Source organism: Loxodonta africana, chromosome 6, assembly GCF_030014295.1.
Source record: "Loxodonta africana isolate mLoxAfr1 chromosome 6, mLoxAfr1.hap2, whole genome shotgun sequence".
NCBI classification, from domain to species: domain Eukaryota; kingdom Metazoa; phylum Chordata; class Mammalia; order Proboscidea; family Elephantidae; genus Loxodonta; species Loxodonta africana.
Genome location: NC_087347.1, coordinates 45,224,772 through 45,285,973, shown reverse-complemented (window position 1 = coordinate 45,285,973; position 61,202 = coordinate 45,224,772). Strand labels below are relative to the sequence as shown.

The 61,202-nt window shown below is 39.5% G+C and overlaps 3 protein-coding genes across 16 annotated transcripts; 1 reads left to right on the top strand and 2 right to left on the bottom strand.

Moving 5' to 3' along the window:
• Positions 1 to 8,825: 8,825 nt before the first annotated feature.
• Positions 8,826 to 21,306, bottom strand: CLK1 (CDC like kinase 1). Of its 6 annotated transcripts, XM_010602548.3 has the most exons (13): positions 21,174 to 21,306; positions 17,367 to 17,527; positions 16,933 to 17,161; positions 15,823 to 15,913; positions 15,344 to 15,410; positions 14,094 to 14,210; positions 13,840 to 14,006; positions 13,036 to 13,130; positions 12,825 to 12,954; positions 12,051 to 12,133; positions 11,473 to 11,552; positions 10,715 to 10,805; positions 8,826 to 10,595 (listed from the first exon to the last, which is right to left on the bottom strand). In XM_010602548.3, the coding sequence occupies exons 2-13, from the start codon at positions 17,525 to 17,527 to the stop codon at positions 10,452 to 10,454; spliced, it is 1,455 nt and encodes a 484-aa protein (XP_010600850.1). In that variant the 5' UTR covers positions 21,174 to 21,306; the 3' UTR covers positions 8,826 to 10,451. The 6 variants fall into 6 exon arrangements, 5 of the variants coding, with proteins under 5 accessions (XP_010600850.1, XP_064142903.1, XP_010600851.1 ...); XM_064286833.1 differs by lacking the exon at positions 14,094 to 14,210; XR_010322255.1 differs by lacking the exon at positions 11,473 to 11,552 and having other exon boundaries at positions 10,544 to 10,595.
• Positions 21,307 to 26,514: 5,208 nt separating this feature from the next.
• On the bottom strand, positions 26,515 to 39,341 carry PPIL3 (peptidylprolyl isomerase like 3). Of its 6 annotated transcripts, none has more exons than XM_010602536.3 (7): positions 39,070 to 39,180; positions 37,935 to 38,001; positions 35,163 to 35,237; positions 33,894 to 33,987; positions 33,561 to 33,628; positions 29,842 to 29,960; positions 26,525 to 27,518 (listed from the first exon to the last, which is right to left on the bottom strand). In XM_010602536.3, the coding sequence occupies exons 2-7, from the start codon at positions 37,935 to 37,937 to the stop codon at positions 27,392 to 27,394; spliced, it is 486 nt and encodes a 161-aa protein (XP_010600838.1). In that variant the 5' UTR covers positions 37,938 to 38,001; positions 39,070 to 39,180; the 3' UTR covers positions 26,525 to 27,391. The 6 variants fall into 6 exon arrangements, with proteins under 6 accessions (XP_064142908.1, XP_010600834.1, XP_010600838.1 ...); XM_010602534.3 differs by lacking the exon at positions 39,070 to 39,180 and adding an exon at positions 38,904 to 39,052 and having other exon boundaries at positions 26,526 to 27,518; XM_010602533.3 differs by lacking the exon at positions 39,070 to 39,180 and adding an exon at positions 38,735 to 38,961 and having other exon boundaries at positions 26,526 to 27,518.
• NIF3L1 (NGG1 interacting factor 3 like 1) lies at positions 39,230 to 58,921 on the top strand. 4 transcript variants are annotated; one of them, XM_010602544.3, is made up of 8 exons: positions 39,230 to 39,337; positions 42,599 to 42,652; positions 42,780 to 43,240; positions 44,118 to 44,280; positions 50,854 to 50,980; positions 52,179 to 52,317; positions 53,953 to 54,036; positions 58,085 to 58,921. In XM_010602544.3, exons 3-8 carry the CDS (start codon positions 42,805 to 42,807, stop codon positions 58,267 to 58,269), a joined length of 1,134 nt encoding a protein of 377 aa, XP_010600846.1. In that variant the 5' UTR covers positions 39,230 to 39,337; positions 42,599 to 42,652; positions 42,780 to 42,804; the 3' UTR covers positions 58,270 to 58,921. The 4 variants fall into 4 exon arrangements, with proteins under 4 accessions (XP_010600846.1, XP_023398265.1, XP_023398280.1 ...); XM_064286837.1 differs by lacking the exon at positions 39,230 to 39,337 and adding an exon at positions 39,344 to 41,786; XM_023542497.2 differs by lacking the exon at positions 42,599 to 42,652 and having other exon boundaries at positions 39,237 to 39,337.
• Positions 58,922 to 61,202: the final 2,281 nt, after the last annotated feature.

Genomic DNA, 61,202 nt, shown 5'->3' with positions numbered 1-61,202 from the left:
TATTAGGAAATCTGTTTTTTGCCAATCACTATCTTTTAGCAGAGTTGTGCTTTGTACCACCGTAGACATCAGGCAAGGCATTTCTCATTGGCTGTTGAAGTCTTAATAGGTTCTTGATTGTAAAAGAGTATCATAAGTAGGATCATTTTGGAGTTCCTTCTAATCTTTAAGAACCAATGAAAATCCTCTAGATGAATGATGTAAAGTTGTTGGGTATAACAGACTTTGGTAAATGGTATTGAATTTTCACTGATGAACCTGTACTGTTATATGCAAGTGGGCTGCTTAGAGGAACTGACAGCTGGAACTATTGGTAACAGAGATGTCAGAGTTTTAGTGTCAAATGTTCTGTTTACCAGCCTGAGACCTAAAGATTTGAAGTAAAATTATTAGGGAATCAAAATTTTTTCCATAGGCTTGATTTAAGTCAAATCTGGAAGGCTGAGAACTTATTTCACAGTGATGAGTTTATAATTGCAGAGGGGACTCATACCCATGCATAATTGCATGAAACTTAGTGTGGATCAGAAAGGCCTCTTTTCTGTCCCCACCTTTTTTTTAAATTAACTATGGGGAATTGGAAACCCTGGTGGCGTAGTGGTTAAGTGCTACGGCTGCTAATCAAAGGGTCGGCAGATCGAATCTGCCAGGCGCTCCTTGGAAATTCTATGGGGCAGTTTTATTCTGTTCTATAGGATCACTATGAGTCAGAATTGACTCGACGGCACTGGGTCTGGGTTTTTTATGGGCAATTAGCTGTATAAAATTGAGTCATTTCCAATGCACCTAATCCTTCTGTCTTTATTCTACGATTATAATTTCAGCTCTCAATGAATTGAAGGGATAGGACACTTTACAAATGTACTAAATGCCAATTTAGTAATTCTTAAATCAGAACGTTAGTTAAATTTTAAAAAGCTCAATTGTTTACAGTGCCTACTTCAGTGCCCTGGAGTAGTAGACAGCAGTAAAAATCTGAGTAACTTGCTTTCTAAGACTTTATCTAGAGAGACCAATATCTTGTTAACATATGACTAGAATGTTCATGGTTGTGTTAGTGCAGGCCCTGGAACTGTGCATTAAATGTGTATAATGAATCTGGGGTGCTGTAAAGATCAAGTATAATTGGGCTGTTTCAGGGAATTTCCAGTCTGTAACCATTTTAGAATATCTGAGCAAAACAAGTTTGGAGCCAGTTTGTGTTAATATGCTAAGGGCAAAAATAATTCAAACTATTATTTTTAAGGTGTTATCCTGAAGGCTATCCTTTTAAAAGTTCACTTAGAGGTAAACCTATTGGGTAAATAAATAACCTCTTTATGGACACAAGCCTCTATTATTTAAAAAAGATGTTCTACATTCTCTGGCATTTTAAGAATAAAGTATTTTCTCTGTAAATACACCTCATTTCCATTCTAGTTAGGAGTAATGGATCCCAGCATGGCACACAGTTGAAGAATGGAGAAAACTGGATCGCTGGTAATCCAGATAGCTCTTGGCACTCTGAACAACCTCAAGTACAGCTGTCCAAGTCAGTAATTACACTGCTGCATCATTCGTGTTTAACTGTGAAACTTGCTTCTTGTCTGTACCCTTGAAATTGAATAAAATTTCATGAGACTCCTTGTTAATGGAAAGAGAAAAGTCATGACTGTTCAATTGGTTGATGTACATACACTAAGTGCTGGAGTTCTTTAAGGCTTAGTACTTATCCTTTAAATATCTTAAGGCCTGTGCCTCCAGAATTTTTCTTTTCTCCAACCCACTTTTGCATTTGTCTGACTCATATACTGCAAACTCCTCATATCCAGACATGTACCAAAAAAATCCAGCATTTCACTTCATAAAATAGTGATGCCATCTACATCTACTCTCTGTAGAAAGCTTTCCTTCTTTTTCAGCACCAATGTGTACAGGTCAAGTTCTGTCCCAACTCCAAAATAACTCCTGATGCCACCACCATCAGCATCTTCCCCAGTTCATTAAGTGATACTTGGATGCAAGTACAGTTTAACAGTTTAAAACTTGTCTGCCTAGTCCCAAATGATCTCAAACTTGCCCTCTTGCTGCTATATATCCAGTGTCTGCTTCTCACATAGTAAGCATGCAACTATTGAATAAGAAGAAATGAAAACACATTGGTAATAATGCTCACCAGGGCTCCATAGACAAGGTTAGATCCAAGTAAGTAATGCTATGAGTGATGTGACCAAGACAGAATGGGAGCCTATCAGTTACATCTGTCTTTCAATTAAATGCATGTCATTTGTCGGTGCTGCTGTGCTGTAGGGTTCTGGTAATGAACAGAACTGGGCACCAGTACTCATGCCCATAGGAAGAGGTAGGTGACAGTGTGGCAGAGTGTTAAGACAAGAACTTGGCAGGGACTGGCAAATTGGAGAGTCCAGTTTCAAGGGTCTGTATTCTTTAAAATACCATGAGACAGATTACACTTGGTGAGAAAATGTGGTTTGCAAACCCCTAACTAGACAATGTACACAGTGCATGTCTACCTGAAATTTGTAGCTTGGTGGAGAAGTTAAAGGTGTGTGATGGGCAAATAATTCAACCTCTAAACCATGCTCTGCATCTGTGAAGTAGGAATTAAAACAGTCCAATAATGCCCACCCACCTCATTGTACTGGAAGTTCCAGCCAGGCCAATTAGACAAGGAAAAAAAAAAAATATGGATGACATGACCTTGTATATAGAAAATCCTATAAAATTTACAAGAAAAGCTACTAAAAAAAAAAAAGAACTAATAAATTAACTAAGCAAAATTGTGGGTTACAAGATCAATACAAAAATCACTTGTATTTCTATATACCAGCAATGAAAAACCAAAAAGGAAATTAAGAAAGCAATTCTGTTTACAATAGCATCTAAAAGAATACCTAGGAGTAAGTTTAAACAAGGAGGTGAAACATCTGTACATGATAACTACAAAGTGTTGCTGAAAGATGACCTAATAGATCCAGAGTCTCATAACACAACCAAAAATGTCCAGTTAAAAAACTTGTCATACCAAGAGCCAAGAAAATAAGTTGAATAAGACAGCCAACAGATGCCAATACCAAAATGACACATTTTAGGATTATCTGCTAAGGAGTTTAAAGCAGCCATTAAAATCCTGCAGTGAACAGTTAAAATTGCTTTCACTTGAAACAAATGCAAAAAAATCTCAGCAAAGAAATAGAATATACAAAGGAGAACCATGTGGAAACTTTAAAATTGAAAAATAAACCTGAATGGATGAGCAAGAACAGAGAGCACAGGAAAGAATCAGTACTCGAAGATATTAGGCGCTGTTGTGTCAGAATAGAAGTTACCAATCTGAATGATAGAAAATAGATTGAAAAACAAATGACCAGAGTGTCAGGGATCTGTGAGATAATCTCACATTTATGCCACTGGAGACTCAGAAGACGGCGGGGCCGAAAAAGAATTTGAAGAAATAGTGGCTGCAAAATTCCCAAATTTTGTATAAAACAAACCTACAGATTAAAGAAGTTGAGCAAATCCCTAAATAGATTTGTTAGGTGCCCTCAAGTTCAATTCTGACTCATAGCAACCCTATGTACAATAGAACAAAACACTGCCCAGTCCTACACCATCTTCATGATTGCTATTGGCTTGAGCACATTGTTGCAGCCACTGTCAGTCTGTCTCGCTGAGGGTCTTCCTGTTTTTTGCTGAACCTCTACTTTACTAAGCATGATGTCCTCCAGGGACTGGTCCCTCCTGATAACATGTCCCAAGTATGTGAGATGAAGTCTCGCCATCCTCACTTCTAAAGAGCGTTTTGGCTGTACTTCTTCCAAGACAGATTTGTTTGTTCTTTTGGCAGTCCATGGTATATTCAATATTCCTCACCAACACCATAATACAAAGGCATCAATCCTTCAGTGTTCCTTATTCATTGCCAGATTTTCATATGCATACGAGATGACCAAAAACACAATGGCTTGGGTCAGGCGCATCTTAGTCTTCAAGGTGACATCTTCGCTTTTCAACACTTTAAAGAGGTCTTTTGCAGCAGATTGGCACAATGCAATGCGTCCTTTGATTTCTTGACTGCTCTTTCCATGGATGTTTATTGTGGATCCAAGTAAAATAAAATCCTTGACACCTTGACAACTTCCATCTTTTCTCCATTTATCATGATGTTGCTTATTGGTCCAATTTTGAGGATTTTTGTTCCCTTTATGTTGAGGTGCAATCCAGCAGGGTCACCTGTGGTGGACAGGTTTCAGGCTAAGCTTTCAGACTAAGGAGACTAGGAAAGAGGGCCTGGCAGCTACTTCTGAAAAAATTAGCCAGTGAAAACCTTGTGAATAGCAGCAGAATTGTCTGATACAGTGCCAGAAGGTAGATGAGCCCCTCAGGTTGGAAACCACTCGGAAGACGACTGGAGGAGAGCTGCCTCCTCAAAGTAGAGTCAACATGGATGGAGTCAAGCTTTCGGGATCTCCATTTGCTAGTATGGCAACATTCATAACAAGAATAAACAGCTGCAAACATCCATTCATAGTTGGAATGTGGAATGTACAAAGTATGACTCTAGGAAAATTAGAAATAAAAAATGAAATGGAACACACAAAGATTGATATCCTAGGCATTAGTGAGCTAAAATGGACTTGTACTGGCCATTCTGAGTTGGGCATTCATATTGTCTACTATGCCAGGAATGACAAATTGAAGAGGAATGGCATTGCATTCATTGTCAAAAACAGCATTTCAAGATCTATCCTGAGTACAACATGGTCAGTGATAGGATAATATAAAAAAAAAAATTTTTTTTTATAAGACCAGTTAATACAACTATTATTCAAATTTACACACCAACCACTAAGGCCAAAGATAAGGACACTAAATAGAATAAACCCAAAGAAATATACATCAGGACACAACATTGCCAACTTCTGAAAATTCAGCCACCTACCTATTTTTTTAAGTTTTATTGGAATACAGCTGCAGTGAGTTTGAGGGAATTCAGGGTTGATCAATGGAAAAAAAAAAAAAAAAAGACCATGAGATGTAGGTTTGCACAAGCTTTTTATTGGGGTCGATGAATTGACAATCACATGTAGGGGCTGCTGTGTTAATAGCCTGGGGTAGGGTAAGTAATAAGGAGCCCAAGTGGTGCAAATAGCTAAGTGCTCAGCTGCTAACCAAAAGGTTGGCAGTTCAAACCCACCCAGGAACTGCACCATGGGAGAAAGACCTCGTGATCTTCATAAAGATTACAGCCAAGAAAACCTTGTGGGGCAGTTCTACTCTGTCACATGGAGTCACTGTGAGTCAAAGTCAACTCCATGGCACCTAACAATAACAGGGTAATGGATAGATTGCATTGATGGCCCAGATTCTTCATCCCCGCTGCAATCCACATCTTTTGTTGTGTAATCTTGTAGCACTCACACATATAAACTCTGGGCACAGCCATGTAACTTGCTTTGACCAATGGGGTGTTAGTAAATTCGCTCTGGGATACCATTCTTGAGGAAGCAGGACAAAACCTGGAACTTTAAATCTAACAAAACATAGGCCTTTAAGGTTTAAGTCAACCAATACAATACATTTTACTTTCAAACATGTAACTAATGAACTTTTAATTTGTAAGAATACAGAATTTTATTAAGGGAAAAACTAATCAACAGTTCCATTTCTGGTGACATTTGGTATCTATTTTTTAGACCTTTTCTCTATTCTTAGGTGGATGAACTATAATGCTTTTATGCTATATAAACAAATGGCTCATACTACACATATAATTTATGTAGTACTTTTATCAAAGAAGAATTTTCCATATCTTCTCAATCAGGTTTTTTAATGGCTGCAGGTTAATGATTCAAGTGCATGTACTTTACGTAATGATTTCTTTACTGTTGGACTTTTAAGGCAATTTTTACTTTTCACATCTATAAACCAGACTGTAGTGTATATCTCTACCAGTGTACTTTTGAATCCCAGATCTTAGGCTAGGAAATAGTGCAATTGATTATCCATGTCACCATCTTCAACATCAGAATTTACATCTCAAAATTTAGGACTAGAGTCATCTGTTGCTTAACATCTACAACAACCCATTGCCGTCAAGTCAATTCTGACTCATAGCGACCCTATACAATATGTTCTGTAAAATAGGATGTTATGTGACTTGGACATTGTGCAGACACCGTATTATGGATGAAAGTCCTTTCATTCACTTCCAGAATAAGGTTTTGTCCATAAACATTTGCTGGGGTGCATAACCTCCCTCCACAATTAGTTTAAGGTTTCAACAAATTCTGCGCCTTCACATCGGCACTTGCAGACTTAGCACTTGCTTTCACATAATGCAGCCAAAACCATTTGCAGTTCTTGACCTACACAGAGCTAGCACTAAACTCGATATGGTAGTCTGGTCCTGCTTTTTCTTGAAGCATCTCTAACAAGCTTCATGCCTTAAAGTGATCGTCAACGTGTTGAGGAGGGATTCGCTTTTGTGTTAGGTCCTCAATCCACGTCGTCAGCAATTTCTCTCCGATATAGGTCCCTCTTGCATTTTCATTAGCCTTGTAGCTTTTTTTGTTTGTTTTGTAGCTTTCAGTGGAGCTGATCCTTTAACACCTTGGAGAAATTTTTGTTTTTGAGGATCACTGTGATTGTCGAGTGTTGTTTTTAGATGTCACTGAGTCAGTTCCAACTCATCGTGACCCTTTTACAACAGAACGAAACACTGCCTGGTCCTGCACCATCCTCACAATCGTTGTTATGCTTCAGACCACTGTTGCAGCCACTGTGTCAATCCATCTTGTTGAGGGTCTTCCTCTTTTTTGCTGACCCTCTACTTTACCAAGCATGATGTCCTTCTCCAAGGACTGATCTCTCCTGATACATGTCCAAAATATGTGAGAAATAGTACTGAAACAGTCTGGCTGTACTTCTTCCAAAACAGATGTTTCTTTTGGCAGCCCATGGTATATTCAATATTCTTCACCAGCACCATAACTCACAGGTATCAATTCGTCTTTGGTCTTCCTTATTCATAGTCCAGCTTTCACATACATATGAGGCAACTGAAAATACCTTGAGTCAGCAGCACCTTAGTCTTCAAGGTGACATCTTTGCTTTTTAACACTTTAAAGGGGTCTTCTGTAAAATGAAATCCTTGACATCTTCAATCCTTTCTCTGCTTATGATGTTGCTTACTGGTCCAGTTGCAAGGATTTTTATGTTGAGGTGTAATCCTTATTGAAGGCTGTGGTCTTTGATCTTCATCAGTCTAAGTGCTTCAAGTTCTACTCATTCTCGGCAAGCAAGGTTGTGTCATCTGCATAATGCAGGTCCCTCCAATCTTGATGCCTCATTCTTCTATAGTCCACTTTCTCGGATTATTTGCTCAGCACACAGATGGAATAGGTATGGTGAGAAAATAGAACCCTAACACACATCTCTCCTGACTTTAAATCATGCAGCATTCCCTTATGCTGTTTGAATGACTGCCTTTTGATCTATATACAGGTTTAGCGTGAGCACAATTAAGTGTCCTGGAATTCTCACTCTTTGCAATGTTATCCACAATTTGTTAAGACCCATAGTCGAATGCCTTTGCAGAGTCAGTAAAACACAGGTAAACATCTTTACGGTATTCTCTGCTTTCAGCCAGGATCCACCTGACATCAGCTACGACATCCCTGGTTCCATGTCTTCTTCTGAATCCGGCTTGATTTTCTAGCAGCTCTCCGTCAATATACTGCTGTAGCCACTTTTGAATGACCTTCTGCAAAATTTTGTGTGATAATGATATTGTTCAATAATTTCTGCATTCTGCATCCTTTGTTGGGAAAAGGCATAAATATGGATCTCTTCTGTCGGTTGGCCAGGTAACTGTCTTCCAAATTTCTTGACATAGATAAGTGAGCACTTCCAATGCTGTAACTGTTTGTAAAACATCTCAAGTGGTATCCTGTCAATTCCTGGAGACCTGTTTTATGCCAATGCCTTCAGTGCAGCTTGGACTTCAATACCATTGGTTCCTGATCATATATGCTACCTCCTGAAATGGGTGAATGTTGACCAGTTCTTTTTGGTATAGTGTCTCTGTGTATTCCTTCCATCTTTTGATGCTTCCTGCATTGTTTAATGTTATTCCCATTGATTCCTTCAATATTGCAACTTGAGGCTTGAATTTTTTCTTCAGTTCTTTCGGCTTGAAAAATGCCAAGTGTGTTCTTCCCTTTTGGTTTTCTAACTCCAGGTTTTCGCACATGTCATTACAATACTTTATCTTTTGGAGCCACCCTTTGAAATCTTCTGTTCGGCTCTTCTACTTCATCATTTCTTTCTTCTGCTTTAGCTACTCAATGTTCAAGGGCAAGTTTCAGAGTCTCTTCTGACATCCATTTTGTTTCTTTCCTGTCTTTTTAACGACCCCTTGCTTTCTTCATGTATAACGTCCTTGATGTCATTTCACAACTCGTCTAGTCGTCCGTCATTAGTGTTCAACGCGTCAAAATCTACTCGAGATGGTCTCTAAATTCAGACGGGATATACTCAAGGTCATACTTTGGCTCTCATGGACTTGTTTCTAATTTTCTTCAGTTTCAACTTGAACTTGCACATGAGCAATTTGATGGTGTGTTCCGCAGTCAGCCCCTGGCCTTGTTCTGACTGATGATATTGAGCTTTTCCATTATCTGTTTCCACAGATGTAGTTGATTCCTGTGTATTCCATCTGGCAAGGTCCATGTGTATAGTCGTCATTTATGTGGTTTGTATCACCAAAGCCGTATTTTCCAACTAATGACCCTTCTTGTTTCCAAATTTTGCATTCCAATCACCAATACTTATCAATACATCCTGCCTGCATGTTTGATCAGTTTCAAACCGGAGTTGGTAAAAATCTTGTTTCTTCATCTTTGACTTTAGTGGTTGGTGCATGAATAATAGTCATATTAACTGGTCTTTCTTGTAGGTGTAGGGATATTATCCTATCGGTGACAGCATTGTACTTCAGGATTGACCTTGAAATATTCTTTTTGATGATGAACACAATGCCATTCCTCGAGTTGTTCCCAGCATGGTGGACCATATGATTGTCCAATTCAAAATGGCAGATACCGGTCCATCTCAGCTAATGCCTAGAATATTGGTTTATGTGTTCCATTTCATTTTTGACAATTTTCAATTTTCCTAAATTCTTACTGCGTACATTCCACATTCTGTTTATTACTGGATGTTTGCAGATGTTTCTTCTCATTTTGAGTCATGTGACACACCTAAATCTGTTACATCCCATTCACCGATCAGAATTTCTCAACTGTATTACAACCTTATGGGACCACGGACATATATGCAGTCAGACGTTTCCTGAATGTATGTTATGCAGTAAATGACTATATAATATAGTATATAAATAAGCTAAGGTCAAGTCTTTTTAAGGGTTATCAGTTGGGAAACTCAACAATTCAGGACTTAGGAAATTCAAAGATACCCTCTGCACTGGGCACCCTGATGTTATTTATAGGGAACAGATTAAAAAGACTAAAGGAACCAAGGGACCAAAGGAACTTTATACAACATGCCACTCAAGACATGTGGTCTTCTCCCGAAGACATAGCTTATGTAGAATATAGGCCACTGTTGCAAACTGCCTTACATATACTAATAATACACTAATTTATACTCATAATTCTGAGGTTAAGTAAATTTTCTCTAGTTTTACATCTAATACAGGGAGGCACAGAGATTAAATGACTTTCCAGGGTCATACAGCTAATAAGGGCTAATTTGAATCTAATAAGTCTAGATCTCGAGTTGTGACTTTTGGCAACAAATTAAAATTTGTAATATGGTCTACAAATCTGTTTAAATCTCTCAGGCTTAATTGCATTAAAAAAAAAAAGACCATGGCAAGACCTAGCCTAAGGATCCCAAATGGATCAAAAGCTGTCTTATTATCATTTGATAATGCAGACTTGGCTACAGTCTGGATGCTTTTTTGTCATTACCACTCCTGAAGGAGAATAGCACCTGAAGCCATTAAAAAAAAAAAAAAAACCCCACTAAGGCAGAGACCAGCAAGTACCAGTACCCCCTGTAATCTGGTTCCATTAGCCCCGAGAAGAAACAATCCCTAAAATGAAAACAAAGCTAAGCATTTCCAAAGACTTAAAAACACCTCCAAGAAGAGAAATGTGTATCTATTCTTTAAAGTGAAAAGTATGAAGAAAATGCAGATTCATATAAATTTCATAAGCACAAGTTTATTCTGAATAAATCATCTTACACAGTAGTTACTGAAAAAGATCTCCATTAGTTTAGCTATATACTTAAACTATTCAAACAAAATAAACATGGCAATATAAAATCTAAGAATTTTACAAAGCTATATAAATAATTTAATATTTAAAAATTAGACTGATACAGTCTGTATGATCTCTTCAAGAGCTGTACAACTTATAGAGCTACACAGTTTTTTTAAGGGGGGAAAAGAAAGGATGCTTTAAGGCTTCTTTGAGAGTAATTCTTTTGGCTGGGTCATATTCCAACATTTTCTGAATGAGGTCAAACAGAAGCTCATGTTCAGCATCCTGAGAAAGCATAAATTCCTGAAAGGGAGAAACATATTCAATAATCTTTTCTACTACCATTATTATAATCTTGTTTTTCCACCATAAAAGCAGAACAGAAACCCATTTTTCACATTTGAGCAACATCCCAGGCTTACCTTCAGAGGTTTACAGCGCCTTGAAACGTATCTGCCAGCAGAACTGTGTTCATCCCAGTCTAGTCGATCATGATGGAAATATTTACGTTTCCTAAAAAATAAGTCAATATCCATGCATGTTTATGTTGACACTGGAAACTTAAACACCTTAAAAAGGTGACTGGTTCCAATTATTCTGCTGAACGACTAAATTCAATGCAGCCATCTAAAAATATATCTTGATTTTACACATAAAAAGAGGTTATGTACTGTTAGATTTTCTTAAAAACCGCCAGGCTGTTGCCTTCAAACATCTGATCCTTATTTGTAACCTATAAATCTTCAGCTATGCATATTCGTAGGATAAAAAAATGTCCAGGAAATATCACATCAAAACATTAAAGTTGTGATGAAAGCTAAATTCCATCCATGGAATTTTCTCTTTATACTTTTTATAAAAACAAAAAATCTTCATAAGAGCAAATACACAATGGAAACAAACATGCTAATCTCTAAGACATTATGCTCACGTCAGTGAAATTATGCCTGTAGGGTATTTAACACAAAATTTATCTCTAAATGTTTTTACAGATTTAAGTTTTAGGCAGTAGCCTAAAGATAACAGATTATATAACTTAAATAGTAGTAATCTGCTATCCCCAAGGTAATCTGAAATTTAACTAAAAAAGCATGTTTGACTTTACTGTTTTACGAAGTTCTAATCAGAACACGTGACCATGTGGCACTAAGGATGGTGCTAACTTTTAAACAAAACATACCTGGTTTTCTGTATCATATGTTTTGGTAAAGGTCCAAGAATCCTTTCCATCATTGCTAAGTGTTCCTTACTGTCATGTGTCTAAAATTATAAAGAACAACAAACCTTTGTAACTATCTCCACTTGCTCACTGTGGTTTATTCTCATTTAACACAGCTGCTAATTTTCTAGTCCATAGACGATTAGAAATCAAAGGAAGGTAATCACTAAAAAAAGGCATGCTTTTATCAGTTACAGCAGATAGCAAAAAGTTAAGGCCTACAGAGCAAACTCACCAATGATTTACCTAAATAAACAAGGATATTGCTTATAATATACTTAAAATTTTTTTCAAGTGAGATCTAAAAACAGTATATAAAACAATAAACAATGATGGGAATACTAATGCCCAAGGGTGGTAGAATTCTAGTTTTTGTTTCTTTATGCTTATCTACAATTAACATACTCTATAAATATAGCCAGTAAAAAAAAAAAAAAAAGAAAAAAAACTACCTTAGTATGTGTGTACGTAGAGTATCCATTTACATACACAAGACTTTTTTGGGGGCAAAGCAACTAAAACAGATCATTGTCACTTACTGGAAATACTGTAAACCCAAGGTAGTATTCAATAAGAATACATCCTATACTCCAGACATCACATGGCTGGGACCATCCCAGAGCTGCAAAGCAAACCAGAGCGTTACAAGAAAAATGTATCATCAGCACTTCTTTAAAATATGTACAAAATCTGATGTTTGACCTGGAAGGATCCTAAAGGAAGCACTTAATTCAAGGACAAATGCAGTATGTATAGGGTATACATAGAGAGCACTAGAGCTCTGAAGACTCATAGCTTCAAGTCCCAACTCTGACTTGCTCCTATCGGTCCAGTGATTTTTTTGGGGGGTGGGGGGTGGGGGGGAGAGGCTCTCTCAGTCTCAATTATCCTAAATAGTAAAATAGGAACTAATCTCAGACATGAAAAGTGTTTGCATACAACAGGCATTAAGTGATTGTTCTGAAACCGTACCAAATACCAAAAAATGTGCAAACTAAATCCCAGAAAGGTTAAACCAATTGGTTCAAAGTGATAAGCCTCTTGCTCTAAGTCCCAAAGCTGACTCTGCAATTTTGGGAACAATCAAAGAACTTAAAATTGTTTAATGTGTTCTCCTCTTAGGGCGGAAAGGGGAAAGATACAAGTTCCACAAAGAATAAGACCTACAACTATTAAATTTTAAATCACCTTCAATAAAATATATACATTGTTTTCAGTTAAACTTAGAAAATAAATTCTATTTTGCACTGTCATTTTACACATCACTGCAACCATTATAATTGTTATAGGTTCCCAAAGCACAACCTACAAACCTAAAATAACTTCAGGTGCTCTGTAGTGTCTTGTAGATACCAATGTACTGTGATGTTCATCATCGTACGTTGCACTTCCGAAGTCCACAACTTTAATATCTGGATTTAGTAAGGTACGCTCATCACGTTTCTGAAAATCATAAACGATGGTTAAGAAAGCACACAAAAAAACCTCGTTTGAAACTATAAAGACAATACATTAAAGACTTACCATTTTGGTGTTATACGCCTCTGTGTAGTCTGACTGTACGAATAAGATGTTTTCAGGCTTTAAGTCTGTGTGAGTCAACTTATTACTGTGTAAAACTAAGAATGAAACAGAAATTTTAAAATTTTGCTGCAATCTGAAAATCAAAAAACAAAACCCCAAAACCCTACAATAAAATAACCTCTGATGCCTTTTCCCACATGCTCAAAGTGGTCAACATTCCAGCCAGCTAGAAAGCCACCCATTACCCTCCTTAAAAAGGTACTCAGTTTAATTAACAGCTAACTGCTTAAAAAGAAAAAAAGAAAAAAAACTTTTTTTCCTTTTATGAAACTAGTATCACCATTCCTTAGTTTTTACCCAGTGTTCTAGATTCCTATTTTAGGAAATCAGAATGACTAAATCATAATCTTCAAAATCACTGTTATTATATTCTGGATAAATCACTGCTGTAGAGTCAATTTTGACTCATGGTGACTCTATAGGCCAGTATAGAACTGCCCCACAGGGTTTCCAAGGAGCACCTGGTGGATTTGAACTGCTGATCTTTTGGTTAGCAGCTGAACCCTTAACCACTATACCACCAGGGCTTCCATATTCCAGATAGTATATTATTTATTGAATGAAGTGCACAGTACTGGCTGAAAGCACTTATAATCAACTCAATCTTTTCACACCTACTCTTAAGTCAGGCCTCTAAGTCCTGTACGCTAGGTCCTACATTCTTTTTCTCCAATAACCTTATCAGTCTGATACCAAACTAGTCTGAATAAACTAAAGTTTCTGGAAGATACGCAAAGTACTTACAATTGACAGACTTGCATATCTGATATGCCATCTTTCTGATATGATCCAGTCGAAATGGTAGAAAACCATTTTCCTTAATGAAGTCATAGGTACTAAGTCCCAGCAATTCAAACACAATACAAACATGTCCATGATGTTCAAACCACTCCAGCATCTGGACACAGCGGCTATAAACACATGGAAAATAATCAGTACAGCTTTTCACAATTCAAAACTACCTGAGGTGGTTTTCCAAGTTCTAATTTGATACTTACAATGTACTGCTGGGGTCTGTTGTATTTAAATGTTCCAGAACTTGTATTTCTGAACGAGCAGCTTCACAATATCTGTCTACATTTTTTACTATTTTTACTGCTACATGTCTACCTCCCCTATTAAGAGAGAATAAGTTAAAAAATAATAATTATTCCCAATTCCATTTTTCTATCACCCTCTTCAAGCATCTGCATTATTTCTACTCTGAACCATCTTATTTGTTTTCTTGAATTTATGGCTTAGCATTTCATTTTCTCCCATTATATGTAAGTATTTTCTTCCAACTAGAACTCAATGTAAGTAACTAAAATGACCTCTGGGCATATGGCCAGGTTGGTAATACAAATACATATATATTGAATCACAGAGATTTCTTTCATCAGATCACCACCCATTTGAGAATTTTTTGGGGATCCTCCACCTATAATAACCTATGTATCAAGAGTTCTAATTTAACAACTATACTGGGATACTACCATCTCAATCTGCATCTCAACTTAAGACAAATATTTGTGACGCAGTTTCTTCCTATACCTGTCACTGGCAAATACCTCAAGTCTTTCTTTGATCCAGGTTACCAGAAAAGTTGGGATACGGTGGGGGCACAGTAAAGAGCTCTAGCTCTCAGAAGCTTACCAGCCAATAGTGGGAGAGTTCCTCTAATAATACATTAAAAAAAAAACTGTCATTCAGAAGGGGGAAGAAAATCAAACAGGGAACAGAAAAGGTTAACAAAAAATCTCTATTTAAATTATCTTAAGCAATTTCAATCGGTATTTTGTTAAGCATAAATAATCAAGCTCGTGGCACTGATCCAGAGGAGTTCTCAACTCTCTATGTATATCAAGATGAATTATGGTAGTTTCTTAAAAAAATACAGGTTTCCAGGTAACCACCCGGGAAGGCTTCTTCAGTAGGTCTGGGGTAAGAAAAGCTGAAATTGCTCCTGACCACTGATCTAGGAAGAAAAGAATGGCCACAACAACTGTGCCTAAAATACTTTTCAAAGTAACAAAACGTGTTCTCAGCTTAAAATTGGAATTAAGAAACTACATATACTATTAATAGTTATTGCTTAAGATATACAAAGGGCCAGTTACTATTAATGGAGATTTCCTATATCCAAGTCAAAGACCCAAGCTAAAAGAGTTATCAAGATAAATATCTAACTCAGGATCAGACCATATCCTAAAGCTAAATTTTCTATACTGTCAACCTCCCCAGTCTAAGTCCAAGATGGGAAACTTACGCTTTATGATCGATGCACTCCACTACTTTCCCAAAAGCTCCTTCACCTAAAGTGTCAACAATTTCATCTAAAAGAGATTAAAAAACCTCAGTCATATCAAAAAATGGAAACATTTTAATTATCATAATAAATGCTATCAATGCAGATTATTCTAGTTGATGCTATAAATTTCCTATCACTAGGTATTTATTTTATTGGTCAACACCATCAAAAAACATATAAAATTATTTTTAGTCTAATTTCATTCTCAGGCTAATTCATTAACTTGATTTACTGTTCTCGATGTTCTGTATAACAAACATTAAATTTCTAAAGAAAGCAAAACACAATCCCCCCCCCACCAAAAGAAAAGAGAAAAAAAAAAAAAAAGAAAAAGAAAAGAGAGAGAAAGAAAAAAGACTTCCAAATCCCTGCAATCTTAACATATATATAGATTATGTTATCTGAAAAGTGAATAAGTGTTGAAAAATATTCTATACATCTTGCACTTAGTACGTCTCCACTCTGACAGATCAGGTGACCCTCCTCATCATCCTCTACACTCCTGGTTCTTTTCCTTCGGTGACTCTTCTGGAAACGTCAAGTGGGCGGCACCAAGATCATCCAGCCAATCAATATACCCGAGTGAATTCAGGGCAGAATACGAAATTCATTCAGCGGGGAGATATTCAGGCATTCAGATACACGCCAGGCCACAAACGGTTGGCAGGAGCAATTTCAAATTCAGTCCCCAGAAATTCACAGGGCACATAGTTTATGTTAACAGGAGAAAAACATGGCAAGGAACAGATTTTCAGATAAGATACTCAAAGTGGCAAGGCAACAAAACATAATACAATTGTTTTCTTAAAAAAAAAAAAAAAAAATGCTTAGTTGTAGCATTCACTGAAACATAATTTTAAGTTTCTAGTGTCCTAATTTAATGTTGCAAAATTGTAGGAGATAATATTTACTTGTCAAAGTAGACTGTGGCCAAATTAAGATTTCTTAGCTAATCTAAGAAAATAAATATTGGAACAGTAAATAAAATCAAAATTCTAATTTTGGGGGGAAAAATATTCGGCATACAAGAATAACACTATGGCATTTTAAATGTTGTATGAGCTAATCTCCAAATTAACACATAACCCATGAAGTTAAAATCTGTTGCTCAGTGGAAAAAGGATTACAGAGCATGCTTTGCTAGAACAAAGAGGCATACCTAAACAGCAATTATACAAAAATATAATGCCTGTCCTCTTTTTGTGATAAGACTTCCACGTATCAAAAACAGATTTCTTGAAATATCATAAAAACCTTTTGGAATATTTTCAAATAATTTTTACTAACTAACCTAAATAATTTCACTGCTATTCACTACTTCACTGGAATAATTAGTAGCCAACTAGTAATAAAACCTATTATAAAACTAAATATGTACTGTATTTCAGGAATTTCCTATTCAAAGCAAAAACACAGAAGAATCCTGCAAGTTAAAATTGAGTTGACTTCATCTTAAACAGAACTTTCTCAAATAATCAAATACAATTCAATCTTCCTGCTCCACACGGGAAATAAAATTTCCGAAAGTGTTTTAAAAGAGCTCATACCCCATGTGAACGATGATGTGAGGTACTGTGGTGAATCCTGTGTTTGCTTTTATAACTACTTCTTCCACTTCTACCAGAAGACTTGCTACTATGGTTCTGATATCTGCTTTCATGATCTCTATGGCGATGTCCAGGTTCACATCCTTGATTGTAGTCATTTCTGTATTCGTCAATGTAGCGACGACTATGATAATCTTTCTCATTTATAGATCTGCTTTCCAAATAATGGCTAAAGAAATTTTTAAAAATTGTTTTCAATGTTTTATACTAATATCAAATATTCTCAAATTCTCAGTAAATCTCTTAAGACAGTGCTCTTACTATCTCTCACTGGAAACAGGAAAGAACGGTAATCATGGTTACTTATTTTCAGTGATTCAAGTTTTAATCATGAATATATACATTGAGACAGTTTCTTTAAATATGCTCCTTACCTCTCAGATGTTTTAGAGTGATTGTATTTGCAGCGCTTGTTTTCCCGAGCACTGCTATGTGATCTCTTCCTTCTTTTATAACTGCTGCTGCTCCTCCACTTCCCACAATCCCAATCCTTTTCATCCCAATCAGGACAGTACGTTCTCCTTGAGTGTCTCATCTACATAAAAAAAAGTTTTTTTCCCAGTTAAACTGTTTCCCACATGTTAACACTGAGTTGTTACATAAAACTCTACTTTGCAAATTCACTCTAGTCACCTTTGAAGTTCAAGTTGAAAAGTCATTGTTACTCAATCTAAAATCATAGATAAATCCAACTACTGGACTGTCCCACATGCTGGGCGCGACTCATATAGATTCTGCATTATCCACCTCATATCTGGGATTAAATGAATTTATCACAAGAGTGTAGGAAAAGAAAAAAATAAAATCCCAAACTAGCAATTTTGGTAAAATCTTACTCCTACTCTGCCAGTAACACAAATGAATTATAGAATCAGGTATACCATTCTCCCCACTTAAATGTTTATCAGAAAATAGCCTTCAACCTAAAGCAATGTTTTTCTTATCACTAAATTAATTACATTCACCATACACACAGATCACCACTACTGAATCTATCAAAGACTTTTATTACACACGTAAGTCAATGATGGCACCCGAGAACAAACACTACAAAACACCCTTTTTCAAGTATCACTTCCCAGCCTGCACAATAACAAAACTCAGCTTATCCTAAAAGCAATCTTAACACATCAATTTGGGCGTAGGGGGAGGGAGCCACCTTCCTTTCAGAATGGTTTCTAAGAAGACTTGAAAATTTAAAATTAAGATTAACTGCCATCGTACATGCCACTTATTTCCCAACATAATTCTAAACTACATAAAATTTCAGAAAACTGAATTTTGAGAACTCCTATTACTTTAATTACAATCATTCTCTGACAGGTAGAAAAGAACATTACACCTACTTCTCACCATATTATTTGACATTTTGCATTTACGACAACAGTAAAAAACCAGCTATCCAACTATTCTGCACATTAATGATGTACGTCTGGCAGTAACAAACGCTGAGGTGGGAGGCAAGAGTTACGCTGGCAGTGATGGTTAAGGTTATGTGTCAACCTGGCTGGGTCATGTTTCTCAATGGTTTGGCAGTTATTAAACAATGTAGTCATCCTCCATTTTTGTGCTCAGATGTGGTCAGCCTCCATTTTCAAATAACACTGCTTTTTACATAATGACCTGGTCTTTGGAACCTAATTATGTTGATAAGGGAGGAATGGGTGTATATAGAAATGGCTTTTCAACAACTACTGTTCTTACTGGAAACCCTGGTGGTGTAGTGGTTAAGTGCTATGGCTCTAATCAGAAGGTCGGCAGTTCGAATCCACCAGGCGCTCCTTGGAAACCCTATGGGCAGTTCTACTCTGTCTCATAGAGTCGCTATGAGTCAGAATTGACTCGACAGCAACAGGTAATGGCCACCATTCTTACCAGTAATAACTGCCTGGACCCCACCACATCTCTATATACAACTCTCAATCAAAATGCCCCCTTCCCAGTGAAAAACAGTTTGGCTGCTCCTCAAAAGTTAAACACAGAATTATCCTATGACCCAAAACAAAAAGTAAACAAAAATCCTTACAACTGGACCAATAAGCAACATCACAATAAATGGAGAAAATACTGATGTTATTGAGATTTCATGTTACTTGGATCCAAAACCAATGCCCATGGAAGCAGCAGTCAAGAAATCAAACAACGTATTGTACTGGGCAAATCTGCCGCAAAAGACCTCTTTAAAATGTTCAAAAGCAAAGATGTCACTTTAAGGACTGACCCAAGCCACAGTATTTTCAATCACCTCATGCATGCAAAAGCTGGACAACGAGTAAGGAGGACCAAGAACTGATGCCTTTCAATTACAGTGTTGGTGAAGAATATTGAATATAACATGGACTACCAAAAGAACGAACAAATCTGTCTTGGAAGAAGTATAGCTAGAATGCTTAGAAGCGGGTATATCAAGTCTTAAGTACTTTGGGCATGTTATCAGTGAGGGATTATCAGTTACTGGAGGGAATCACACTTGGTGAAGTAGAGGGTCAGCTAAAGACAGGATGGCCCTCATCAAGATGGACTGACAGTGTCTGCGATGACTGGCTCAAGTATAGCAATGACTGTGAGCATGGCACAGGAACTGGCAGTGTTTTGTTCTGTTGTGCACAGGGTCACTATGAGTCAGAACTGACTCGATGGCACCTAACAACAACAACAACGTGACCCAAAAGAACTGAAAGCAGGGTCTCAAACAGAACAGTCTACGCTGGTATTCACTGCAGCATTATTCACAATAGACAAAAGGTGGAAACCCACGTGCCGATCATTAGAAGAATGGATAAACAAAAAATGTACATATACACGATGGAGTATTTATTATTCAACCATAAAGGGAAATAGCGTTCTGATACATGCTATGACATGGATAAACCTTGAAAATATGCTGAGTGAAAAAAATCAGACACAAAAGGGCAAATACTGTATGGCTGGCAGCCCAGTGCTTAACCCATGTACCACCACAGGGCTATGAGAAGAGGGGTAACAGGGAGTTACTGCTTAAGGGGCACTGAGTTTCTGTTAAGGGTGAAGAAAAAGTTAGGAAATGCATAGTGGGGATGGCTGAACATCAACATCAATGAATTGCTCATGTAAAAATAGTTAAAATGGCAAACGTTTTGCTATATATATTTTACACGCACAAAGTCAAGCACAGTATGTGATCTATATGGGGGTACGGAAAAGCCCCTAGTCACGAGGAAACATAACAGGTAAATTCAGGTTGAGAAACATTCTACAAACCTACTATCTGCGCTCTTCAAAGTCACTGCCATGAAAAAAATTACCGGGTTGTCTTTTAAAATTTTAAAAAGAAAAAATGATCCACTTGTTGAATTTTTCGTTCTAAAACAAAACTAAGACCTTCTATAAAATGTTTTAAAATTCAATGTGAAACATAAAAAGACAAGCAAAAAAGGTCCCCAATTGCCATTACAAGAGAACTGAGGAGGGGTGTGGTTGTACAACGCAGAAAACGCCCGAACCCCTGATTTCTCCCAGAGCTCCTTCAAATATTTCTCTCTTTCCCTTGGGTTCCTAAGCCTGATTTCTGTTCCCACGGAGGGCAAAGATACCGGCGATTTTCACTCCAATCCTAGGCGCTATTTCCCTTAACGCAACAAGGCGTTAAGTAAAATCTCACTATACCAGTTCAGTGTGTTCGATCTTTCTCTCCCTTTGCGACAAACACATTTCTCCACAAGAGCTCGACTTACGCACATTCCAGAATCCAAGTAAACGCCCTCCAAAACGGAGCCTCACCTTTTCTCAGAGAGCGAAGCCCTGCCTCCACCTCGCCGCCATTTTACAGCTCGGCCGAGGCGGCCGCAGACGACACGGCAGACAACATGGCGCTCGCGGCGCCTCGGGCCCGGCCCGCCCCACGGCTCAGGCCGCCCTGCTCCTTCTGAGCACCGCAAACAATTCGAGGGGCCCTCGTCATCTAGCAAAACTGTCAATACCCCCCACCAGTGTCTGGGGCGTCGCGATCCCAGCATAAACTGGTGACAACAGGCTTAGCAGAGCAGGGAAGACAAGCGCGCTGCCTTTGTGCAGCACAGGGAAGGGCAGGGCAGTCTTCGTACCGGAGACTGCCGGCGCAAACTAGCAGACAAGAAACGGCAGCGCTTCTGAAGCACAGAAAAAGGACCCTGACACCTAGCGCGCTTCCTCCAGCATCTTACCGTCCTGGCCAAAGAATTCCAGCCGACGGAGACAAAGCCTGCAACGCAATCACGAAAGACGCCCAGCTGACAGCGACCGGCTCAAACCACAAAATGGAGCTGACAGTCGCGGCGTCTCGAGTCTTCTTCAAAACAATCGGGACGCTGCGCATGCGTCTCCTCGGGGCGGGGGTGGGGAAGAGGGCGGTGCGTGCGGCGCGTGCACGCGAAGCGAGGGGGGGGCGCGCGTGACCGCTGTGCGCGCAGGCGCTCACTTGGAGAACGAGCAGAGGTAGAGAAAGGGATTCTGACAGCGGCCATGTTAGCTGCGGTTTGCGTAGGTTTTCCGGTAGAGCTTTCCGCGTACTGGAGAAAAAATTTCGTCCCACGCTCTTTAAACATTTTATTTATGAACGCTAGAAACAAGGAAAAGTGAGGAAGGTAGGTTACAAATCATTACGTACCTTTATTGTCATCATTAAAAAAACCTATACAGATTACACCACCTGCATCAAATAGCCGTTTAGTAATTGGTTGGATTTGGGCTTTTGCTAAGGTGTGAGACCTATACAAAATGAAGTCTTTAATATTTAGGGCCCACGCGCACTGAAATGGGATTGGAAAGATTTCCCAAAGGTTTTAAAAGTTGAAGAAATGAGCGTGCCCTGTCTATAGAAAGTGAGGACTCGTCTCATTCAAGAAACTTTGGGCATCGAGCGATGCATCTACAGCATTAAGGACTAGTGAACTGACTAGCCTAAAATGGAAGGTCGTAGAAACGACTGTCAGGAAACAAACTCTGAACGACAATAATCTTAATACAATTTGGTAAAACAAAGTAACTGCTCAGCCTTTCCCCCACCCCACCCCCATTCTGTCACTTCAAAAAAAAAAATCCTTGTTTAAATCAGTCCAAATTTAGTGGAAAATATGTTATATGTTACAACGAAGTATAGCAATTTTACTGGTCTGGTTCATAAACTCAAGGATTAAAATGCGTGTTTGAGCAGGAGAATATCGTAGACAGGACAGAGTTCTTACGAGGCATACACGTTCTCAAAATTCCTATGGTTGTTTGCATTTCTTAAGCCTCTTTTCTTTATGATGTGAAGGTGCTTTAAAACCATTAATGCCTAAATCCTTGTATCACGACCCAGATCATTAATGTCTAAATCCTTGTATCAAAACCAAGATCACTAAATAGAAAGTAAAAAATTTGCAGAGATAAATTCATCACTGTAGCTTGTGAAATTTATAGCCCTTCAGGATAGATTTAGCAGCACAAATGTTAATCAAATCTAGGGATTCACAGTAGGCCATTGTGCCAAACTGCCCGCATGTTCTCAGTTAATCCTAACAACAATCTACAAGATGGACATCACTTTTTTTGCTATTACAGATAAAGTTGCAGTGAATAACTTTGTGCAGAGAGCAGTGTAGTGTATTTAAATAATTTCTTTAGGGAAAATACCAAAGTAAAATTACAAGGTCAAAGACTGAACGTTGAGAAAACCTTTGTACATATTGCCAGAGGATTTTAATTCAGCAAAAACCCAAACCCACCTAATTACTAATATGGAAAATACCCAGATTTTCATTTCGGAAAATAACTTTTTCAGTGCATCCTTACTAAATTAAAAAAAAAAAATCATTTGGTGAAAACTGAATTTGTAAGTTTATTTTCTAATTAGTGAAATTAAACATTATCTTAGTTTCTTAGTACTGTTGTAACAAAAATACAACAAGCAGATAACTTTAAAGAACAGAAGTTTATTTTCCCACAGTTTTGGAGGCTTAATGTCCATCTAGGGTCTCAGCTGTGTCCATTCCTTCCTTGTAGGTAGTCACGGTGTTCCTTGGTGATCTGCACATGGCATCTGCATTCCCCAGTATGTAGGTATTTGTGTGTCTAATCTTTTCTTTTTATAACTCAGAAGTGATTAGATTTAGAACTCACCTCCCCTCGCCCCCATAAACATAAAAAAGAAAACACTGTTTCCAGACAAGATTACACCCTCAGGTATAAAACCCAAAACCAAACCAACCCACTGCTGTTGAGTCAATTCCAACTCACAGTGACCCTATAGGACACAGTAGAACTGCCCCATAAGGTTTCCAAGGCAGTGAATCTTTACAGAGCAGACTGCCACATCTTTCTTTTGGGGAGAGGCCAGTGGGTTCACACTGCTGACTTTTTGGTTAGTTGTCAAGCGATTTAACCACTGCACCACCAGGGCTCCTTTCCACGGGTATAAAACCTGTTGCCATCAAGTCAATTTCAACTCATAGCGACCCTATAGGACAGAGTAGAACTGCCCCATACAGTTTCCGAGGAGCACCTGGTGGATTGAACGTATGGTTCCTCTTGCTTGTACTTTTTTTTAATTGCAAAAAAGTTTTTAGTTTTCAGGTACTTAAACCTGTTCCATCTTCTGTGATGTTTGTAAGCTGAGAAATTCCTTTTCTCTTCAGAGGTTTGATACCAATTCTTTGAAATATTTTATGTTCTCCCTGTATTTTCTTTGAAAAAACAACTCTTTTATCCATCTGGAATTTTGGAGTATGATGTGCAGTGAAATTCTTTTGCTGTTTTTCCTCATTTGGTTTACCAGTTGTCGTAACACAATTTATGAAATAATCCTTCCCTTTCTTAATGATTTAGGCTACTGCTTTAATGATTAAACTCATATATATGGTTGTATTTATTGACACTCTTGTGCAGTTCCTCTAGCCTATCTCCGCACCACCACCAGTTTTAATATTTGCAGCTTTACAAAGTTTGGGGCTATTCCTTTTTCAGTGTAGTTGATTTTTTAAAAAATTTTATTATTTATTCTAGATCAGCTTTAGAGTTGTTATATCCAGTTCCCACCATCACTATGTCTACCACCACGGTTGATAACAAATTGAATTTAATTGAAAAGAACTATCAGGGTTTTTTTCCCTCCAATTCATTAGTGAAATATTAACTAATGTATTCACTTTGCTAAACTGATTAAAAGTTGAGCCCTGTGCATTAAAATTTCTGTTCACGTGTCTGTTAGCTCCTGAGACATGAGCTCCCCCAGAGTAGGTGGTATGCTATGCACATTTATAAGAGACTTAATAAATTATTTTTACTAGATTCAGTTGTTCAAATGTAGATAAGAATAGAATGTCTTCAGAAGTCCCCGACATAGAAAGATTATGAATATGTTGCTAAATGGATTTGGGAAAGCTGTTAATTGTAATTGTTGTTAACTAAAAGATCTGCAAGCTTTTTACTCAAAGAGTTCTAAACCAATTTATTGGACTATCCATTCCACCAAGATCGAACAGGACTTAAGTATTCCAATGGTAGTGATATATGCAGGTACAGTTCCAGCATGGTGAGACCAGTATGAGGCATAGTTTGATTATACTATCCATTAAGCTGGTCCAGCTCCCTTGCTGTGAAACCATGATTGGAAACTTCTGTCAGTCTAAATCAAAGGTTGAGAAACTTTTTCTTAAAGAGCTAGATAGTAAATATTTTACGCTTGCAGGCCAGATAGCCTCTGTCACAACTACTCAACTCTGTCGTGTTGAAAAGCAGTCAGATGACATGTAAACAAATAGGCTTGGCTGAGATCCAATAAAACATTATTTACAAAAGCAGATGGCCAGCCTGAGAGCCATAGTTTGCCAGCTCCTAGTCTCTATGGGGAACCGTATTACCTTTTTTTTTTAAAGGGGAGAAAACAGGCTGATCAACAATATTCTAGTTTTCTTAGTAGTTATACTGTCAGTTAATACATGGAACAGAATGTCAGTCACCCAATTGTGGCACGATCAGTGTGAACCAGTCAACAGTGTGAATGGACAGAAATCAATGTTGTAGACCTTAACCCACATGGTGCCCGCATTAGGCCCAAAGTGGACAGCCCTTATGCCCCATCTATGATACACTTACGGCTATAACTGAGCATACATTCTAAGAGTGAGCTCTAAGTATGAAAATGTCATCATATTGAGCCATTAAAAAAAAAAGGCAGTGTTTAGAATAAAAATTAAGGGATGCCAGTAAATTAAAGAAACATTCTGACAATCAGTAAAAGTTCCTCAAGAATGACCACAAAGAGGCCTTAATGCTACTTCTTATCCTAAAAGATTAAAGGGTGAAGCAAAATGTGAGGGCATTAGTATAATTGGCATCTCAGTGTGGTGGAAGGTGTAGATGGTAACAAGGGCATAGCTGCAAGCTAACTCCCACACTGTGGCTAAGAAAGAATCACACTAATTTAGACCAGCCATTTGCAGAAATAAACCAAGAAACAACATGTTTGGTATAAATTTTAGGAATACCCCCAAATCTAAGTTGATCGAGGCAGTGAACCAAACATAATCTTCGATGAAATCAGTGGTAGAGTCTGATAAATGGTTTCATTAGGTGGGGGTGACTATGTCGGGATAAATGGCTTGGTTAGGTGGGGGTGACTGTCAGGATAAATGGCTTGGTGAGGTGGGGGTGACTGTGTCAGGATAAATGACTTGGTGAGGTGGGGGTGACTGTGTCGGGATAAATGGCTTGGTTAGGTGGGGGTGTCTATGTCAGGATAAATGGCTTGGTTAGGTGGGGGTTACTCTCAGGATAAATGGCTCGGTTAGGCGGGGGTGACTGTGTCGGGAGAAATGGCTCGGTTAGGCGGGGGTGACTGTGTCGGGAGAAATGGCTCGGTTAGGTGGCAGTGACTGTGTCGGGACACATGGATCGGTTAGGTGGGGTAACTGTGTCGGGATACATGGCTCGGTGAGGTGGGGGTGACTGTGTCAGGATACATGGCTCGGTTAGGTGGGGGTGACTGTCGGGATAAATGGCTTGGTGAGGTGGGGGTTACTGTCAGGATGGCTTGATTAAGTGGGGGTGACTGTGTTGGGATAAATGGCTCGGTTAGGCGGGGGTGACTGTGTCAGGAGAAATGGCTCGGTTAGGCGGGGGTGACTGTTTTGGGAGAAGTGGCTCGGTTAGGTGGGGGTGACTGTGTCGGGAGAAATGGCTCAGGCGGGGGTGACTTGTGTTGGGAGAAATGGCTCGGTTAGGAGGGGTGACTGTGTCGGGATAAATGGCTTGGTGAGGCGAGGGTGACTGTGTCGGGATAAATGGCTTGGTGAGGCGGGGGTGACTGTGTCGGGATAAATGGCTTGGTGAGGCGGGGGTGACTGTGTCGGGATAAATGGCTTGGTTAGGTGGAGGTGAACGTGTCAGGAGAGCACCTTTTGCTTATTGACCACTGATTACATGCTAGAAGCTTTACACACATGACTTCATTTAACCCTCACAATAGTCTTAGTAGGCAATATTTATGGATGAAAAAACTAAAACTTAGATGTTTACTTGCCTAACATCATAGAGTAAGGGGTACAACCGTGATTCAAACAGACCAGGACTCCACAACTGGTGCTCTTAACGAATTCATAGATTGGATATTCTACAGAACTCTATTTTGCAATATTTCAAAAGATACACTGTAGAACATGTTCCATGGGCAAATCATTTGGGAAATGCCGAGTGTTAACTCTACTGTAGGGCTTCTTAGAGCCTTTACTATACATCTAAAGACCAGAGAGGAGCCCTGGTGGTACAGTGGTTAAAGCACTCAGCTGCTAACCAAAAGGTCAACAGTTTGAACCCACCAGCCACTGTGCAGGAGAAGGATCTGGTGGTCTGCTTCCTTAAAGATTTACAGCCTTGGAACTCCATGGGGCACTTCTGCTCTGTCCTGTAGGGTCAATATGAGTCAGAATCGACTTGATGGCAGTGGGTTTTGGGAAAGACCAGAGAAAATAGCATGTGGATTAGCTAGCCTTTCTAGACCATCTGTTTATCTTGTTCCTCCTCTAACTGCACAGGATGAATAACCAATGTAAAACGGTACGTTCAGAATATGGACTAGATATGGTAGGAATATGTGATTAGGGTGCTCAAAAATGCCTAGATTTAATGAAGAAAATCAGTATTTAAAAATAGATGTTTATAACAAAAATTAAAACAGGTTTTTTTAATATTAAAATTAAATACATTGGATAACAGTTGTAGTAAAGAGCATGCTCCTAAGAGGGTAAAAGCTGTTTCTCTCCCCTTGGAATCACTACCTCATAGAAGCTCTTCGCTATAAACAAGCAGAAGGATGATGCAATCTCTGACATAAATAGAACTGGGTAAACCACAAGAGGTGTGTTCCCTGAACAGCTTGCCAAGTATTTGCCCAGGTCTATTATAGCTACTGAGCAAATGGGTTGGCATGAATAGTTATGTCCTTAATGTGTACATCATTCAGAGGTCGATATGTCTTCTCATTTACTGGTAACTTCTCCAATTCATCTAGGGTCTCCAGACCATCTATTACCCTGAAAGAGAAACAGTATGTGAAAATTTCCTCAGATTGAAACACAATATTGAAATATCTACAGTAATTAAAGTCTACTTAAGAGAAAAGGATCATGTCTTACAGTTCTTTTAATTTCCTAGTTGAGTGTACAAGATATTTATTGATTTGATTTTCCACCATAGATATGAGTCAAAATTCAGAAATAAAAACTCACTTTTATACCTTTAGTCAACAACAGCAGTGGGTAAGGATATTCCTATCAAAGTAACTAAACACTATATTCTGCCCCATTCACACAGACACACAGAATAGCTACAAATGGGACCAATTTAACTTTCTTTGCTACAGGAAATATCCAGAGAAAGAACATAGGGAAGACACTATTATTGTGAGTTATTGCACCACAATGAAGGTCCTGAAGTGGAGGGCTACTTTACACTTATATTGTTAAGGTACAGCGTTTCTACTTTTTGCTTCTGAAAAACAAGCAGTAATAATAAAAATAGAAGATTGTCAGTTAACTCAGCCTCTGACAAGCCCTCTTTATGTTTCTATCAGGAAAAAATTATTGAGAGCTGTCCTTCAAATACGTGTTCTGGAAAGTTGAGTCTAAAACATTTGCTAAGAAAACGTGGCTTTTTAGATTATGCCTCTCAATGCAAATAAATTCCTAAGAATTATAGTACCTACTTAAAAAATAACAGATTTACACCTCATTTTGCCTTTCCACTAAAATGGTATTTTAAAACAGGATAGAGGAAATAATGGATATCAGCAATAATAAACCAAGACCCAGTGCCGTCAAGTCGATTCCAACTCATAGCAAGACTATAGGACAGAGTAGAACTGCCCCATAGAGTTTCCAAGGAGCGCCTGGTGGATTTGAACTGCCAACGCTTTGGTTCACCGCCGTAGCACTTAACCACTACGCCATCAGGGTTTCCAATCAGCAATAAAAAACACAATAATTAAAACTTTTATTTTACTCCTAAATACAGGACAATTAAGATCTTTAAATTTTAAGTTTTAAAGCCTTTTCTACCTTCTAGGCCAGTAAGAGAAAGAGAAGCTCATTAAGAGAAACATAGATCTCAAGCAAAAAGGACAGGCAGAATTGAGGCAGGGTCAGTCTAGTCAAGTATCTAGGACATGGGACCTTTGAGAACCTGAGAGGCTCTATGGACCATCTCCCCAGAAAAATGTGTGTGCATATACATACAACACTGCATCCAGTTTCAAGGAGTTAATGGATCTGAAGTTAAGAATACTTGTTCTAAACTCTTTATTTCTGTCACAAATCTAGTGTAAGCCCAGCTAATTATTGATCAATAATTCTGAATGGTGGGTTAAGGGAGAAAAAAGGAAGGAAATCTGGATTATCTGAACACACAAAGATTAATAGATACTGTAATATTTCATTAATTTCACTGATTACTAGTAAATGTATAAACACGACACATGTATATGGGATGAAAAAGAAAAGTTATAGAGACTTCTCTTTTTTATTTATTAATTTTTTTATAGAGCCTATTTTTTCATCAACCTAACTTTGCAGTCCAAACTGTTAAACGAAACAAATTCTCAACAGTGGCTTAGTGTATTGAGCAAGGTAAATATTAGTGAATGAACAGATGATTTCCCCTGATTTATGAAAGGAATTCCCTGGCAATGGATACTCTGGTAGAGACCACTGAATGTCTCCTTAAGAGCCGTTCTCTGCTTCTTACTCACAGAAACCTGAATTTTATTGAGGGTGGCAATATGTCCAGCTGAAAAGGTATTTCCTAGCCTCCATTGTAGATAGGAGGTAGCCACATGATTAAGCTCTGAGTCTTCCAGGAAAGCTGACTCAGCTGGCAAGCACATTTTGTCCTTCTTCCTCACTAGAACATAGATGGTTTGATTGGAGCTGTGATGCCCACATTATGACCATGAGGTGAGCTTGAGGATGGAAACTAAAGATGGTTGAGAAGACAGATGTGCCTGGGACATTGATGACATAATGGAACCACCATAGCAGTCCTGGATCTTGATTAAGCTACTGTTTTGCAGATCTGTAAACTGCAACCAAGTACTATTCTTACTGAAAATAGATACATTACTGTTAATTTGCAAAACAATGCTGAAAAAAATATTGGCCCCATTTTTACAAATAAGGAAACATAGTCTCAGAGAAGTTACAGCTTGCCAAAGATCACAGAGCTGTTATGTGATGAATTTAAACTCCAGGCACACTCAGCTCTCACACTGCTCTTTGCCATATTAGTTATGCCATTATCACAATCACTCATAAGCACTCCTTGCATTGAAATTCCAAAGAAAACCACAACCAAGATACTCACTTTCCAAATACTGTGTACTTCATGTCCAAATGTGGCTGCTTGCCATAGGTGATGAAGAATTGAGATCCATTGGTGTTTGGGCCATTATTAGCCATGGATACAACACCTCTAACATTGTGCTGAAAAACACCAAAGAATTAATTTAACCCTGTTTATATATAAATATTTCAAATACAGAACTGAAGCAAGACATATACTCTTAACCTTCCAAATATTTAAGGGACCACGAAAATATCTGACCAGCTTCTCTGTATTAGGGTCTATCAGTTTCTGTATTACCTGAATCCCTAAAAACTTGTATGTAAATTGTTTTATATCAAATCATATTCCCCAATTTCATTTTCACTTTGGAGAAGTATAGCCACACTTTTAGCAAATATATAATAGAAATAATTCTTAGATTTATATTAAGCAGTAGTATGCTGACCTAAAATCCCCATGGTCTCTTCTTTATCTGTAAAACAAGGGAGGTTGTACAAGTCCAGGGGTCTCTTCATAACTGAAATGCTCAAAAGGGTCAGACAAGATAATAAACTGGTAACTGGGCAGAGGTAAATAGGGAGTGGTGGAATATGCCAAAAGGAATAGTGCATCTCTTGCCTAATGGGATTTAAAAACATTTTTTTAACCGATGCATTGTGGGGCTTTCACTTATAGGCAGTCAGTTCATAACCCCAGGACTGGATTATCTAATAAGAGTCTCATCTAGCTCTAATATTCATGATACTATTTGTTATACAAGGGACTGTGTACAAGAGTTAGAAGAGCTTTACTGATAAAGCTTGAAGGCATAACCAAGAAACATAGTATAAGGAGGTGCTCAAATATAAAATATACTACAGGTAGCTCCACTGATTACTCTTCAGCTATTCAGGAGGTTACACTAATTAGACAAGCCATAAAGATGCAGCTACATCAAAATATCAATGCTTTGTTGTCTCCCTAAAAAGTGGTTAACAATCAAATATTTGATACATACACAAGAACATATCATTTGTAATAACAAAAGCTCATTAACTTACTTCCCAACTTTAAAAATTAAAATGTACCAATACTGTTACATGTCTATATGCTTTTCTTCATTCCTCTCCAAGAGTTAACCACTACTCTATTTATATATGCCTAAACTACACATGGAGCCCTGGCAGCTCAGTGGTTAAGAGCTCAGGTTGCTAACCAAAAGGCTGGCAGTTTGAATCCACTAGCCATTCCTTGGAAAGCCTATAGGGTAGTTCTACTCTGTCCTACAGGGCTGCTGAGTTGGCATTGACTCCATGGCAATGGGTTTGGGTTTGAAACAACATATTTGTTACCTTTTGCTTGTTCTAAGCTCTATAAAATGGTATCATACTCTTTGTAGTCTTCTGGGACTTGATTTTTATACTTAACATTATGTTTCTAATATTCATACATGTAGCTGTAGTTCACTGATTCTTTTACTTCATTGATTTTTACCTGCTATATACTGTTTCATTATCAAGTGGTTGTTAGGTGCTGTTTAGTTGGTTCTGACTCATAGCGACCCCATGTACAACAGAAGGAAACACTACTCAGTCCTGCATCATCCTCACAATTGTTGCTATGCTTGAACCCATTGTTTCTGCCACTGTGTCAATCCATCTCAAGGGTCTTCCTCTTTTTCGCCAACCCTCTACTTTACGAAGCATGATGTCCTCCTCCAGGGACTGGTCCCTTCTGATAACATGTCCAAAGTACACAAGACGAGAAGCATTCTGGCTGTACTCCTTCCAAGTCAGATTTGTTCATTTTTTTGGCAGTCCATGGTATATTCAGTATTCTTCACCAACACTGTAATTCAATTTTTCTTTGATCTTCCTTATTCATTGTCCAGCTTTCACATGCATATGAGATTGAAAATACCATGGCTTGGGTCAGGCACACTTTAGTCCTCCAAGTGACATCTTTGCTTTTTAACACTTTAAAAAGGTCTTTTGCAGATTGGCCCGATGCATTCTGTCATTTGATTCCTTGACTGCTGCTTCCCTGGGCATTGATTGTGGAACCAAGTAAAACAAAATCCTTGACAACTTCAATCTTTTCTCCATTTATCATGATGTTGCTTATTGGTCCAGTTGTGAGAATTTTTGTTTTCTCATTATTGAACAGACTACAGTTTATCCATTCTGTCATAGACATTTAGGTTGTTTCTAGATTTTTGCTACTACAAATAGTACTCTAGGAATGCTCTTGTACACATCTCCTGGTGCATAAGTATAAGAGTCTCTAAGGTACACATTTAGGAATGGAATTGCTGGTCACAAAGTATGTGAATATTCAACATACATACTTACATTGGCACTGTTAAAGCAATGGTTCTTACCTGTAGCTCCACTGGGAACCTTAAAATAGAGTCAAGCTCCTAATTAGTCCTACTGATTGTTTATCTCTGTTTTTAGGGGTCAGGGGTAGGGTAAGATAAGACCTTGATTTTCTGTATTTTTAAAACTTCCAGAAGACTGTGTCATAGCCAAGGTCGAAAACCAGTGGTATACGATTATAGATCAGTGTGATGGAAAACCAAAAAAAAAAAAAACAAAACCAAACCCAGAGCCGTCAAGTCGATTCTGACCCATAGCGACCCTACAGGACAGAGCAGAACTGCCCCATAGAGTTTCCAAAGAGCACCTGGCGGATCTGAACTGCCGACCTTTAGGTTAGCAGCTGTAGCACTTAACGACTATGCCACCGGGGTTTCCTAGTGTGATGGAAGCAGTCATGAATTCATGCCTAAAAAAATGGTTTAGCTTCTAATTCAGAAAAAGTATGACTTGTAAAAAAGTATATCACCTCCCAACCCAAGCTCCTGTAACAAAAGTAGTATTTTCTTATGATAGAAAAGCAAAATGAGGGTAAGATAAATTACTCCTAGTCCCAACATCAAGAGATAAATACTGAAATGATCTTTTTTTCCCAGAATTTTTGCTGGATATATTTTAATGTAACTGAAATATAATATTATAAATTATATATTCTGATTGAGAATTGATTTTTTTTCTAATTATAAAGTTATCATTACACGAAGATAGAAAGTTTGAAAGACCACATAACTGTTAACTGAAGTTATGTCTGGGGAGTGGAACTGACTTATTTTTATAGGCATGCGCTAGTTTTTTTTAATTTTAGGGGAAAAAAAGGTTCTTTAGAAAGTTTGAAAAATATGGAGAAAATATAGCAAAAGAAAGAAAAATCCCTAATTTTACCCAGATGAAGACTGATTTATAGATACTTCTCTTTAACCTACCTGAGATCAACTGTAGGCATTAAGTTTAGACATCTAACGGAAGATGATAAAATCGGGGCTTAGTGATGGGCGGTATCGGCAGGAGGTTTGATACTCTGTCCTCCCCACTCTCAAAAAAGGCCAGTGACTCGTGGCCTTTACATTACTAACTAAACATTTCAGGTTGGACCTAAAATGAGTCCATTTAATATCAAGCTCCAGTATATCTAACTGGCTATGACTGCCATTTATATTTCTCTCTGATATCATTTACCAAGTGTGCAAAAATTACACATAAAAAAAAACCCAAAAAACATACATGTATATATATAATATATATACATACATACGTACATACATGCACATACGTATATTTCCTTGGTAAAGATGCTAATGTTCATTACAACAGCATATGTATCAAAATTCCCAGGCATAGCTAAGACATTAGAAAACAGACCACGAAGCACTGGGGATATACCTTAAGATATTCACTGTATTCATCCTCAAACTTCTTGCCCCAGATACTGTTACCTCCTCTTCCACTACCTATAAGACAAGCAAACCAAAAGTATCTAATGAAGGTTGAAAATGGTTCTTGGGATAGGGGTGGGGGTTTAAGAGACCCTTATTCATATTTTCTAAAACTTAAGAGCTAGTTTGGGTAGGTGCCAATAGCTTCTGCGTAAAAATTTCTTGCTACGGTAAGGTAGCCTGCTTATAAAAACTCCATGTGCTTTATTTTTTCCATTCTTCTTCTACCCTCTTCTTTATACATCCAATTCCCTTAATATTAACTAATGAAATAACTTACCTGTTGGATCTCCTGTTTGAACCATGAAACCCTTGATATTTCTATGAAAAATACAGCCATGGTAGTAATTACTGGCACAAAGAGCCAAGAAATTCTGGAGAGTAAAAATGGTTGAGAAATGATGCAGCAGAACAGCAGAAATACATTTAAGAAAAAGAACCAGTCATATTTACTGAAAACAGCAGAATATTAAACTTTGACTTTTAGACATTACTTTGGATAATGTCACTTCCCTTCTTAAAACACTTCAGTGGCTTCCTTCTGCTCTTGGAATTAAACACAAAATCCTCAACAGGGCCAAGCAGGCCCTGCATGACCTGGCCTGCTTCTACATTCATATGATAGTTCACCCTTCCCTGTTGTTTACTACGTTAACCCCATCAGCTGGCAGGCTTTCCCACCTCAAGTCCTTTGTTCCTGCTGTTTCTACACATGGAATGTTCTTTTTACATCTCCTTCCATGGAGATCCCTTCATTACCTGTAAGACTCAGTTTCAGTATCACTTTTCTGGCTAGGCCTGCCTCCACCTTCCTCACTTAAATCATCTCCCCCATTATTCTCTACCTCAACACTTTATTTCCTTTAAGGCATTGCCGCATTCTAAAATTACTTAATTTCCCCCCCTGCAGTCTTCCTTGCTAGAATATAAGCTCCATGAAGGCAAGGGAGTCTCTTGTTCATCACTGTATCACCAGACCCTGGCAAGACAGCCTTACATAAGTAACTACTGGATGAATGAGTACATACCAGTGACTCTTCTTCCTTCTACCTTTGTCATTTAAACAGGTGAAACAATGAACAGTTCTCTTATCTGATATCCTAACAATTCTCTACCTTTCCTGAGGAAAATGAGTCAAAAAAAAAGATATCAACCACTCTACAGTTTCCATACTGAGTCGATTCCATAGGGTTTTCAAGGCTGTGACCTTTCGGAAGTGGATCGCTAGGCCTTGTCTTCCGATGCATCTCTGAGGTGGGTTCCAACCACCAATCTTTTGGCTAGTAGTCAAGCGCTTAACTACTTGCATTACACAGGGACTCCTACTCTATGCTTAGAGAAAAACTATCTACCATTTCTTTGATCTACCTTTGATATGGTAAAAGGTAAGGAAATTAGGCCAGAAATTATAATGGCTGGTTCTTCCTGACCACAGTTTCACAAAAAAGTTTTTTTCTATTGTTACTGTCTTAGGGTTAGGTGATTCAATTTCAAAATGGCTATCCTGGTACATTAAACTAATTTTTCATATACAAATAATGGTACTCACCTCACAGGTTTTGGGTGTCCTCTCACAAAAAACTTCTATTTTAATATCACCTACATCTGTATGCAATGTCACAGACTAAAAGGGAGAGAGAATTTGAGAACAAGTAAGATTTCTTCACGTGACTTTATGCACTGTATTGTTTCCCTTACTGGACATCCAGTATGACAGTCTGAGTAAAAGGAGACGGAAAGAAATACTGCATCAGAGATGACGTTCACATAACAGCTCTAGAGATGAGTTATACTTCTTCCCTAAAATTTATTCTAACAGCAGGAAAAAATACCATAAGATAGATATAAATGATAAGATAGATGTAAATGTTAAAGTAAAAAGGTATTTATGCTAAAAATTGGAAACAAACATTGAGATAGAAATTAGTTTACATTTGAATTTTTTATCAGTAAAAACAAGTGTTATGTTACTATTATTGATTTAAATGGTAAATCACCAAAACATAGTTTCCACCATATCCCTTATGTAATTTTATCCTGAGAAACAGGGTTAAAAATCAGTTTTTCTTTTTTTTAATTAATTTTTTATTGTGCTGTAAGTCAAAGTTTACAAATCAGGTCTCTCATACAAAAATTTATATACACCTTGCCATACACTCCTAATTGCTCTCCCTCCAATGAGACAGCACAGTTCTTCCCTCCACTCTCTCCTCGTGTCCATTCTGGTAGCTTCTGGCCCCCTCTGCCCTCTCATCTCCCCTCCAGACAGGAGATGCCAACATAGTCTCATGTGTCTATTTGATCCAAAAAGCTCGTTCTTCACCAGTATCATCTTCCATCCCCTATTCCAGTCCAATCCCTGTCTGAAGAGTTGGCTCTGGGAATGGTTCCTGTCCTGGGCCAACAGAAGGTCTGGGGACCATGGCCTCCAGGGTCCCTCCAGTCCCAGGCTGACCATTGAGTCTGGTCTTTTTACAAGAATTTGGGGTCTGCATCCCACTGCTCTCCTGCTCCCTCAGGGTTTCTCTATTGAGTTCCCTGTCAGGGCAGTCACCGGTTGTGGCTGGGCACCATCTAGTTCTTCTGGTCTCAGGCTGATGTAGTCTCTGGTTTATGTGGTCCTTTCTGTTCCTTAGGCTCATAATTACCTTTTGTCTTTGGTGTTCTTCATTCTTCCTTGCTCTAGGTGGGTTGAGACCAACTGATGCCTCCTAGATGGCCGCTTGCCAGCGTTTAAGACCCCAGGCACCACTCTCCAAAGTGGGATGCAGAATGTTTTCTTAATAGGTTTTATTATGCCAATTGACTTAGATGTTCCCTAAAACCACGGTCCTCAAACCCCTGCCCCGGCCACGCCAGCTCTCAAAGAATTCAGTTTATTCAGGAAACGCCTTTGCTTTTGGTTTAGTCCAGTTGTGTTGACCTCTCCTGTATTATGTATTATCTTTTCCTTCACCCATAATAAAACGTATATGTATTTTTTTTTTTTTTATTATCTATCAATTTCTTTCTTGACTAAAGAAACAAGTATAAAAAGCATCAAAGAATTATCTTAGGTGAGGGGAAGGACAACACACAATACAAGGGAAGTCAGCACCAGTAGACTAAACCAAAAGCTAAGAAGTTTCCTGAACACAACGAAACACTTCGAGGGACAGAGTAGCAGGGACGGGGGTCTGGGGACCATGGTTTCAGGGGACACCTAGGTCAACTGGCATGACAAAGTTTAGTAAGAAAATGTTCTGCCTCCCACTTTGGTAAGTGGCATCTTAAAAGCTAGCAAGTGGCCATCTAAGATGCATCAATTGGTCCCAACTCACCTGGAGCAAAGGAGAATGAAGAGCACTAAAGACACAGGAAAATGTTACCCCAAAAGACAAAAGAGTCCATCAATCTGAGACCAGAAGAACTAGATGGTGCCCAGCTACCACCAGTGACCACCCTGAGAGGGAACACAACAAAGAGTCCCTTACAGAGCAGTAGAAAAGGGTGATGCAGAACTCAAATTCTAATAAAAAGACCAGATTTAATGGTCTGAGACTAGAGGAACCCCAGAACACATGGCCCGCAGACTCTCTGTTAACCCAGAACTAAAACCATTGCTGAAGCCAACTCTTCAGACATTGATTAGATTGGATTACAAAACGTAACACTCATGAAGAATGTGCTTCCTAGTTCAAGCAGATACACGAGACTAAATGGGCACCTCCTGGCAGGCGGCAGGTTGAGAAGGCATAAGGGGATAGGAGCTGGTTGAATGGACACAGGAAACACAGGGTGGAAAGGGAGAGTGTGCTTTCACATTATAGGAATCGCAACTCATTCCAGAGAGGGGAGAAAACTATTTTGAGGCTTTCTTTTTTCTTCTCCTTACAATAATATCTAGCAGTCAGGAGGTATGGCCAGGTAGAAGGTAGAGGATAGGTGGGGGTGGGGCAGGGCACTATTCTCATTGCTTATCTTCTACTTCAAGTTAGAACCCACTGCCTTCAAGTCCATTCTGTTTAGCAGTGAAGCACTTTGACCACTGTGCTACCAGGGCTTATCATACATGGTTATACTGTTCTGCTCCTCCAACTCCCCCTTTCCATCTCTAATAATCTTTTTTCCATAAAAGGTAAATTCTGTGCATTTTAAGTGAAAACATTAAAGAATTTAAAAATAATTTTGCTGTTTTGTTTTTGTTTGGCATCATTCTACACTGTATGCCTCTACATCCTACTTTTTCTCCAACTTGGTGCTGAAATTTTCATGCAATTTTATTTCCCTTGACTGGATTTCTAGAACTTACACGCATTCAAAAATATTCTACAAAACTTACCATTCTTCTTAATGGTTTCAGGAAGCACTGTTACTTAATGTATCACAGTGCTTCTGAGAAAGTGAGTCTGTTTGTAAAAAACAAGAGCAAAAAAGAATTGTTTTTTTCCTCTTAATTCACGCTTGCTTATTGTGTATATTAATAAGAAAAAGCCTCAAAGAGCATTCCCCACGTAATACAAATCTGGTTATAGACGTAGTGAGGAGGTCCTGAATATACTTCCTCTCCCTCACTCTTCTTCCAGAGCCTCCTTGTAAGTCTTCCAACAAGTCAGGCACACTCCCCCTCCTGAGGGTGTCAGCACTGGATGTTCCCTTTCCCTGGATCCCTCACACTTAGACATTAGTACTGCCGATTCCCTCACCGCCAAGTCTGCTCAATGTCAGGTCTCACTGACCTGTAAATCCTATTTAAAATTGTTTTAACCCTCCTACCTGCCCTATTTCCTTTTCCCATCACACTTATCACTAACATACTATACACTTTCCTTATTTAAAGTGTCTCTTTCCAACACCACCTCAACCCCAAATGTTCACTCAGAAGTATCCCAAGAACTAAAACACCCGTTGTCGAATCGATTCCGGCTCACAGTGACCTATAGGACAGAATAGAACTGCCCTGTAAGGTCTACCAAGGAGCGCCTGGTGGATTCGAACTGCCGACCCTTCCGGTTAGCAGCCGAGCTCTTAACCACGGCGCCACCAGGGATCCAAGAACAAGAACTAAGATAGTGTCTATCATATAGTTAGCGCTCACCAAGCACTTGAATAAGCAAATGAAAGGATTAAAACCGTCCATACTTAATTCGGAGCTCTGGTGGAACTGTGGTTAACAGGTTGCTAAACAAAAGGTCTGCAGTTCGGATCCACCAGCCCCTCCTTGGAAACCCTGTGGGGCAGTTCCAATCTGTCCTATAAGGTCGCTATGAGTCGGAACCGACGCGACGGCAACGGGTTTTTTATACTTCACCATTTCAGTTAAGCAAAGCCGTTGCATAAAACAGAAGATGGAGCCGGTGATGTTCGCACGACTCCGGTCGCCGGAAGTTATAGTTTTTTGGCCACCGGAAGTTGGACGCGGGGCCCCTAACAGAGGACGCTCTTTCTTACAAGTTCCTTCGGTCCTCCGTTCTTACCTGGCTCAAATCAAATCGACTAGAAAAAGGGAACCATGGGACACGCTTGACAGTGAAAGGAAAAAAAAAAAAAGAAGCTCTTAATAATTACACTAAAACAAGAATCGTAACTCGGAGCTATCCTGGGCCACCTGTATAAGTGCCTTGGTCTCAGCTGTAAAACTTGACGGACCACTTCCGTTCAACTCCTGTCCTCGGCCCAATCTTACAACACGGGGAGCTACTGCGCAGAGCCGGAAATGACGTTTGAGAGGCATTTCCAGGACGGGTGAGTAATGTACTATCTAGAAACCTGCGTGGATTTTCGATATCTTAGAGGTAGAGCCTAGTTAGGAGTTGATTCCGACTCATAGTGACCCTATAGGACAGAGCGGAGCCGCCCTATACGGTTTCCGAAGCTGTAATCTTTAGGGAGCAGATTGCCTCGTCTTTATCCCGCAGAGCCGCTGGTGGGTTCTAATAGCCCACTTTTCGGTTAGCAGCTGAGCTCAGAACCATTGCGGCCACCGGGGCTCCAAGTTAGGGTAGACTTCGGTTGTTGTTGGAGTGTAGGGAAAGGAGCGGAAGAGGAGGCCTTGCAGAGAACTGGCCTGTCGCAGGGGTGCATGGGGCGGGGGTCCTGACTCCTGGGGTTACTGGCTGTGCCACCTGGCGCTCTTCAGTGCCCAGGAAAAGGTGCTGCGGTGGAACTGACATGAAGGGTAGATGAGAACCTAAGAGGGAATAGTTTGCAGGTTGGGAAAAAAAAAAACCTTAATGTTAGTAAACAGTAGCAGTCACAGTGTTTACTCTGGGCCGGTCATTGTTCACGGCACAATACCTTTTGAATTTTCGTGACAATCATATCAGCTGGGCACTATTATTTACATTTCTTTTTTTCAGACGGGAAAACTGTAAAGGTAATTTGCCCGTGGTTGACATCTGTGCCTTTGGGGTTCAGTCTGGCTTCAGAGTCAGTGCTCTTAACCACCATGCTGTGCTGCCTCTCATTGTCGTTAACTGCGGCTTGAAGCCAAGTAGCCTCGCAGTATCCTAATCTATGCAATGGGAATGTTCTACCATGTTTCCACGGTCTCTTTCAAATATAACAGTAAATAACTCAAAATCAGCGTGGTGGCCTACTGGGACTTCACTTTACCTCTTGCTAGACTTAGAAGAATCTAGCGAGTGGATGTGGTAACAGAATCATTAGATCTTCCAAGTCCTCAGGCTCGCGTTGTTTTTCCAGGCTTTGCACATAAGTATCCATATCCTAATGAAATACTTTCTGCTGTAAAAATGTTGGAAAAAAGTTTTTTTCTTGAAATCATTGGGTTCTGAATGTTTCATTACATTTACAATTGGCTGTGCTTTCTTGTTAAGGAGCCCTGGCGGAGCAGTGGTTAAGTGCTTGGCTGCAGCCTAAAGATGGGTGATTCAGACCCACCAGCTGGGTCTGCAAGAGGAAGATGTGGCAGCCTACTTCCCTAAAGATTGTTGTAGTTAGGTGCCATTGAGTCATTCTGGCTCATAGTGACCCTATAGGACAGAGTAGAACTGCCCCATAGGGTTACCTGTAGGGCAGAGTAGACCTGGGTTTCCAAGGAGCAGCTGGTGGATTTGAACTGCCAGCCTTTTAGTTAGCAGCCATAGTAGCAGAGATCTTAACCACTGTACCACCAGGGCGTCTCCCTAGAGATTACAGCCTTGGAAACCTTATGGGGCAGTTTTACCATTTTCCTATAAAGTTGATATAAGTCAGAATTCACTAGAGGGCAGTGTGTTTTTTTAATATCAATCGTGCATACCAGAAGATGTTTTTCTTCCAAAACCAAAAATTTTTATAGATATTAAATTTAAGAACAGAGTTGACAGTGTTATTTTTGTGGTTATTTGGTTAATCATTTACTGATTTTAATTTGTCACCTTTCATATTTTAGAGCCAGCAAATTTTTCCCAGCTCCACAATTTCCTTTTTTAGTCCTCTACCTTTCCTTTTTTTGCCAACCTTTCCAATTTTTGTTGGCTGTAGATGTCTAGAAGGCTTACAGGCTGTGTAGGCAACGTACCTACACCGTTAGCTCTCCCACCTCTTGAGTGTGGCTTTTGTGCTGTAGGTGTTAATGGTTCAGGAGCAGAAGCTCCTGCCTTTTCCTGGCCATGACCCTGCCCATTCAGAAGAGTGACCCACTAATGCATCCCATGATACTGGCTGCTGATAAAGCAATTGATTTTTTAAAAAATATTATTATTATTTTGGTAAAGCACTTTTGCCAGTATGTACCACCCTAACTCCAAATTGGAAACCCTGGTGGCGTAGCAGTTAAGAGTTACAGCTGCTAAACAAAAGGTCGGCAGTTGGAATCCACCAGGCTTTCCTTGGAAATCCTATGGGGCAGTTCTCCTCTGCCCTGTAGGGTCACTATGAGTCAGAATCGACTCGATGGCAACTGGTTTGGTTTTGGTTTTGGTTTAACTCCAAATTAAGGAGCCTGGCGGTACAGTAGTTAAGCACGCTTGGCTGCTAACTGAAAGATTTCAGTTCAGACCTACCAGCCGCTATGATGGAGAATGATGTGGCAGTCTACTTCTGTAAAGATTTCAGCTTTGGAAACACTACGGGGCAGTTTTACTTTGTCCTATAGCGTCGCTATGAGTCGGAATTGACTCCATGACAGTAGGTTTGTTTTTTTGGTTTTAACTCCAAATTCTGCAAGGAAGGAGGAGACTGCCATTCTGTGAGTAAACATTAGTGCCTACCTATGCTGGTGATACTGGGATTTAGAAAACATAGTTCTTTAATTTTTTTTTTTTTTTGCTTTCAGTGAAAGTTTACCATTCAGCTTCTCCCACAAAAACTTACACACTCATCGTCATATGATCCTAGTTGCTCTTTCTACAATGTAACAGCACATTCCTTCTCTTGTCCTTGTATTTCCCGTGTCCATTCAACCAGCTCCTGTCCACCTCTGCCTTCTCATCTCACCTCTGGACAGGAGCTGCCCACATGGTCTCATGTGTCTACTTGAGCTAAGAAGCACACTCCTCACCATTATCATTTTATGTCTTACAGTGCAGTCTAATCTTTGTCTGAAGAGTTGGCTTCGGGAATGGTTTTAGTTTTGGGCTAACAGAGAGTCTGGGGGCCATGACCTCTCAGGTCCCTACAGTCTCGTCAGACCATTAAATCTGATCTTTTAGAAAACATAGTTCTTACTCTCAAGTAACTTTAGCATAGTGGGGAGACAACAGGAATATAACATGATGAGAATACAGAAGAGGAGCACTAAAAAAAGATTTGTCAGGAAAAGCTTTATGTAGGAAGTTCAAGTGGGCTTGGAAGGAAGGAAAATATTTAGGGAAATGGAAAAGGGAGGAGAGTGCTGGAGGGCAGGGGTAAGGAGAACAAGGGCGTGTGTGTGTGGTGGCGGGGAGCAGGGGTGAACATTTGTGTATTATGTACCAGGCTTGTGGTAGGTGACTTACATATGTTAATGCATTTGGTTCTCAAGTGGCCTGTGAGACAGATTGTAGTATCTCCATTTTGCAGATGAGAAAACAAGCTCAGAGAAGTTAAATGACGTGCCCAAGATACCATGTGCTGGTAAGTAGCAGAGCCAGTATTTGAACCCAGGTCTGTTGACTGCAGCTCTTTTGTCCGTGTACTTTCGGCCTAAAGGCCTGGGCCTAATGCATACATATGTGCCACTTTCTGTTTTTTGTCACATCAGATACTCAGCTTTTCCTGATTTCTGTATGTTGTCATCTGGCATACGTCTGGTCACCAGGAAGGTGCAGCTCATCCATTCCCTGAACTGCACTTCTTCCCGTTCCTTCATGGATTTGAAAACTCTCATTTCCTCCTTGGATGACTTTGCATCCCTCTCATTTGCTGAGAGTTGGGACAATGTTGGATTACTGGTAGAGCCAAGCCCACCACATACTGTAAACACACTCTTCCTGACCAATGACTTGACTGAGGAAGTGATGGAGGAGGCACTGCAAAAGAAGGCGGATCTCATTCTCTCCTACCACCCACCTATTTTCCGGCCCTTGAAGCATATAACCTGGAAAACCTGGAAGGAGCGCCTGGTGATCCGGGCTCTGGAGAATAGAGTCGGTATCTATTCTCCTCACACAGCCTATGATGCTGCTCCCCAGGGAGTCAACAGCTGGTTGGCTAAAGGACTTGGTGAGAAGCCTCTTGTTTTTTCGTATTTCATCTGTACAAATCATTTGAAAATTTAGAATGTCTTTCTAGTGAACTTTTAACTGCTTTATTGAAAAATTAAAATATAGTTACATAATGTATTTTAAGAGAATGTGACTAAAAAGTAATGTTGCTGAACTCTGGCCGTTGCATTTGAAAAATAAAACATTTTTATCTTTAATGAATAAGGAGGGCATTGGAAGTCATGATTGCTGGACCGAGCTTCCTGGATTCCCCATTTGGGTGGCATAGTGCCTCAAACATAGACACACAAAAAATGCCTGTTAAATTGTATCGAAAGCTCAGGCCGCTCCAAAATGCATTTCATGGGTCAGTCACATAGATGATTAGGCTTTAATTGAATGCTTGCTTATGCCCAGCACAATGAGGGAATTCAGCATTTGTGTTCTAGCTTTATTTTAATTAATCTTTTTTATTTACTCATTTTTAGTTGAAGTTTTCATGATGATATGATCTGGATTAATGTGGCCAAGCAGATTATAAGCATTCAGAGCCTGAATCATGATTTACATAAGTAGATTTACCAAGCAGTAGATAATTCTCTATGTCATTTTAAACTCCATGAGTCAGTCTTTCTTGTCCAAGTATTTTTGGTATTTAAGAGCCTTCTGGAAAATACTTTGAAAATAAATATGATTTTTTATATCTATACTAAATCCCTAGATTATGGAGACTGTTGGTGGATTTATATGTGTATATATATTACATTAACAAATGAAAATCTTTAAAAAAAAACTAGTTATAAATTTTGCCCATAATAGTTTATCTTACTTTTTTATCTTAAAAAATTAAAAAAGACAGCAACAACAACTCAATTTCCCCACATTTTTTCTTTTAGGAGCTTGTACCTCCCGCCCCATACATCCTTCCAAAGCTCCCAACTACCCCACAGAGGGAACACATCGAGTGGAATTCGGTGTTAACCACACCGAAGACCTGGATAAAGTCATGTCTGCAGTGAAAGGAATTACAGATGTTTCTGTCACTTCTGTTTTTGCTAGGTATAATCTATTTTTCTCTTTGTAAAGATCTTCTTTACAAAGTATCTTCTCATTTACATGTGGGTCCTAAGGGAGGAGAAGTATGGAATCTTCAAAACAACGAAAATAACAAGTAATATTTATTGAGTACTTGCTACATGGGAGGGACTATACTATGTATTTACATACAGTGTTTCTTATCCTCTCTGCAAGGTTGAGAGATAGTTTTTTTTCCTTTATAGATTGCAAATAGAGCCTAGTGATGTACTGATAACGTAAGACTTTATCAGGTCCCAGCAGGAAGAACAGGGCATCAGAATTGGAGGAAGACTCATTAACAACCTGTGATACGCAGATGACACAGCCCTGCTTGCTGAGAGAGAAGAGGACTTGAAGCACTTACTGATGAAGATCAAAGACCACAGCCTTCAGTATGGTTTACACCTCAATATTAAGAAAACAAAAATCCTCAAAGCTGGACCAATAAGCAACATCATGATAAATGGAGAAAAGAGTAAAATTGTCAAGGAGTTCATTTTACTTGGATCTACAATCAACACCCATGGCATCAGCAGTCAAGAAATCAGAAGACCCATTGCACTGAATAAATCTGCTGCAGAAGACCTCTTTAAAGTGTTAAAAAGCAGAGGTGTCACATTGAAGACTAAGGTGTGCCTGATCCAAGCCATGGTATTTTCAGTCACCTTGTATGCATGCAAAAGTTGGACAATGAATAAGGAAGACCAAAGAAGAATTGACACCTTTGAAATATGGCACTGGTGAAAAATATTGAATATGGCATGGTCTGCCAAAAGAACGAACAAATCTGTCTTGGAAGAAGTACAGCCAGAATTCTCCTTAGAAGCAAGGATGGGAGACTGTGTCTCACATACTTTGGACCTGTTATCAGGAGGGACCAGTCACTGGAGGAGGACATCATGCTTGGTAAAGAAGAGGGTCAGAGAAAAAGAGAAAGACCCTCAATGAGATGGATTGACACAGTGGCTGCAGCAGTGGGCTCAAGCATAACAAGGATTGTGAGGATGGCACAGGACCAGGCAGTGTTTCCTTCTGTTGTACGTAGGGTTGCTATGAGTTGGAACCGACTTGATGGCACCTAACAGCAAGAACAACAGCAAATCAGTGATTCTCAGGTACTTTAAAGGTCAATTGTTTAGTTATTTAGGGCAGAGATACCAAAATCTCTTCATAAGAGATTTTCTTTTAGGCTAATTTACCTAATACTTATTGAAGCATCATAAAAGCCAAGCTATACAAAGCTAGGACTTAATTGTTTTAAAAACAAAGATAAATATAATGACTTCTTAATATAATTGAAACATATGTCAAGTTATACCAAAAAGTTCTCTCTTTGATAAGTGATTTTTTTTAAGTGTCGATTCCTTATAGTAAAATTACTGCAAACGCCCTGGAATAATTTGGGGGAATTTAAGAATCTCAGGAAAAATTGTTTATGGGACTTTGGATAGATTTTAGTTCTGAGGTTTTTAACATACTGAAGTACTGTGTGAAATTTAAAAAAAAAATTAACAAATACTGTATGAAAAATTCATCATAAAAAATTCAAACAATACAAAAGTCCTCCTTGCCCCTTCTATACAATCTCAGTATCCTCATCTCAAGTTGTCTTCTGTTTTGTTTTCAGAGAAGTTGGTATTTTTGCATACACATATAGGGACATGAGGAAATGTGTAGTTTTGTTTTGTGCATTGCTTTCTTAATTAAATGGTATGCTATATTTGCCTTTTTTATTCAGCAGTGTGTCTTAAGAGACCACTCGGTTTAAGTATACTGATGTCATTTTTTTTTAACTGCTGTGCAGTGTTTCTTACTATGGCCATGCTGGAGATTCTTTACACATTCCTCTTCCTACAGGAGGACTTCTTTTTTAATTTGTAAACATTTAGTTTGTTTCCAGTTTTTCCACATTACAGAGGACTGCCCAAGTCTTACCATTAGGTTGGAGTCCAGGCATTGTTTTTTTTTTTTTTTCTCTCAAAGTTCCACAGATAATTCTAGTGCTGAAAACTACTCTTCCAAGTTATCTTTATGATGTCACTTAATTCTGGAATTCTGGTATTTTATATACAGTTTATGGTTAAATATAAAATATTCTTGATGCCATCTTTTTTGAGAGGGTCATTGCTTCTCAGAGGACCCCCACGTCATTGTTAATGGGGTATGTCCTGGATTGAATTGTATCACCCCAAAATATGTGTCAACTTAGTTAGGCTATGATCTCCAGTATTGTGTGGTTGTCCTGTATTTTGTGATTTTCCTGTGTGTGATAAATCATAATTTCTGCGTGTGGTTAAAGAGGATTAGGGTGGGATGTAACACCCTTGCTCAGGTCACATCCCTGATCAAATGTAAAGGGGGTTTCCCGGGATGTGGCCTGCACCACTTTTAATCTTACAAGAGATAAAAGGAAAGGGAAGCAAGCAGAGAGTGGGGTACCTCATACCACCAAGAAAGAAGCACCGGGAGCAGAGTGCATCCTTTGGACCTGGGGTTCCTGTGTGGAGAAGCTCCTAGTCCAGGGGAAGACTGATGACAAAGACTTTCCTCCAGAGCCAACACAAAGAGAAAGCCTTCCCCTGGAACTGATGACCTGAATTTGGATTTCTAGCCTACTACACTGAGAGAGAATGAAGTTCTCTTTGTTAAAGCCACCCACTCGTGGTGTTTCTTTTACAGCAGCACTAGATGACTAAGACAGGGTGCTTATTAGAAATGCATATTTTGGGCGTCATTTTAGTTCTATGTAATTAGAATGGAGTTTGCCTGAGAATCTTCATTTTAAAAAGCTGCCCAGGAGATTTTTGTATTCAATAATGTTTGAGAATTAACTTCTCTAGGGCTTTAAAGAAGTTTGGTTTGCCCTATCCCTAATTGGTAGCAGTTCTGTTTCACTACATCTGTGGAAGGAAGCATCTGTGATTTTAAGAAACTACCAAGGTTTCTGATACACAGGACGAAGAACACTTCTAGAACAGTGGTTCTAAAATGAGGCCTCTGGATCAGCTACATTAGCATCTCATGGGAACTTGTTAGAATCTTCTTGAGCCTCACACAAACCTACTGAATCAGAAACTCTGGGGGTTGAGTCCAGCAACCTATGTTTCAGTAAGTCCTCCAGGTGATTCTGATGTACCCTAAAGTTCAAGAACCAGTATTCTAGAAAATAGATGGGTTTGTGACTGAATGAGTTTTGCTAACTCCCTTGTTGTTGTTGTTGTTAGGTGCTGTCGAGTCAGTTCCGACTCATAGCGACCCTATGCACAACAGAACGAAACACTGCCTGGTCCTGCGCCATCCCTACAATCGTTGTTATGCTTGAGCTCATTGTTGCAGCCACTGTGTCAATCCACCTTGTTGAGGGTCTTCCTCTTTTCTGCTGACCCTGTACTCTGCCAAGCATGATGTCCTTCTCCAGGAATTGGTCCCTCCTGACAACATGTCCAAAGTATATAAGACACACTTTCGCCATCCTTGCCTCTAAGGAGCATTCTGGCCGCACTTCTTCCAAGACAGATTTGTTCGTTCTTTTGGCAATCCATGGTATGTTCAATATTCTTCGAAACACCACAAGTCAAAGGCGTCGCCTCTTCTTCAGTCTTGCTTATTCGTTGTCCAGCTTTCATAATGCGATTGAAAATACCATGGCTTGGGTCAGGCGCACCTTAGTCTTCAGGGTGACGTCTTTGCTCTTCAACACTTTGAAGAGGTCCTTTGCAGCAGATTTGCCCAATGCAGTACAACTTTTGATTTCTTGACTGCTTCTTCCATGGCTGTTGATTGTGGATCCAAGTAAAACGAAATCCTTGACAACTTCAATCTTTTCTCCATTTATCATGATGTTGCTCATTGGTCCAGTTGTGAGGATTTTTGTTTTATGTTGAGGTGTAATCCATACTGAAGGCTGTGGTCTTTGATCTTCATTAGTAAGTGCTTCAAGTCCTCTTCACTTTCAGCAAGCAAGGTTGTGTCATCTGCATAACACAGGTTGTTAATGAGTCTTCCTCCAGTCCTGATGCCCCCGTTCTCCTTCATATAGTCCAGCTTCTCATATTATTTGTTCAGCATACAGATTAAATAGGTATGGTGAAAGAATACAATGCTGGCGCACACCTTTTTTGACTTTAAACCAATCAATATCCCCTTGTTCTGTCCGAACAACTGCCTCTTGACCTATGTACAGGTTCCTCATGAGCACAATTAAGTGTTCTGGAATTCCCATTCTTCGCAGTGTTATCCATAGTTTGTTATGATCCACACAGTCGAATGCCTTTGCATAGTCAATAAAACACAGGTAAACATCCTTGTGGTATTCTCTGCTTTCAGCCAGGATCCATCTGACATCAGCAATGATATCCCTGGTTCCACATTCTTCTGAAACCAGCCTGAATTTCTGGCAGTTCCCTGTCGATATACTGCTGCAGCTGTTTTTGAATGATCTTCAGCAAAATTTTGCTTGCATGTGATATTAATGATATTGTTCTATAATTTCCACATTCGGTTGGATCACTGTTGGGAATAGGCATAAATATGGATCTCTTCCAGTCAGTTGGCCAGGAAGCTGTCTTCCATATTTCTTGGCATAGACGAGTGAACACCTCCAGCATTGCATCTGTTTGTTGAAACATCTCAACTGATACTCCATCAGTTCTTGGAGCCTTGTTTTTCTCCAATGCCTTCAGAGCAGCTTGGACTTCTTCCTTCAGTACCAGCGGTTCCTGATCATATGCCACCTCTTGAAATGGTTGAATATCGACTAATTCTTCTTTTGGGTATAATGACTCTGTGTATTCCTTCCATCTTATTTTGATGCTTCCTGTGTCATTTAATGTTTTCCCCATGGAATCCTTCACTGTTGCAACTCGAGGCTTGAATTTTTTCTTCAATTCTTTCAGCTTGAGAAACTCCAAGCGTGTTCTTCCCTTTTGGGTTTCCATTTCCAGCTCTTTGCACATGTCATTGTAATACTTTACTTTGTCTTCTCGAGAGGCCCTTTGAAATCTTCTGTTCAGTTCTTTTACTTCATCAGTTCTTCCTTTTGCTCTAGGTGCTCGACGCTCAAGAGCAAGTTTCAGAGTCTCTTCTGACATCCATCTTGGTCTTTTCTTTCTGTCCTGTCTTTTCAGTTACCTCTTGCTTTCTTCATGGATGATGTCCTTGATGTCATTCCACATCTCGTCTGGTCTGCGGTCACTAGCGTTCAATGCGTCAAATCTGTTCTTCAGATGGTCTCTAAATTCAGGTGGGATATACTTAAGGGCATATTTTGGCTCTCATGGACTTGCTCTGATTTTCTCAGTTTCAGCTTGGACTTGCATATGAGCAATTGATGGTCTGTTCCACAGTCGGCCCCTGGCCTTCTTCTGACTGATGATATTGAGCTTTTCCATCGTCTCTTTCCACAGGTGTAGTCTATTTGATTTCTGTGTGTTCCATCTGGCGAGGTCCGTGTGTATAGTTGCCGTTTATGTTGGCGAAAGAAGATACTTGCAATGAAGAAGTCGTTGGTCTTGTGAAATTCTATCATTTGATCTCCGGCATTGTTTCTGTCACCAAGGCCGTGTTTTCCAACTACTGATCCTTCTTCTTTATTTCCAACTTTAGTATTCCATTCACCAGTAATTACCAATGCATCTTGATTGCATGTTCGATCAATTTCAGACTGTAGCAGCTGATAAAAATCTTCTATTTCTTCATCTTTGGCCCTAGTGGTTGGTGCGTAAATTTGAATAATAGTCATATTAACTGGTCTTCCTTGTAAAAAAAAAATGGATATTATCCTATCACTGACAGCGTTGTACTTCAGTGTAGATCTTGAAACGTTCTTTTTGACGATGAATGCAACACCAATCCTCTTCGAGTTATCATTCTCAGCATAGTAGACTATATTATTGTTCGATTCAAAATGGCCAATACTAGTCCATTTTCAGCTTACTAATGCCTAGGATATCAATGTTTATGCGCTCCAGTTCATTTTTGACCATTTCCAATTTTCCTAGATTCATATTTTGTACATCCCAGGTTCTGATTATTAATGGATGTTTGCAGCCGTTTCTTCTCATTTTGAGTCATGCCACATCAGCAAATGAAGGTCCCGAAAGCTTTACTCCATCCACGTCATTAAGGTCGACTCCACTTTGAGGAGGCAGCTCTTCTTCCCCAGTCACCTTTTGAGTGCCTTCCAACCTAGGGGGTTCATCTTTCAGCACTATATCAGACCATGTTCCGCTGCTATTCATGAGGTTTACACTGGCTAATGCTTTCCAGAAGTAGACTGTCGGGTCCTTCTTCCTAGTCTGTCTTAGTCTGGAAGCTCAGCTGAAACCTGTCCTCCATGGGTGACCCTGCTGGTATCTGAATACTGGTGGCATAGCTTCCAGCATCACAGCAACACACAAGCGCCCACAGTACGACAAACTGACAGACACGTGGGGGGACTTACTCCCTAGCTTCATATAAATCTAATATCCTGTTATAGCAGGTTGTTAACTGTGGATTATTTAGAATACTTTTTTTTGGTATTTGTCATAAACCAAGGCGGAATGTTCCCCCTAGGTCTGATGATGAAGAACAAACACGGATCAGTCTGAATTGTACTCAGAAGGCTCTGCTGCAGGTGGTGGCTTTTCTCTCCCAAAACAGACAACTTTATCAGAAGACTGAAATTCTGTCACTAGAGAAGGTAATAAAAATTCTTATATTTGATTTTATATGACTGTACATTTTTGTTCAGTAAATACACATGTAAATTGTTAGATCAACAAGCCATTAACTATCCCCTAAAGAGGCAGAAAGAGACCATAATATGCCTTAGGAAACCTTGAAGGAGGGAGATGTTCCATGAGTAGATGTTTCTTCAGGGTTGCAGACTTGGCCTTTTCTTGTCTTAGACCCTCTGTTTGGACTTTGCATTTGCGCCTTTAACTTGACAGCTGTACATATGATGATCTTCACTTTCTGGCTGCAAATGCTTCGTCATGTGCACAGACAGACAGACCCGTTGCCAACATTTCCAACAGCCTCCTGGACATTTTCCACTTCAAGATATGGAGCTAGGTGTCTCAAATCCAATATATTAAAAAAAACTGACTTTATTTTTTAGCCTCCCTTCTTCCCCCTTTAAATCTCTTGTTATTTTTTATTTCATTGGTGGCATCATCATCTACCTTAATTTTCAAGTTTCCATAATGCTTCTCCTGCACCGTAAATTGAAGCTCATTCTGTCCCAAAGTCTATTAAAATGTGTATCTTCTCTATTAGCTCTACCACCACTTTAGTTGAAACTTTCACCTTCCTTCACTTGGAATATCAGTAGTCTCATAACTGGCTACCTACAGGCTTTTGGGCATAGCATACAAAGCCCTTAGTGATCTGGCCGCAGCCCAGGTCTCTAGCTCTTCTTCCCCATCGCATGCTCTGCACGCCAGCCATGCTGTCTGCCTTTCGACCGGCCCTCAAAGTATGCTCTGGGACATATCCGGCCCCTGTGTACATGTTCTGTCTAGAACGTTTTCCACGTTCTCACCCTACCCTCCCACACTGCACTTCATTCATTTGTGGCTTCCTCTCTGGTTCAATGCCCCAGTGCTTGTGAAAGCTTTCATGCCAGTTCCTCCAGGCAGCTCCCCTCCACCCTCCAGTCCCCCAGCTCATTTAGCTTTTGTCATTCCTTTGTGCTCCCATAACAATTGTACTTAACTTTGTATTAAAGCGCTTTGATTTTGATTATTTAAATGCCTGCCTTCCCAGGAGGCTCTGTGCTCTGAAAAGTCAGAAATTTTTCGCCAGGTTTGCATCCCCAAGTTTTAGCATGTGTATTTTATTGATCAGCATTTCATGTTTGAGCTACAACGGTGTTTCTAACTTCAGTTTCTCTGCAGCCTCTGCTTCTACATACTGGAATGGGACGGCTATGTACACTGGATGAATCTGTCTCCTTGGCAACCATGGTTGAACGAATCAAGAGACACCTAAAACTATCTCATGTTCGCCTTAGTCTTGGGGTAGGGAGGACCCTAGGTAAATATATGCCTTTTATTTTGCTAGCATATCCACTGATAACACTGGGCAAAGGTGAAACTCTTAGTTGTATTCATGTAAATGATAGAAAACATGCTAGCTGCTCATGGGAGATAATTGGTTACTTTCATCGATTGGGTTGGGCTGGGTTATGCTGTGGTATACATCTTCATGGCTTAAACCACAAGACTAACTTCTCAGTCACACTGCATGTTCACCTCACGTCAGCAGGGGAAGTCTGGCTGCTCATTAAAAATTGGTCACGGTTGCAGAGGGAGAAGGAGTTATGGAGGATCTTAAACCATCAATTCAAAACTCTAGAAGTGATACATATTACTTCTGTTCAACTCATCATCCAGAATTAGTGAATTACCCAGCAGGACCCAGGGAGGGTGTGAAGTGCAGTCCTACCATGTGCCAAGAAGAGAGCTGAAAATAATGACTGCTACAATTACAACACAAATCTTGAACTTGACAATACTGGTAATATTGTATAGTGAAGTGCTAGTAAATGGTCTGGTCCACTGTAGTTTGACTCTCATAGCCACTCTCTTTTCTCTGGCCTTTCCCAGTACTTCTGGGAACAAAGAGTGAACAGAACACTTGTTGGACCCCTCCAGGGAGCCTTGCACTGTCCTGAGCGTCTGAAGTATATGAGTGCCCACTGCAAAGGCAGTGGAGCCTAGTAGTTATGACTGTGGGCTCTGAAGTTAGATGACCTGTCTTCGTACTTGTCCTATTTGCTGTATGACTTTAGACACATTATTTAACCCTTCTGTGTCTCAGTCACCTCCTCTGTAAAATTGCGTTAATACTAAAACCTCATAGGGGTAGTAGTATAATGCATGTGACACACTTAGCACAGTGATTGGTGCGCATAAGTACAGTAAATGCCACCTGTTGTTAGCTACGTGAGAGGTGGTATTCTTACTTTATAGAGAAAAAAATTGAGGGTTCGGAGAAGTCAGCTACACCGGAAGTCCACAGTCACATCAAATGACTCATGGGAATTAGTTTCCAAAGAAAATGGATGGCAGAGGTGGGATCTGACTTCTGATCTAACTCCAGAGCCTTTTTTTGACATACCATGCTGCCAAACTAGAAAGCAGTAATAAAGTGTCCACTCTAGAAACCTAAGTGCTACGTACTTGTTGGATTTGGGCTTGAATGTTTGTTATTTCACTTTTCAAAGGATGCTCTTTGAAGATAAATACTAGATTAAGAAATACGTGACAAATCAATTTCAAGCATTTCTCTTTCTAAAGAGCCCTTTTCATTCCTCAGATTCCTCATCTGAGAATAGAGTACCTGCCTATCTCTCACTGTTGTCTGGAGACCCAGGTTAAGTTACTTTGCCTAGCAGCACTGCCATGAATCCTAGAGCTGGGGCATTAGTACCATTCAGTGGTTGTCCTGCGTGGGTTTGTGCAGCCATGTCCAGAGGGATAACAACTATCCCTGCCTTGGGATAGTTATGCAATACCTAAGATTCCTAAAAGTTAGCAAAATTTATATACTGGTAAAATGAGACCAGGAGTGAAATCTGCATTTCATTCAGGATTCTCGGTACAAATTATAATATTAAAATGAAGGGAAATTGTAACATGTTGGTCTCTTTTTCCCTTTACCTTGAAGAGTCCCAAGTCAGAGTTGTGGCCCTGTGTGCTGGTTCTGGGAGCAGTGTTCTGCAGGGTGCAGAGGCCGACCTTTATCTCACAGGTAGGACAGCCTTTGTATCTCTGCTACCCCTTTTTTCTAGACCCTTTTCCCACCTTGGTTTATTTTTTACAAATTCAAAAATAGCAGAACTTAGGACAGCATCAGGCACATAGATGGTATATAATAATAAATGTTTATTGAACCTGAACTAAAAAGCAACTGTACTGGAATTGGGGGACATACAGTATTCTTTGTGGAAGGATGAAATCATTTAACAATTTATTATTAGATTGTCTCTAAAACTGATGTTCACCATTTATTTAACCTGCCTTCTTCCTAAGGAGCCCTGGTGGTATAATGATTAAGCCCTTGGCTGCTAACTGAAAGGTCAGTGGTTCAAACCCACACCAGTTGCTCTGTAGGAGAAAAGACCTGGTGATCTGCTCCTGTAAAGATTATAGCTTAGGTAACCCTATGGGGCAGTTCTGCTCTGTCTTATATCGTTGCTGTGAGTTAGAATCAACTCAATGGCACACAACCACCTTCTTCCTAAACCTGACTTCTCTCAGATTTCATATCAGTTAGAAATGGATTCCTCTTTCTTACTCAGCCCTGTTTCAGTCAGTCATCAATTCTTATCACTTCTAGTTTCCAAATCTTTCTAGAACCTTTCCCTTACCTTCTATCCAGGCATTTGAAGTACTGCATCAAACGTCTAATCTTGGTTATCATCAACACACTCCCCTAAAATTCACTTCCAGCTGTACAAACTTAATGGCGTATCCTGACTAAAAAAACCTTCAGTGATTTCCTTCATCTGTCCTGATGAAGCCTGAACGTTTCATCTTCTTTCACGCAGTCTAGAATGCCTTTTCCTTGCCCCTTTCTTTGTACTTCTAGTGATTGTCTCAAAGTTCACCTCCTCTGAGAAGCTTTTTCTGACACTGTTCCCATCCTAAAGGAGCCTTGGTGGCTCGGGTTAAAGTGCTTGGCTGCTAACCAAACAAAGGTCGGAGGTTCGAACCTACCACCCACTCTGTGGGAGAAAGATGTGGCAATCTGCTTCCCTAAAGATTTATAGCCTTGGAAACCCTGTGGGGCAGTTCTGCTGTCCTACAGGGTCTCTATGAGTCAGAATCGACTTGACGACAGTGGGTTTGGTTGGTTTTGTCCCCATCCAGCCCCTAGTGGTCATGCCTTCGTTTTGGATCCCTATCACTGTCCTTAACCTCCAGCATGCATTTCCATTGGACAGTAATTATTTGTTTGCTTGGCTCCCTAAGCTTTATACTCTGTCCTCAAGGATAAGACCTAATAGGTACTGGTTGAATTTTTATTGAAAGAATTACTTGACCTAGTTACTACTCAGGGATGTGGCCAAACATGGCCTTTTATTCCTCCAAAGCATTTGGAGGCATTTGAAAGGGTCCACACTTTGTACACCTGATGCTGTTTCCACCTCTGTTCCTCCTTGGTGTTAGGAGAGAGTTAAAGGGTTAACTGTCCTTCTAGGACCAAGTTCTAGGGTTTTCACCTCTTTGGCCACTCCCTTGGCTCTTCTATGCCTCTCCTCCTCCCACTTGCATACTGTCATCCACCAGACCATCTTAGAAAGGCTGCTGCCTTGAAAGCATTGTAACATCCAGAAATATGGGGGAAGCCTCTCAAGCAATAAATTGAAAATGTACATGGCTGTGACCTGTTTTCTGTTTTTGAAAGATTTTTACAAGCCTTCAAACCAGCACCAGATGGAAACTTCGAGTATATGGGGAATTTCACTGAATCTTAGACCATCATATGTGATTATTTTAAAATTAATTTTAACATTTTATTTTGAAGAAATTTCAGCCTTATACAAAAGTTGCAAATAATAGTACAGTGAGCTCCTGTATGCCCTTCCCCTCGGTTACTAATGGTTATATTTTGCCACATCTATACATGTTCTTTCTTATGGACATCTTGTGCATGTGTGTGTATTTATATAAATTTGTTCCAAACCATTTTGGAGTAAATTGCAGACATGATGACCCTTCACCCCTAAATAAACCTGAAACCAAACCCGTTGCCATCATGTCAATTCCAACTCATAGCAACTCTATAGGACAGAGTAAAACTGCCCCATAGGGTTTCCAAGGCTGTAATCTTTACAGAAGCGGACTGCCATATCTATCTCCTGTGGAGCAGCTGGTGGATTTGAGTGGCTGATGGGTTTGAACCACTGACCTTTCAGTTAGCAGCCCAGTGCTTAACCACTGTGCCACCAGGGCTCCATCACCTAAATACTTCAGCATTTACCTCGTAGGAACAAGAACATTCTCTTAGATGTCCTGGAACAATTACCAAATGCAGGAAACTTACCATTGTTACAAGATTAACATGTAGCTCACATTTACATTTTTATAGCATTTCTTTTTCTGACCCATACACAATCCAGGGAGGAGCCCTGCTGGCACAGTGGTTAAACACTTGGCTGCTAACCAAAAGGTCTGTGGTTCGAACTCACTGTCCGCTTCGCATGAGAAAGATGTGGCAGTCTGCTTCCGTAAAGATTTATAGCCTTGGAAACCCTACGGGGCAGTTGTACTCTGTCCTGTAGGGCTGCTATGAGTTAAAATCGACTCATCAACTATAGGTTATACAACCAGGATCATACATTGCATTTACCAAATATGGGCCTCCATTTTTTTTTTTAATGAAGTTCATCACCCATCCTATGTGCCAGAGACCCTGGTGGTGTAGTGGTTAAGAGTGATATTTTGGCTGCTAATCAGAAGGTTGGCAGTTCAGATCCACCAGCAGCTCCTTGGAAACCCTACGGGGCAGTTCTACTCTGTCCTATAGAGTCGCTTTGAGTCAGAATTGACTCCAAGGCAATGGGTTTGGTTTGGTTTGGTTTGATTTTGGTGGGTCACTATAAAGACCAGTAGATGGGGTGCTTGTACCTTGCAAATGTACTAATTCTCTTCCGCGTGTCTTGCGCTCTCCCATTTGCTTTTCCTCTCCCTCAGCTGTCCTCCTGAGCTTTTTCCTTTGCCTTCAGGTATTACTGCAATGCCTTCACAGATTCCCCACTTTAATACCTTCTCCAGCCAGTCCATCTAATACAGTAGCCCAGGCATCTAGATTTGTCCTTCCTGAAGCATGGCTTCTAACCAGGCCACCCTAATGTCTTTCCTCCTTTTACTATACCTTTGCTATTACAGACTAAAATGTTTTAAAAGGTGCTTAAATAAAAATTATTTCCTATAGTGGAATGATATATACTGGGGGGGAGAGTGCAGGTGATTGAAAGTTTCTGGGGAAAAAACCTACTTTTTTCCTAAGAACCTTTTTCTTAAGTTTTTTATGCTTTCATGTCTAAATATATTTTAAAATTATGCTTTTTATGAATTGTACATTTTTGCTCTTAAATTTGGAAGTCATCAAATTCACAAATGGTGTTTTTAAAAATTCAAAACATCTGAATTTTTCCAAAATCTTTTCCCAAAAGATGAGGTCCTCTTTCAATAACTTCAAAATTTCTAGGAACTAAGTCGAAGGAAAATAATTCCTGTTTCTAATCTAGAAGTACCTTAAGCTCATTTCATCCTTATGAATTACACTAGAGTTGAAGCTGACAGTATTGGTGTTCACAAAGCTAAAAGGACTCTTCTGGGAAATCTGATTAGGATATTTCTTTGGAGTAATTTGTTATATATATTATTTACATAAAAAAGGAACTTTCTGAATGCCCTGTTTTACTTAGCAATGGTCATTTATTTTTATTGTAAAAACACCTTGAACACTGTGCTGTTACAGGTTTGGCTCTTGCAGTATTAGATACTGCTAGACATGCCAGTTTCTATGAATACTTGTCTCAGGTCTGCCTAAGAGAAAGAAGCTGGGATTCTTAGTAGGGTGTGCTTGCTTGCACTCACATGCTATCTGTCTTTCAATTGAGGAACATGTAAGAGAAATTATATACAGCTTTCTAGATTTGTATGTAAACTAGTTCTGCTATACCACGTTTGCTTCATGCAGAATGCAAATTTGGTATTTCTGTTATGGTTCAGCATTCCATAGACTCTGTATCTCATGTGTAAGTATTTGGTCTTTCCTTTGTTGGCAGGTGAGATGTCCCATCATGATGTTCTGGACGCTGCTTCCCAAGGAATAAATGTCATCCTTTGTGAGCACAGCAACACTGAACGAGGCTTTCTTTCTGACCTTCGAGATATGCTGGGTGTTCACTTGGAGAATAAGATTAATATTATCCTGTCAGAGACAGACAAGGACCCTCTACATGTGGTATAATGCATACAGGGACAACAGGTTCACACGAGCTACAGACTGACTCCCGAAACTGTGTAGCATGACCCAGTGGAGTTGGTTATCTTTCCAGAGTGTCTTAGAGTCTGCATTTTTTTTTTTCTGGCGTGTTAATCTCATTCACCAAATGTTCTGTAGCTCATAAAGTGAAACCTATAATGTAACTATTACATTAAAGAACAAATATGCATGGTAAACTCTAGGAAAGAGTGCCTAAAATCTGTTTAACATTCTTAGAAAATAGCTCAAGTGATACTCTCCTTACTTAATTACAGGTAGGATATGTCAATCTAGCTATCTCTACCTTGGGTTAGTTTAAAAATAAAAATAAATCTAGCTATCTCTACCTTGGGTTAGTTTAAAAATATACCCTAACAATTGAGATCCAAACATTTATTGCTAGATAGTAGCCTCTTTGGGGTGGTAAGGTCTATTTATGTGTTCCTATTGCTATATCACAAATCTCCCCAAATTTCAGAATCAGGATGAGCTTTATTGGTATTTAAATTATGTATATACATTACACATATATGCACACACAGCAAGATCAACTTTGGCATGACAGTATGAGGTGCTTTGTTGACCCACTCCCCAGTGAAACTGGTTAAAATTATAAAAAAAAAAAAAAAAACCCAAACATGTAAAGCCTTTGGAAATGGTCCTAAGGGTGAACAGCAAATGAACAAACATCTATTGAAGAAAAAACTATGAAAATTAAGTAAGAAAGGGAAGAGTGTGGTATCTGAACCAAGACCTCTCCCTTCCTGCTCAGTGGGGAGACTCCTCTCCTCTCCCACCTGCTGTAGTGAGAATGTAGGGCTCCCTCTCCCTGCCGCATCCAGCTAGAGGGCTTCTTCCTGGGAGGAGCAGGACTTTGGTACTTGTTATCCTCCCAACTGCCTATTGCTGAAGCTGCCTCTGGACAAGTGTGGTCAAGAGGTAGAGGCTCCCTTCTGCCCAGCCCCCACTCATGGAAGGAAGGCTCTATCTTGGGCACAGAACAGTGTGGCCCCGATACCTCTTCCCCAGCTTGTGAGGCAGTGGTTGCATGCCAGGGGAAACAAGCAGAGAGGACCTCAGGCTGTCCTTCCAGTCCCGACAAGTCCTCAGCATTATGAGATTCCCTCAATTAGGAAGTTGGAGGATAATCAGCAAAGTGTCAAAATCCAAGAATGAGAAAGCTTCAAGGGGCAGGATAGTCAAAAGTGTCCAAGTGGAGAGAATGAGACAATGGACAGACTGTCTAACACTGTCTGGTTCAGTCATTCATCATTTGCTTACTATGTTCTAGGCCCAGGCCCAAAGAAATGTGGGGAGGATAGAACAGAAATTTGGATAATAACCATACACAGTCTTGAGTAAAATAAATGTGCTAGGGATATACATAAGGTAGATAGGGAAGGTTTTCTGGGAAAAGGCGATAGAATTCAGTCCAGAAGGACAGGTTGAAAAAATGCAGAGGAGAGAAACAGCATAACGCATGGAAAAAGCCGAAGAAATTACTCAGTATTGTCAGAATGGAAATCCCTGTCAGGAAAGGAAAGCATGGTCGGAGTTGATGCTGAAGAAAATAGCCTGGGGCTAGGGGTCCTCAATCTTTTTTCTCATTAGAGAATATGGTATGATGTAATTTCATCTGATAGTGATTCATGATGGCAGTGAGTATCTCATGGGTTTGAAGGTTATGGATTAATTTCTTTGGACAGAAATTAATGGATCAAAGAATTTATGCTCAAACATACTGCCAAATAGGTTTAAAAAAGGATGACATTTTTATAAAACTTTTCTTTCTTAGCGTGCTTGTATTTCTAAATAAAAATAATCCCAAAATATCCTTTATACTTTTGTAAAACAAAGCATCAGATTATATCTTGTCAGGTTTTTAGAATTGCTGCCTGTGATGGTTAAGATTGTATGTCAACTTGACTGGGCCATGATTCTCAGTGTTTTTATGTGATCACTCCGGTGATGTAATCTGCTGTGAGTAGCCAGTCAGTTGAAGGTGACTTTCCTTGGAGGTGTGGCCTGCATCCAAATATAAGCATATGTTCTGGCTTTTTGCTTGCTCTGGATCCTGCGGCTGCCTCCTGTTCATCTGACCTCCGGTACTTGGGACTTGAGCTATCAGCTTATCTGCCGATCTCGGGATTGTCAATCTTCACAGCCTGTGAACGGGAGCCCTGCCAATCTTGGGTTCACCAGCCCCTGCAGCTACATGAATCAAGATAAGCCTCTATGCTGATCCACAGACTTGGAACATTCCAGCATCTACAATCACGTGAGCCATTTTCCTTGATGTAAATCTCTCTATATATTAAATTTATACGCTTTACTGGTTTTGCTTTTCTAGAGAACCCAGTCTAAGACACTACCTTTGTCTGAAATGTACCAAAAACAAGAACAAAAAATGAGTCAATTCTGACTTATAGCAACCCTATGGAACAGGGCAGAACAACCCTATAGGTTTTCCACAGCTGTAATCGTTATGGAAGCAGACTTCCACATCTTTCTCCCGCAGAGCGGCTGGTGGATTTAAACCGCAGACTTTTCGGTTAGCAGCCAAGTGCTTAACCACAGTGCAATTAGGGCTCCTTTAATCTAAAACGTAGTTGTTATTAAAAAGCAAAGATGTCACTGTGAGGAGTAAGATGCGCCTGACCCAAGCCATGGTATATTCAGTTACCTCATAATGCCTGTGAAAGCTGAACAATGAATAAGAAAATGGAAGAATTGATGCCTTTGAACTATGGTGTTGGCAAAGAATATTGAATATACCATGGACTGCCAGAAGAACCAATAAATCTGTCTTGGAAGTATTACAGGCAGTATGCTCCTTAGAAGCGAAGATGGTGAGGGACCAGTCCCTGGAGAAGGACATTATCCTTGGTAAAGTAGAGGGTCAGCAGAAAAGAGGAAGA

Excerpts from the sequence above, each read along its gene's own strand:
- CLK1 (XM_010602548.3), bottom strand. The coding sequence starts at position 17,527 with ATGAGACACTCAAGGAGAACGTACTGTCCTGATTGGGATGAAAAGGAT. Across the intron at positions 13,131-13,839 it reads GATATGCAAGTCTGTCAATT|TTTTACACAGTAATAAGTTG; the intron begins GTAAGTACTTTG and ends TTTCATTCTTAG. Across the intron at positions 12,955-13,035 it reads AGGCGTATAACACCAAAATG|AAACGTGATGAGCGTACCTT; the intron begins GTAAGTCTTTAA and ends TATGATTTTCAG.
- NIF3L1 (XM_023542497.2), top strand. The coding sequence starts at position 39,309 with ATGACGTTTGAGAGGCATTTCCAGGACGG. Across the intron at positions 43,241-44,117 it reads CTGGTTGGCTAAAGGACTTG|GAGCTTGTACCTCCCGCCCC; the intron begins GTGAGAAGCCTC and ends TTTTTCTTTTAG. Across the intron at positions 44,281-50,853 it reads GTCACTTCTGTTTTTGCTAG|GTCTGATGATGAAGAACAAA; the intron begins GTATAATCTATT and ends TGTTCCCCCTAG.
- PPIL3 (XM_064286838.1), bottom strand. The coding sequence starts at position 39,326 with ATGCCTCTCAAACGTCATTTCCGGCTCTGCGCAGTAGCTCCCCGTGTT. Across the intron at positions 33,988-35,162 it reads GGACACCCAAAACCTGTGAG|AATTTCTTGGCTCTTTGTGC; the intron begins GTGAGTACCATT and ends TTTACTCTCCAG. Across the intron at positions 33,629-33,893 it reads TCAAACAGGAGATCCAACAG|GTAGTGGAAGAGGAGGTAAC; the intron begins GTAAGTTATTTC and ends CTTGTCTTATAG.